We start from the raw sequence: 72,089 nt of genomic DNA on the forward strand, positions 1-72,089 counted from the left end.
ATTCACATCTAACATGTCGGGCCGATTGGCGGATCTCCTCAATACGGTGTAGCCCCGTGTCAATGACGGCATGAATTACATCATGTCGGGTGAGTTCACACGCGAAGAAGTTAAAGCCGCTCTTGATCATATAGGGGATTTAAAAGCTCCCGGGCCTGATGGGATGCCTTCAATTGTGTACAAGAATAATTGGCCTCTGATGGGCGACCGGGTGGTGGAAGAAGTGCTTGCTGTTCTGAATGGGCGTGAGATCCCGGCAGGGTGGAATGACACCATCATCATTCTTATACCCAAAGTGAAGAACCCAAGCAGAATCAAGGATCTACGGCCCATAAGTCTATGTAATGTGCTCTACAAACTGGTGTCGAAGGTAATAGCTAACGGGATGAAGCTGATACTTCCCCAAATCATATCAGATAACCAGAGTGCCTTTATTCCGGGACGGTTGATTACGGATAATGTGCTGATATCGTATGAGATCTCTGATTACATTCTGCACAAGACGAAAGGCAAGGAGAGGTATGCGGCAGCCAAAGCAGATATGAGCAAAGCATACGATCGGGTGGAATGGAGCTATCTGGCAGCACTGCTTCTTCGGTTGGGATTTCAGGATAGGGTGGTCCAGCTGATAATGAGATGTGTCACGACAGTGAGATACCAAATCAAAGTGAATGGAACATTGACAGACCAATTTGGCCCAGCTAGAGGTCTTCGTCAGGGTGATCCACTCTCGCCATATCTGTTTGTGATATGAGCGGAAGGCCTATCCGCACTTCTTCATGACGCGGAAGGCTCGGAAGTTTGAGTGGAGTTAAAATCTGCAACAACGCGCCGATGGTTTCCCATCTGTTCTTTGTGGATGATGATGTTCTGCTCATGAAGGCCAACCAAACTGAAGTTGTTGTTCTGAAGGGGATCCTTGATCTATATGAGAGATGTTCGGGGCAGTGTATCAACACAGAGAAGTCAGCCATCATGTTTACTCCCAATACGCTAGTGTAGCGACCCGACTCAAAACGAGTCAAGCCTCTGTGTTTCTGTGCCATCCCTGGATCAGTATGCTGGCACACACAGTACATCAATGTATATATCAAAGTGCAATCACATGTAAATAGCGTAAAACTGATATATACCTTAATTATCTCAGTGGAAGCAGTCAAGGGAGTGGAGTCCCATTAAACACCAACGGCAAGTTGAGTGTAGACCGTAACCCTGAACCGTACTCTTACTCGTCGAAGAAAAATATCTGCAACATAAGACGTTGCAGCCGTGTAGGTCAGCATATTGAATATGCCGGCAAGTCACATAAGAGAGGGGTGAAAAGTAATCAACTATCTCTACATGCATATTTGGTTGGTGGAGCTAAGTTTTGCATAAAGCCGGTTTTATCCTACAACAAGAGGGGTTGAAAGCAAAATGTTACTACAAGGTTTGTTGTTAACGAGATGGTTCCGCCAACCAGTTCTCGTACCCGAGTTGTCAATAATTCCCACATCAAATATATTTAATGGTATTGAGAAATCCAGATAACTTCAGTTCCTTTGGCTCAAGTAGTCCATGACCGTGGACACGGCTAATCGATTAGGTTTGAGTACTCTGCAGAGTTTTGCACACGTTCCCCACAAGATTTGATCGCCTCCGAGTATGTCCTCGCACTTCAGGGTGTTTGAAGACCGGATGATCAAAACATGGTCTTTCAACGGGTCCCTCTGAATCCCTGTTGGTGCCCATCCATTCCTATCGTTCGTCTACATTTGCTAGCACCGCCTGTCCAGAGTCGCCGCGTTGTCCAACCAAGCCAGAGCCCATAATGACTTGTGGCTGTGCAGGTAAGCCTTGGGTCTTAAAAATATCCGTCCGTCTCTTTGGTCCTGGGTGAAGCTTTCCGCAGGATGACATGGCCTCTCCAGCATCCCGGGCATCCACTGGGTTTTCCAGGGAGCCGGTCAACCGTCCTTCACCCAGTGTTGCATTGCGTCCGAGGTCTTGAAAATCTTGTCTTAGTCCGGTCTTGATTATTATATCAATCTCGCATCACTCGTGGTATACACTCAACCGATAACCCGTCTACTTAAGCATAGCAAATATGACATTGTCGTCCCGGGGCCAAGTATCGGGGTTGTTGTGTTCCTACCACATGATACTACAGCTTATGCTAAAGTTTCCAAGTACCTAGGCAGCATGCAATTGGGCATAGGATGGTAGAACTATGATGCATAAAAACATAGGTTATAGTATGATCAAAGTGACTTTCCTGTGATGTTGACGAAGAAGAATTTCTCGAGAATATAACTTGATAGACTACTCATCACTCTCCGATGATATCTATATAACAAACATATCATTCACATAAGCACTCACTCTAGCAATCATTCTAGCAATCAAACAAAAGAGAGAGAGCGAATGAGAAACCGAAAGAAACTTCAAATAGAACTAAAGGATCTTCTACTACGTCAACCACTAAATAGTTTTTGTCTAACAAAAAATAATAACAAGGAACTAAGATATAAGTTTATCTAAGATAAAATAAAGTATTTTTCACAAAACTATTTGAAAGTATTCCCAAACGGGATTTGAAACAATGCGGAATCCAATTGCAAGTTACTAAGGAACTAGAATTGATTTCATGAAAACAAATAAAACCAAAATAAAAACTTGTTGCAAAACTACTGTTTATCTAACGGAAACAAAACATAATAATCTTTCTGAAATAATAAAGAAAATATTTTAAAAACAATTTACAGAAAAATAATAGCCATAGTCCTAAAAGAGCTAAAACAGAATCTGTTTTGGTAAAAACCCCAATTAAAAATATTTTAAAAACTTTGAAACTTAAACTACTGAAAGATATGATCAATAGGAAGCAGCAGCAAAAAGAATCAAATTAAAAGCTATTTTTAAACTCTCGGAATAAGCAAAATAAGCTTTAGTTCAAATCTGATCTAACTCAATTTTTATAAATCCAAACATAGACAAATTATATATCTACAGAAACTGCATAAAATTTGTGATCCAACGCAAAAAGAATCACCTAATTCGGTGTTATAGACTAATAGATATAAATTTTCTAAGATTGCAATTTTCTGAAAAACCTGCAATACGGGATTTCGTGAATCTCACCGGAGTTAGTAGCCGGAGTTGGAGAAGACGACGGGAAGGTGGCTCCGGTGGCCGGCCGAGGCAGCGGAGGGCTCCAGGCGGGGGAGGAGGGCTCCGGCCGAAGGTTGGTGGTGCCGGCGGGGGGTGGGGCGACGGGAGGAGGCAGCAGGACCTCCGGCGAGTTCCTGTTGAAGATGAACTCCGGCGAGGCGGGGGCTGCGGCTAGAGGTGAGGAGAGGTATGGTTCTTTGGGAAAATGGATAGAGGAGGGTGTGGGGGTTCTTATAGGGGCGACGGGAGGTGCTGGGAGGGAAAGAGCTTCGCGAATCCCGGAGGTGGGGATTCCTGTGTCCATGGAAGGAAAAATCTCTGTGACGTGAGAGAGACAAAGGAAGAAGATGATCTCTGTTGGGCTAAAATAGGAAAGTGCTTAATGGGCCAGCTCTTATTTCCATTTAAAAGTGATTCCTTTCCTATTATTAAAACTAGGAAACTAAAACGATAAAAAGGAAATCAGATCAATTCGAAATAAAGAGTTTCTATATACTAAAATTATCAGAAAAATAAAATATAGATGATGGGCATTTTTCCACGGCAAAAATAAAAACTTCAGAAAAATGTTTTTTTTTTAAATCCCTAAATTGGTTTATTTTCTTTTTGCAAATATTGTTCAGATAAACCTTGGGTTTTATGGTCCAAATATTTCAAAGAAATATCCCCGGTTTGGAGGGTCATGTTCCTCCTCTCTTTCTTGCTTGGCAAGGATTATTTTCGGGGTATTTCTCGAGGACGAAAAATATGGAAGCAAGGGCAAATATTTGAAAGAATTCAAATGCAAAACTCCGTTCAAATTATTTATAGTTGAAGAGGTCATGTCATCTTCTCTCATTGCTTTCAATTGGAGGAATTTGAATTTACCGGAGAAGGGGAAAGTCATTTCATTCCCTCTCATTCAAAAGTTTTTGAAAAGTTTCAAATTCCACTCAAGTTTCAATCACTCAAACAAACAAACAATCAATCTAATAATTATATTAACATTCCAAAAATTTAAAATTTTGGGATGTTACAGCTAGATGCCGTGCGAGTGGAAGAATACCCTCGCGATTCAGAGTGAAAACTGGAATGAGAAATATCTTGGTTTGCCAGTTCACGTGGGTCAATCAAAGAGGAAAGCCTTTTCTTATATTAAGGGGGCCGTAGAGGGGAAGGTTTACGGATGGAAGGAAAAGCTCATCGCAAAGCCAGGGAAGGAAGTCTTGGTTAAAACGGTCGCCCAAGCCATCCCTACTTATGCAATGTCCTGTTTCTATCTCACAAAATCCTTCTGTGAGGAACTTAGTTCGCTACTGGGAAGATACTGGTGGAGCCAACAGGATAAGGAGGATACTATACACTGGATCAGCTGGGAGAAATTAACAAAACCTAAGAGTATGGGCGGTCTAGGGTTTAGGAACATGGACTGCTTCAACAGGCCTATGTTATCACACCAAATATGGCGGTTGATCCAATTCCTAGAGTCCATGTGTGCCAGGGTTCTAAAGGAAAGGTATTATCCTAGTACACATGTGCTTGACGCGTCACCAAAGCCGGGCATCTCCTATTTTTGGCGGAGCCTGTTGCATGGGCTGGAGCTCATCAAGGAGGGGTATATCTGGCGTATCGGTGATGGGGAGAGGGTCAGCATCTGGCGTGACCCCTGGATACCCCGGTCGTGGTCGAGACGGGTGATTACACCACGGCACAGAAATCTGCTGGAGTATGTTAGTGAGCTCATTGATCCGGCATCAGGGGCTTGGGATGAACGACTGGTGCGGGAGACTTTCTGGACTGATGATGCTCACCATATACTCTGAATCCCGTTGAGGGAAGGGATTCCCGACTTTGTGGCCTGGTAGTATGATAGTAAAGGCGAACATTCGGTGAGAAGCGCCTATAAACTGCAAGTAAAGCTGGGCAAGCCACTGGAACAGGGGGAAGTGGGCACAAGCTCCGCCACAGCGAGTATTAACCCACGCACGGACGATACCTGGACCCGATTGTCGAAACTCCGAGGCCCTAGGAATATTCAGATGTTCACATGGAGGTTGAAACATGAATCACTTGCATTCCGTTCAAACCTGAAGAAGAGGGGCATTCCGGTGGATGACACAAAATGCCTCTTTTGTGGCAAGGCGGAGGAGGATGGGGGACATCTGTTTATCAAGTGCAAACATGTCAAGGGGGTCTCGAGGGTGCTGGAGATGGAACAGGAAGGGGAAAGCTACAGGAAATCACCTCGGTGCATCATGCCCTGGACTATATATGGGGATTGTGTGAGAACAAGCGCATGCACATTCTCACGTTCTGGTGGCTATGGTGGTCCAACCGAAACAAGCTGAGGGAAGGGGAGTTGCCGGAGCAAGCCGAGGAGGTGGCGCGAAGGACTAGGGCCAATGTTATGGATTATATGCAGATATTCAGTGCACCGGCCAAAGGAAAGTGCCCTACCAAATGGAAACCACCTCCGAGGGATACGATCAAGATCAATGCGGATGGGTCCTTTATTCCAGGGCAGGCGGATTCGAGCTGGGGTGTTGTAGCTAGAGATGGCAATGGAGAAGTTTTGGCTGCTCGTGCGGGTCATCAGGCACATGCAAATGATGCATTCGCTGCTGACGTTTATGCCCTCTTACATGCAATAACAATGGCGGCGGAGCTAGGAGTGGTACGGGTGATATTTGAAACGGATAGCACGCTATTGATGGAGGCTATGGATCTAACTCGCGTGGATGCATCAGCGTATGCTTCGGTCGTCGAGGACATGAAATACCAACTGAAGATCTGGTTCTCCCAATAGAAGATTATGCTCTGTCGTTGAGAAGAAAATGGTACCGCGCATCAGTTAGCCTGTATTGGCCGTATGTATGAAACAAACCACTTTGAGGAATGGGGTAACATTGTTCCTGCCCAAGTGGCAGCTTGTGTTGAGGGGGATTTTCCCTCACACCGTCCTAGTTAATGAAATTTGGTGTTGCCTTCAAAAAAATGTAATGGATATCGACATCGATGCAGTGCAAGTTACAGTCTGTTGATTTGTTCCTTTACGAGTAACAGAATTAAAAACGATGCATTCTTTTATGCCTTGCTTTATAAGCTCGCCGATATAGTACCTTTATTTTTATTTATTTATTTATTTTTAGAAAAGGAGGAAGACCCCCGGCATCTGCATCTCGACGATGCATGCAACCATTTTATTAATTATTCACAAAAGACCTTACAAAGTAATACTTCAGTAAGACTGAAGCCACCGTCTAGGCAACATATGTCGCTACTTCTATGCACTTGATGAAGGGATGCTGATAGTCTCGGCCTAATACCAAACAAACCTCGCAGCTAAACCTAACATCTAAGACATGAGGGCCCAACCAAGCCACCTGCCGGGTATGGGGCACCCACCGTCCGGCGCACACTAAGAGGTCACCGCCGCCAACTGCCACCAATCTATCTTCGGAACTGTACTGACGCATCCACCTTGCCCGGTCTAACTGCCGTCGACGCCACCACGACGCCAGACAGCGTCGCCCTCCTGTGCGAGTCCATCATCGCACATCAGACGCCTAATCACCAGGGCGCCACGCCATCGAGATCCGTCGCCTTCAATGTGCAGGATGAAGCACTGCTCCACCGAAGAAATCATCCACTGGTCCCCCGAGCCCGCGTACACCTCCAAGAATGACACCCCCAAGGGGGAGACGACACAAGCGCGCCACCGTCCTCTGATCTATCGATCTAGAGTTTCCCCCAGAGGTAGAAGATAGTGGTCTAGAACTTCTCCTTGGTGATGCCTTCAAGAAGGAAACGACGCCGTAGAGCGTCGCCATCGCCGGCCTTGACATCTAGACAAGAACAGGTTTTCACCTAGATCTGTTCAGAGAACTCCATCCAGCTTCTTGTGCGCGGGTCGCCGTCTTCTCTGCCGGAGACTAGATCAAAAGATCCAGCCGCCTGACCGGCCTCAGCACCACCACGGTCCAAAGCAGCCCGACACTGACTGAACTGCGAGTGGGAAAACGTGGATTGCAAAGGTGATGCCTTGAAGAAGGTAACGACGCGTAGGCGTCGTCGTCACCCGCCACGACCGAAGTCGGATCACGGCTTTCACCAGCAGCTGCCTGGCCCCACTCCATGCACAGCCAGCCGACCGGCCAACTCCGACGAAGAAGAAGGCCACCACCACCAAGCCTAGGGCCGGTGCCCCAGACATCCTCGTGTTGCAGATCAAGTCCAGGAACAATGCACCGCCGACGGCAGTTGAGATCGGTAGCACAACGATTCAGCCCGACTGAGTCAAGGCCAGATCCACCGCTGTTGGTGCCATCCTCCACCGCCGGCGATCTGCGCCACCGCCGTCGATCTGGCCAGAAAGGAGTGCCGCCTTCCAACCAGATCGAGATCCGAGGAGAAAACCGCCGACGCCGCCACGCCACAAGTGCTTTGCCCTGTGACGCCCCGGGCGACGGCGGTGGAGGGGAGAGGAGGTGGGGCGGCTATAGGAGGAGGGCGGGGGCTCCCTGGTGCGGGACGGCGCCGACGCACGGGGGAGGTTGGGGGTGGAGGGCAGATGCGTTTCCTAGTTGACATCTATAGTACCTTTATTGTTGTAGTAAAAGTGAAGCCTTTGGTGCTTGTGTTTGGGATAGTAAAAGGAGAAGAGTTTGTAGGCATATCCAACCATGTGCCAACAGTAATAGATCCATTTATGCAACTAAGCTAATAGCTTGTTCTCATTAATCCTTAGTTTTACACAACGGCTATCTGACAGATAGTAAAAGTGAAGTCTTTGGTGCCTCGACAAACTCTCTCTCTTTACTTCAGGTCTGGCAAACCCATGTGACTACAGTAGCAGTATGCAGACCGCTGCGAGAGTACCTACATGCAGTCACTAGCGAACAGATGTGTGGCCTGTAACGCTCTTTTTGTGCACAAATCACGAAACAAACTAACGGCCAGATAAGAGGCACCATATGGGAAGAAACTTTGCGGACAACTAGCAACGATGTTTCATCGCACCAAGAGGCATGATCTTTCTTTCGGAAAAAACACTATAATTACCAGGCTCATTTTTTTATAAAAACATTAATTGATGATTTAGACCGATTTAAACATGATTATGATCGATGGGCCCCACAAGTGATGACGTGGCGTAACGGTTCATGTTAGGCGTCGTTATATGAGGAGGAATTTTCTGTATCTTAAAAATTCCCTATAATTTTACAAACACCCTTCAATAAAAACAAAAAAAGAAATTGGATCTTAGGATTTGGAAGGGCAGGCACCACCACACCGGCCATGGGTCATGTCACCGGCGAGGTGGCACACCGTCGGACTCCTCCCCCTCCTCTCTAGCGCGTGGCGCCGCCTGTCGCCGCACATTTGAGACTTGTGCATCTGAAGTCTGGTATACTTGTGAACATTTGAGACTTGTGCGTCGGACCCCAGACGCACAAGTATCAGATGTTCACAAGTAGATGCATAATGTATTTGAGAATTATCGTCATCTCAAATGTTCACAAGTAGATGCATAATGCATTTGAGAATTATCGTCAATCAATCGATGTAGATTGCTTAAGCCTTGCTGACCTTCTCGGTGCAACAGGCTGAGCAGAGCTTTCGGAAGGGGGAGGAGCCCCAGTGATGGTATTCCTCTATGGCTTCTCCGCAGCAGGCTTTCTTCCTCTGGCTTTCTTCTCAACTTGCACTTCTTCCATGACAAACTTGTTTTCCTCGCTCTCACGAGACAACTTGGTTAAGGGTGTCGTAGCCTTCTTTGTTGTGCCTCTTTTGCTTGGTTCGTTCTGCCTTTTCTTTCCTTTCTGTTCTTTTGTAGTCTCGGATTCCATGGCTCCACAAACATGTACAACATTGATCTGCAAATAAACAACATTGTAAATGGCCTGGTTAAACTTTTGTAAGAGATAGATATATCATGGGCACAACACACAAGATTGTACATAAGAATTACCACTACATTTTGGAGGGGAGTCACCAATAGTATAAGCAGTCATACGATCTTTTAGCTTGAGCGCTTCGTCGTCATCATGTCTCACCGGTGCACTTGCCTATGAAATTGTTAAACAGATTTGTAAAGCAAAAAAAATAAACTTTAACATGCACAGTAAGAAGGCTTGCTCGAGGAACCAAACTTTCTTGGTTGGTTTCTTCTTTTGTGCCGGGGGTTTGGTTTCCAAATCTTCATCGTGGTTACCAGCCAAATTTTCCTCAAAAAGTAAGTTTGTTTTATCAGTTAAAGAACAACATATACTACCTAGTCCTCTGTAACTTAAGAACTTCATCTCTTCTGTTACTCTGTACCTTCTGAGATTTGGATGCAGTCTTCTTAGGTCGTCTCTTGGGCGCTGCTTTAGACAACTTCTCATCTTTCAAGTAATTTTCCCGCCTATGTCTTGTTTCCTCCTGTTCAACTTCAAATTTTGCATCGAGAACCTGTATCAAAAATCAATGAGTGCGAAGAGATGAAACACATAACATCGACCAAAACGTTAAGAGGGAAACACTGCTTAGTTACATCCATTTCTTTTTCAAGAGCATCAAGGTCTCTCAACCAGACTTTGAAATTTATCCTCTAATTTCTTATTTTCTGCGACGAGCTCCCGTACTTTCTCCACAGTCAAGGTACGGATTTCCATTCCGAGAAGATAGTCATAACCATTTTCTCCATCTACTTCTTTAGCCGCATTATTTTCATTTGGGAAAGTTGCATATCCCTTCTGCTTAAGCTCCAAGAGTAACTCTGCCCTCTTCCTGTTACTGACTACGATGTCCGCGGAATTAACAGCAAAGATAAACCTCACTTTGTTCTTAGGCTTCGACGGTTCTTTCTCAATATTTTGCAGCCCGACTAAGTCAAGGCCAGATCCACCGCTGTTGGTGCCGTCCTCCACCGCCGGCGATCTGCGCCACCGTCGTCGATCTGGCCAGAAAGGAGTGCCGCCTTCCAACCAGATCGAGATCCGAGGAAAAAACCGCCGACGCCGCCACGCCACAAGTGCTTTGCCCTGTGACGCCCCGGGCGACGGCGGTGGAGGGGAGAGGAGGTGGGGCGGCTGTAGGAGGAGGGCGGGGGCTCCCTGGTGCGGGACGGCGCCGACGCACGGGGGAGGTTGGGGAAGGGTTGGGGGTGGAGGGCAGATGCGTTTCCTAGTTGACATCTATAGTACCTTTATTGTTGTAGTAAAAGTGAAGCCTTTGGTGTTTGTGTTTGGGATAGTAAAAGGAGAAGAGTTTGTAGGCATATCCAACCATGTGCCAACAGTAATAGATCCGTTTATGCAACTAAGCTAATAGCTTGTTCTCATTAATCCTTAGTTTTACACAACGGCTATCTGACAGATAGTAAAAGTGAAGTCTTTGGTGCCTCGACAAACTCTCTCTCTTTACTTCAGGTCTGGCAAACCCATGTGACTACAGTAGCAGTATGCAGACCGCTGCGAGAGTACCTACATGCAGTCACTAGCGAACAGATGTGTGGCCTGTAACGCTCTTTTTGTGCACAAATCACGAAACAAACTAACGGCCAGATAAGAGGCACCATATGGGAAGAAACTTTGCGGACAACTAGCAACGATGTTTCATCGCACCGAGAGGCATGATCTTTCTTTCAGAAAAAATACTATAATTACCAGGCTCATTTTTTTATAAAAACATTAATTGATGATTTAGACCGATTTAAACATGATTATGATCGATGGGCCCCACAAGTGATGACGTGGCGTAACGGTTCATGTTAGGCGTCGTTATATGAGGAGGAATTTTCTGTATCTTAAAAATTCCCTATAATTTTACAGACACCCTTCAATAAAAACAAAAAAAGAAATCGGATCTTAGGATTTGGAAGGGCAGGCACCACCACACCGGCCATGGGTCATGTCACCGGCGAGGTGGCACACCGTCGGACTCCTCCCCCTCCTCTCTAGCGCGTGGCGCCGCCTGTCGCCGCACATTTGAGACTTGTGCATCTGAAGTCTGGTATACTTGTGAACATTTGAGACTTGTGCATCGGACCCAAGACGCACAAGTCTCAGATGTTCACAAGTAGATGCATAATGTATTTGAGAATTATCGTCATCTCAAATGTTCACAAGTAGATGCATAATGCATTTAAGAATTATCGTCAATCAATCGATGTAGATTGCTTAACCCTTGCTGACCTTCTCGGTGCAACAGGTTGAGCAAAGCTTTCGGAAGGGGGAGGAGCCCCAGTGATGGTATTCCTCTATGGCTTCTCCGCAGCAGGCTTTCTTCTCAACTTGCACTTCTTCCATGACAAACTTGTTGTCCTCGCTCTCACCAGACAACTTGGTTAAGGGTGTCGTAGCCTTCTTTGTTGTGCCTCTTTTGCTTGGTTCGTTCCGCCTTTTCTTTCCTTTCTGTTCTTTTGTAGTCTCAGATTCCACGGCTCCACAAACATGTACAACATTGATGTGCAAATAAACAACATTGTAAATGGCCTGGTTAAACTTTTGTAAGAGATAGATATATCATGGGCACAACACACAAGATTGTACATAAGAATTACCACTACATTTTGGAGGGGAGTCACCAATAGTATAAGCAGTCATACGATCTTTTAGCTTGAGCGCTTCGTCGTCATCATGTCTCACCGGTGCACTTGCCTATTAAATTGTTAAACAGATTTGTAAAGCAAAAAAAATAAACTTTAACATGCACAGTAAGAAGGCTTGCTCGAGGAACCAAACTTTCTTGGCTGGTTTCTTCTTTTGTGCCGGGGGTTTGGTTTCCAAATCTTCATCGTGGTTACCAGCCAAATTTACCTCGAAAAGTAAGTTTGTTTTATCAGTTAAAGAACAACATATACTACCTAGTCCTCTGTAACTTAAGAACTTCATCTCTTCTCTTACTCTGTACCTTCTGAGATTTGGACGCAGTCTTCTTAGGCCGTCTCTTGGGCGCTGCTTTAGACAACTTCTCATCTTTCAAGTAATTTTCCCGCCTATGTCTTGTTTCCTCCTGTTCAACTTCAAATTTTGCATCGAGAACCTGTATCAAAAATCAATGAGTGCGAAGAGATGAAACACATAACATCGACCAAAACATTAAGAGGGAAACACTGCTTAGTTACATCCATTTCTTTTTCAAGAGCATCAAGGTCTCTCAACCAGACTTTGAAATTTATCCTCTAATTTCTTATTTTCTGCGACGAGCTCCCGTACTTTCTCCACAGTCAAGGTATGGATTTCCATTCCGAGAAGATAGTCATAACCATTTTGTCCATCTACTTCTTAGCCGCATTATTTTCATTTGGGAAAGTTGCATATCCCTTCTGCTTAAGCTCCAAGAGTAACTCTGCCCTCTTCCTGTTACTGACTACGATGTCCCCGGAATTAACAGCAAAGATAAACCTCACTTTGTTCTTAGGCTTCGACAGTTCTTTCTCAATATTTTGCAGCATTACTGCCTACACAGCATGAACTAGTTAATATAGCAGTTTGAACTTGAATATCATCATCACAGAGGGAAAGGTCAACATACCTTTCTTCTCCCATAAAATTCGAGCCTCAGCTTGAAGAACTCTTCAAGTACTGAAAAGGTAACATAATTTCAGATAAATATACAGGGGAGGGAGGGTGCTAGTTCTAATACAGATCCATATTGAATACTTATACTTACTGTCCTCTGGGGTGTCATACTTCCGAATTTTACCATCCAAGTCAAAAAGGTGCATGTTTGTTGTTCCTATTGTGGTTGCCATATTGAATTTCTTCTCAAGGCCTTCCTTCTTAGCAATATTCATGTTGTTGTCACTCAAGATAACCTCAATCTCTACATTCGCATGATCACATTCTGACCGATACTCCTGTAAATCAGTTGCAATTAAAGAAATTGAAAACATCTGAACCCAAGGGAAGGGACTATTTGTATAATTAACTACCTCTAAAAACGGCGGTTCCTTGTTCATTTCCTTGTCACTATCATTTTTACTTTTCTTAATACGAATAGGACACATGGATTGAAGGAATTTTCTGTAATCTTCAGTCCAACAGTGGACGGGAAGCTCAGTAATTTTAAGCTTTGTGTCATCAACTTGCTCTATAACACCAGTGATGGTATAGGTGGCACCTGCTGCCTCTGAACTTGACTTCTTCAAAGAGCCCTGCCAGGTTATGAACAGAAAATTTGCATCAAGAAGCAATGGTTGAATTAAGTAGCCAAACTCAACTAATGTAACAAAACTATGCCATAGTAAATGCATTTCACGGACCTTGAACCCCTTGTACCAAGGGTCCATTGGTACGACGGTCTCTTCATTTACCAACCTTTTCAGATTAGCGATAATGTCTCTTGGATTGTAGTTTGGGACGTAGCAGCTCGATCCAGTGCCAATACCACTTCCATTGACCAAAACCATGGGAATGATTGGCTGTTAGCACCTGTGCCACCAGTGGGCCACCATCACAGCTAACTACCGGACCCGACAGCATGGAAGCCCAAGGCCCAGTGAGAAGAGACAAGAGGCCCAACCAGAGAGTGTTGGGAGGCTAGTGGGTGTACGCAGCCTGGATACACAAGGAGGCAGTGGGCGAGAGGAGGGGGTCATCGAAGATCGATCAAGACGGCTCGGCGGCGGCGGCTACCTTAGAACCCTAGTTTCACCTTCTTCTTCCTCTCAGATTCTGCACAATTGTGCTTGTAAGGAGGATTCATGCACTAGTGGGGACGGGGCCTTTAGCCCCGGCCCGTAAGGGGCTTTAGTCCCGGTTCACCAACCGGGACTAAAGGGGCGGGACTAAAGGCCTAACCTTTAGTCCCGGTCCTGTTACAAGCCGGGACTAAAGGTGCTCCACGTGGGCGCCTCGTAGCGCCCCAGGGGCAGGCCCTTTAGTCCCGGTTCGTTACACGGACCGGGACTAAAGAGTTTCAGATTTTGCTTTTTTTTGGGTTCTTTTTTTGAATGAAATTATTTTTGGGTTTTAGGGTTTTAGGGTTTGGGTGTTCGAGAGATTAACGTGATGCCTCGTTTGGTGTTTGGGAATTAGTTTTCATATAATTTAAATAGAAATAATTATGCATATATATATAAGATTAACTTATCTTACAAGCGAGCATATATATACAATTATATGGAGATCTGAATTATCGGGACTAGAGCCCGTCTATTCGGTTACATGGACGAACATCAGTAATGGCCCCTAGCTACACTAAATCGTCCTTTGTCATCTATAGCTTCCGTCCTCAGAAAGGTCGCAAGCTCCTCTGCAACAGCAATCGCGCGTTGCTCTGGTAGGACCTTCGTCCTCATGGCCGTGTACTATATAAGAAGAGGAGATGAATATGAATATCAATCATGATAACAAAGAATGACGGGTAAAAATAGAGGTGTGAATGTTCATTGCTTACGTTGAATCTGTGATCCTTGTGCTTAGAGGTAAACGTGCGAATGGTCTCGCAAACATAGTATTCGCATAGATGTGTTCCCCGTGGCTGCTGGTCGCACTTTATGAGAATAGAATATATATAATCAAAATAATAATCTAGCATCATAAATGTATTGAAAATAGAAGTATATCATACTACTACTTACCTGAGCCGCTCTAAAGGTCAGCTTCTCAGGAAAGTTACCGGGAGTCACGCACTTGAACCGCTTCCAAACCCTGCCCGACAAGGATAATGATTTGCTAAGTTTTTAATTAATTGATATATTAGAAAATCATCGAAAGAGACCGATAGAGCGCAAGAATGATTGAAATTACCCTTGGAGCATGTCCTACAGGCTTTGGAACTGTTCCAAGGGTCTCGATAATGGGTCGAAGGCATCAACTCTTCCCTTATCAATTTGAATGTCCAACAGAATCCAATGGAAGCAGCACATGTATATGTATATATATATATATATATATATATATATATATATATATATATATATATATATATATATATATATATATATATATATATATATATATATATATATATATATATATGTGACAGTAACTTATCAATTACACTTATAAGTGAATGGACACAACAGAGTAAAGACCCTCACCTGAAGTTGTATGGAAACAGTATGTGGTCACAGAAATTTTGATATGTTAGAAACCTTAGAAGGTTTTCCTCCGTCTCCTTGGGTTTATCAGTTAGTGTCACTATATGTATTTTATCTGGGTCAATAAACCCAATATTTAGGATGTTCTTACTTTTACAATCCAGAATCTTCATTCTGCATAATAGAGTACAAGTTATATATAGACAATGAATTGAAATAACTAAACAAGTTATATGTAGACAACGAATTGAAAAACTTATAGACAATAGCAACTCATAAGCGATTTGTCGAGGGCGTCGCCATTGTACATCTGGAAGAGTTCATCAAAGTCGATATGGATTTCTTCGGGGCGGCCGTAGTACTCCCGTGGGACACTCACCACGATCATCGTTCTCCCATTCTTTGATTCACTTAAGTACCATGTATGCAAGTAACGCATATTTGTTGGGAGATCATCTTTGCTGACCAAAGGCCCTCCCATGACAAACTGTGGCTTAGGGGCTACCACAGCCTTGGGTAACCTGTCGTCTTGGGAAGCCAGAACATCTTCAACCGAGACACCCCATTCAGCCGCCCAATTCTTTGCTATTTCAAAAGCTTGCCCCTGCACCGGAGGGGGAACATTCTCGGTTAACACCTTGAGGGGTGGGATCGACTGTTTGGCCTGTTGTCCAAGCTGAGGAACGTCTGATTTTTTCTTGCTTGTAATTGAACTTGATTTGCTCCCACTTGCACTTGCACGTGATCTGCTCTTTTTCACTTCCTTCTGCAATGTGCGTGTATAGTCATCAGGCTTATGGTGTAAGTCATACTGTGATGGAAGGGTCGTGAAGTATTTTGCAAATGCTATTTGCTTCTCGGTGTATTCCGGGCGGGGCTCGGGTTCCTTCTTTTTCATCTGCGCATCATGATGTTCCTTTGCTATCCTGGCGTTTTCCTCGGAGGTACGATCATAAGGTATGATAGGAAGATTAGCATGAGGTACCTTTGGGAGGGGCGACCGTTTGTGCTTTGGGGGGCTCCGTCGCTTAGGAATCGTCGGCGGAGCGTTCTTGGTGGCACGCTCCCGCTTAGTATCCGAAGTGGGCGGCGGCGGAGACGGACGACCCAAGTCCAGCGGCGGTGATCGAGATGGACTCGTGTTGTGCTGGCCGGCGTCATGTGGAGGGCTTGGAGGTAATGGAGGTGTAGGTGACCTGCAACGACTCGGAGGCGGTGTTGTCCTTGGGGCCGAGCCTGGAAGCTTGATGTAGTTCTTGTCCCATAGGATGACTCCACCCAGTACTTCTCCGAGTGTCCTCTCATCTTCGGGTCCAGCTATGTCGAGCTCCATATCATGAAACCCCGCCAGGATTTCATCCACCCCGACTTTAGAAAGCCAGCTGGAATCTCACGGCCATGCCAGCGTGCATCAGGGCCAGAAGGTAAAGCTTGTCCGACGGCCACCTTCATGGATATGTTCTTGAATTTCTGATGGAGTTCACATGATGGTGACTCCTTGATTCCATCCATGGGGTAGCCGGGACCGCCCTCTATCATTCTTCGTGCATCGTCAGGCGGGGCCTCAGATTCAGCCACGCTGCTTTTCCGCTTAGATGGGGCGCCGGTAATATCAAGTGCAGGATCTTCCTGGCGCGCTACTCCTCTAAGCTCATCAATCTGCTTCTGTTGCTCGTTAATCCTGGCAAGCAACTGGTTGAACTTGTCATTCTCCTCATCCTGCTGCCGCTTCTTTGCTCTCTCTCGGCTTCTGTAAGTGTCTTGGTCTCTGGCAAACCCAAGCCACCACGGGTAAGAAGGACCGAAGCCTCGCGTTCGTCCTCCATGTTCGTCATTGCCGAGGACCAGTGTGAGCAAATCGTTCTCTCTATCTGCAGTGAACTTTCTTTTTTCCCTCCTTAATTTCTTTCACTATCCTTTTCCAATTCTCCCTGGGTATCCTAAGACCGTCACTACAGATGAGGTCCCCTGTTTTTTCGTCATACGAACCACCATGCGCAAGGAACCAATTTCTTGCTCTCAATTCCCACTCATCACGGAGTGGTTCAGGTACGATGCCTTTATCTAGCAGATCTTGCTCTTTCTTATCCCACTTTGGGATGGCAGTCTCATAGCCCCCTGGCCCCAGCTTGTGGTGATATTTCTTCTTGTCGGCATTTATCTTGTTCTTTTCTGATAATGCCTGGGCATCTTCTGACTCCTTGTACTCTTTAAATGCCTTCCAGTGATTCGCCTGCTTGGCTAGATACCCCTCGAATACTGGCACTTTCTTTGTCTTCAGATAGTTTTTCCATAGCTTCTTCTTCCAGCTACGGAACAGTTCGGCCATCTTCTTTAGAGTCCACTTCTTGACTTTGGCCCTCAGTTTGTCTGCGGCGTCTTCATTCTCACATTCTGGCAGGTTGAAATGTGACATGAGATCATTCCAAAGATTATCTTTGTACCTTTCGGCGACATAGTCACTATCGGCTGCCCCTTTGCGCTTGTTCCACTCCCGAACGCTGATCGGGACGTGATCCCTAACGAGAACTCCGCATTGCTTCTTGAATGTGTCAGCAGCATTCTTAGGAAGCCTGGGTTCGCCTGTAGGCAATATCACCTCAAAGGTGTAATGCGTCCGTGCATCCAACTTTCTAGTCGGGCCTCGTTTTGTAGCTTTACTCGATGTGGAGGCCTAAGAGGGAGAAACATTCGTCAAATTAATGTATATGTATACAATATAGAGCTATCTCCAATATTTTTCACATATTACAAGTGATTGTCGAACTTCATATATATACCTCGCCGGACTTTATTATTTCTTCACCGGCTTCTCCATCAGTGGAGCTATCACCTTCTCCGTCATTGGACCTATCTCCTGCCCCATCAGCTTCATCTTCGTGTCGCTCGACCTCCATTCCATATCCGGAGGGGTTTAGATATGACGACGGAGATTCAGCTGGTTCAACGTCGGGGCCGTCTTTGATTATATCTTCGAGAAGTTCTTCCTCTTCGAGGTTCCTGATATGTGGATCCATAGTTCTGCAAAAAACGGACATTTGATTAACTAATAAACTAACAAACTATATAAGAGGGGTTGGAAACTTCGAAGTGTCGTTTTATATAGGAGGACCTTTAGTCCCGGGTCTTGGCTAGAACCTAAACTCTAAAATACCAGCCGGGCGGAGCCCAGTCCCGGACACTTAAGCATATACAATAGCAAAATTAAACTAGTTCTATTAGTTTTCTTGCTAAAAATAAACTATTAACACTTAAGCATATACAATAGCAAAATTAAACTATTAACACTTAAGCATATACAATAGAAAAATTAAGCAATAATCTAAGAAACACTATTAACACTTAAGCATATACACTATACAATAGCAAAATTAAATGACAAAAAAAATATTTCTTCTTCTTGTAACCGTAAACTAATTTTTCCTCTTCTTCTATTTCTCCTCTTCTTCTACTTCTTCTTCTACTTCTACTTCTCCTCTTCTTCTACTACTTCTCCTCTTCTCTTCTTCTACTTCTCCTCTCCTCCTCTTCTAATTTTTTCTCTTCTTCTACTTCTCCTCTTCTTCTATTTTTCCTCTTCTTCTCCTCTCCTCCTCTTCTTATTCTCCTTTTTCTTATTTTCTTCTCCTCCTCTTCTTATTTTACTTTTTCCTAATTCTACATATTACTAACCCTAATAATCTAGCACAAACCTAATAACAATAGGAATTAAATGACAAAAAAATCTTTTTCTTCTTTTCTTCCTTTCTTCTCCTTTTTCTTCCTTTCTTCTCATTTTTCTTCCTTTCTTCCCTTTTTCTTATTTTCTTCTCCTTTTTCTTCTTTTCTTCTCCTTTTTCTTCTTTTCTTCTCCTTCCCTTTTTCTTCCTTTCTTCTCCTTTTTCTTCCTTTATTCTCCTTTTTCTTCCTTTCTTCTCCTTTTTCTTCTTTTCTTCTCCTTTTTCTTCCTTTCTTCTCCTTTTTCTTCTTTTCTTCTCCTTTTTCTTCTTTTCTTCTACTGGCCGGAGTGTTGGGGAGGAGGGGGCAGGGGGCTTACCGGCCGGAGGTGTCGACGGCGCGCGGCGAGGAGGAGGGCGGCGCGCGGCGAGGAGGACGGCGGCGGCGAGCAGGACGACGGCGACGGCGAGGAGGACGGCAGGCGGCGGCGAGCAGGACGGCGGGCAGCCTGACGGTGTCGTCGAGTTCGTCGTTGTGTCACGCCGGGCAGGAGAACGAGGAAGAAGGAGAGAAGGAAATGCGATTTGGGTTGGAAATTTTCTAACTCCCGCTTATATAGTAGGATCTTTGGTCCCGGTTCGGGGCTCAAACCGGGACTAAAGACCCCCTTTAGTCCCGGGTGGAGCCACGACCCGGGACTAAAGGCCCTTTTTCGGCAGACCAGAAGGCGGGAAGCAGGGGCCTTTAGTCCCGGTGCAGAGCTCCAACCGGGACTAAAGGGGGTCTTTAGTCCCGGGGCATGGCAAGAACCGGGACTAAAGGTTAGGCTATTAGTCCCGGTTTTAGACAAAAGCCGAGATTAAAGTGTTGCCTATATAAACCCTCTCCCCTGCCCACCATATCCCCTGTTTTTTGGTTGTTGAAGTGTGACCATGCCATGCTCTTGCCACTCTAGTTCATGCACATGACGTGTTCGATGAAATGCCCGAGCCACTCTACTTAAGCTTTCTCCTCTCCAAGCTCGACCTCCAAGCTCCATTTTCCTTAATATTTGTCTAGGTTTGGCCGTGCACCAACTGCACAAGTGTTTTAAAAGGTTAGCTACTTCATCCTTTCATTTGTCACTGCTAGTGTAGCTCATTTCAAATGCTCAAATTAACTTCTTAGAGTCTGCACATGCGTAGGGTGTCGTCCCGTGCCCGTCCTCACCATTGTCGATCGCCCCGTGCCGATCTCGTCCCGAGCACCACCGTGGTGAGCCTTTTGTTCTTATCTTCTTTTTAAAAGAAATAAAATCTTACTTGTATGATTTAGATACATACTTGTATAAATTACTCACTTTCATTATTTTTTGTTATTATATAGTGCGATGGTTTTGGTATCCGCCTCCGTCGGCCCTCGTCCTGTCTATGATACGGATGTGGTATATATTATCTTTTATAACTATTTGTTTTATTTAGTGTTTATGAAAATTATGACGACCAACGTGACATATATTTTTTAATCTAGGAGGTATGTGAACCGGAAATTCCAACCCACATAGAAATTCTTGTCGAGAAGTTAAATTTGGTCAAAAAGAAAACAAATACTTGAAGAAAAAATTGAAAATAATTGAGGATAAGAATATGGAACTGGAGTTGCATGTCGCCGATGTCATCGATGATCGCAAGATGAAGATCGATGCGATGCGGTTGAAGATGGATGCAATGCGCTTGAAGATGGATGAAATGCGCTTGAAGATTAGGAATATTAGAAAATATGCCATTGATAAAGAGGCTTGGTATCATTATGCTGTTGGGTCAATTGTTACCTTAGTTGCGATTTTGATCGCATTTTTTGTTTTATTTAAATGTTTTACATAGTTGTATGTTGTTTTATGAGAGAACTTTATGTATTTATTTTTTCCAATAATAACATTTCATCACTACTGTTCTTTGGCTTTAATGTGATGACGAACTTCTATTAATTTGGTCATATGTTCTGCAATGGTTTTTTGATATATTTAATTTCATAATAGAGATAAATCGCCAATGATAATATTTAATTTCATAATATGGTTTTTTGAACTTATTTGAACTCCATACTTTTTGTGTGTTTAAAATGCACCATTCAAAGGCACCTCACAAAATTTCAACAATTTCTGACTTCATTTGGTATATTTCGTGCATTTACTTATTTTTTTGAGCTAGTTGACCCTGAAATTGAAAAGCACTACAAATGAACTCTGAAAATGTTGAAAGTTGGCATGCTATCATCATTTCACCCACATAGCATGTGTTAAAAATTTGAGAGGGCTACGACAAAAATTGGATGAACTTCGTGTACAAAACGGACAATCTCTCTCGAAGTATCAGGGTTTCGAACGAGAACTCATCTCTTACAAAGGGATTTCATTTTTTTGAACTTATTTGAACTCCATACTTTTTGTGTGTTCAAAATGCACCATTCAAAGGCACATCACAAAATTTCAACAATTTCTGACTTCATTTGGTATATTTCGTGCATTTACTTATTTTTTTGAGCTAGGTGACCCTGAAATTGAAAAGCACTACAAATGAACTCTGAAAATGTTGAAAGTTGGCATGCTATCATCATTTCACCCACATAGCATGTGTTAAAAAGTTGAGAGGGCTACGACAAAAACCGGATGAACTTCGTGTACAAAACGGACAATCTCTCTCGAAGTATCAGGGTTTCGAACGAGAACTCATCTCTTACAAAGGGATTTCATTTTTTTGAACTTATTTGAACTCCATACTTTTTGTGTGTTCAAAATGCACCATTCAAAGGCACATCACAAAATGTCAACAATTTCTGACTTCATTTGGTATATTTCGTGCATTTACTTATTTTTTTTTTGAGCTAGTTGACCCTGAAATTGAAAAGCACTAGAAATGAACTCTGAAAATGTTGAAAGTTGGCATGCTATCATCATTTCACTCACATAGCATGTGTTAAAAAGTTGAGAGGGCTACGACAAAAAATGGATGCACTTCGTGTACAAAACGGACAATCTCTCTCGAAGTATCACGGTTTCGAACGAGAACTCATCTCTTACAAAGGGATTTCATTTTTTTGAACTTATTTGAACTCCATACTTTTTGTGTGTTCAAAATGCACCATTCAAAGGCACATCACAAAATTACAACAATTTCTGACTTCATTTGGTATTCTTCGTGCATTTACTTCTTTTTTTTGAGCTAGTTGACCCTGAAATTGAAAAGCACTACAAATGAACTCTGAAAATGTTGAAAGTTGGCATGCTATCATCATTTCACCCACATAGCATGTGTTAAAAAGTTGAGAGGGCTACGACAAAAACTGGATGCACTTCGTGTACAAAACGGACAATCTCTCTTGAAGTATCAGGGTTTCGAACGAGAACTCATCTCTTACAAAGGTTTATTAAAATTCTTTTTGCGTATTTGAGAATATGACAAAACTATGAAAATGAGAAGTGTTTGAAATTTAGTACATTCCATACATGCATTACATAAAAGGTTTAATACATTATTACCTTATTGCACCAATATTCCTATCTATTATTTCTGTTTTCTTCTGGGTCGTAGCCATGGAGAATCTTCATCATTCAGTAGGATGCTTGGGTCAGTTTTCACTTTGAAGGGCGGAATTTCATGAAACTTATTATAAACTTCTAACATGTCTATCTTGTCATCTACTCCCACGATGTTTCTTTTCCCTGAAAGAACTATGTGGCATTTTGGCTCATCGGACGATATCTTCTTTTGCTGATTTCTTTTTCTCGTTTTTGTAGACATGTCCTTCACATAGAAAACCTGAGCGACATCATTTGCTAGGACAAATGGTTCGTCCATGTACGCAAGATTGTTGAGATCCATTGTTGTCATGCCGTACTTTTGGTCTACAACTACCCCGCCTCCTGTCAGCTTCACCCATTTGCACCGAAACAAAGGGATCTTAAAAGTAGGTCCATAGTCAAGTTCCCATAACTCCTCTATGTACCCGTAATATGTTTCCAAACAGTGCCCATTCTCGTCTGTTGCATCAAAGCGGACACCACTATTTTGGTTGGTGCTCTTTTTATCTTGGGCAACCGTGTAAAATGTATTCCCATTTATCTCATACCCTTGGAAAGTACATATAGTCGAAGATGGTGGCCTGGCCAAATAGTACAGCTCATCTCCAACGGTGTCGTCATTCATGAGATGTGTCTGCAACCAACTGCCGAAAGTCTTCTCATGTTCCCCTTTAATCCAAGAGTCAGCCTTCCCCGGGTTTTCGGAGCGTAGAATATTCTTGTGTCTCACGATATACGGTGGAATTGTGTAGAACTGTGTAGTGTGCTTGACAGAAAGAATGCCCGTCCATACATACTTTTGCCTTCCTTCCTAGTGTGCCTTTTCCTGTCAGCCTACCCTCATACCGAGATTCAGGAACACCAATCGGCTTAAGGTCAGGAAGAAAGTCCACACAAAACTCAATGACCTCCTCTGTTCCATAGCCCTTGGAGATGCTTCCTTCTGGCCTAGCACGGTTACGAACATATTTCTTTAAGACTCCCATGAACCTCTCGAAGGGGAACATATTGTGTAGAAACACAGGACCGAGAATTCTAATCTCTTCGGCTAGGTGAACTAGGAGGTGTGTCATTATATTGAAGAAGGATGGCGGGAACAACAACTCAAAGCTGACCAGACATTGGACCACATCAATCTGTAACCCTGATAGACTTTCTCGATCGATTACCTTCTGAGAAATTGCATTGAGGAATGCACATACCTTCACAATTGCCAGGCGAACATTTTCCGGTAGAATTCCCCTCAATGCAACCGGAAGCAATTGCGTCATAAGCACGTGGCAGTCATGAGACTTTAGGTTTTGGAATTTTATGTCTTTCATATTTACGATTCCCTTTATATTCGACGAGAAGCCAGTCGGGACCTTGATACTGAAAAGGACTTCAAAGAAGATTTCCTTCTCTTCCTTAGTAAGAGCGTAGCTGGCACGCCCTTGAAACTGCCCTGGATGCATGCCATCTCTTCCTTTATGACGTTCCTGGTCCTCCCGTGCTTCCGGTGTATCTTTTGACTTCCCATACAAGCCCAGGAAGCCTAGAATATTCACGCAGAGATTCTTCGTCAGGTGCATCACGTCGATTGCCAAGCGGACCTCATGGACTTCCCAGTAGGGTAGCTCCCAAAATATAGATTTCTTCTTCCACATGGGTACGCACTTATCAGGGCCGTTAGGAACAGGTTGGCTGCCAGGATCCTTTCCAAAGATTACTTTTAAATCTTTGACCATATCAAATACTTCAACACCAGTATGGATGACAGGCTTCCCCCGGGGTTCTGCCTTGCCATTGAAATGCTTGCCTTTTTTCTTTAAGAGATGCTTGGGCGGAAGAAAACGACGATTGTACGGGTACACATTCTTCCTACATTTGTCCAGATAAATACTTTCTGTCTAATTCAAACAGTGTGTGCATGCATTGTATCCCTTGTTTGACTGTCCTGAAATGTTACTAAGAGCAGGCCAATAATTGATGGTTACAAAAAGCAACGCTCGAAGGTCAAATTCCTCTTGTTTGTGCTCGTCCCACACACGTACACCTGGTTCGGCCCACGGCTGTAAAAGTTCATCAACTAATGGCCTTAGGTACACATCAATATTGTTGCCGGGTTGCTTTGGACCTTGGATAAGCACTGGCATCATAATGAACTTCCGCTTCATGCACAACCAAGGAGGAAGGTTGTAGATACATAGAGTAACGGGCCAGGTGTTGTGACTGCAACTTTGCTCCCTAAAAGGATTCATGCCATCTGTACTCAGACCTACCATAAGTTCCTTGCGTCAGCTGCAAATCTCGGGAACTCTCTCTCGATTTTTCTCCACTGCCGACCATCAGCGGTGTGCCTCAACTTATCGTCTTTCATACGATCTTCCATGTGCCATCGCAACAACTTCGCATGATCTTTATTTCTGAATAGACGTTTCAACCGTGGTATTATAGGAGCATACCACATCACCTTGGCAGGAACCCTCTTCCTGGGTGGCTCGCCCTCAATATCACTAGGGTCATCTTTTCTGATCTTATACCGCAATGCAGTGCATACCGGGCATTTATCCATATTCTCGTACTTCTCACCGCGGTAGAGGATGCAGTCATTAGGGCATGCATGTATCTTCTGCACGTCTAATCCTAGAGGGCACACAAGCTTCTTTGCTTCGTACGTGCTGGCGGGCAATTCGTTCTTTCTTGGAAGCATCTTCTTCATCAGTACCAGCAACTTTTCGAATGACGAGTCAGTCACACCGGTCTCTGCCTTCCACTTCAGCAATTCCAGTGTGCTACCCAGCTTCTTCTGGCCATCTTCACAAGTTGGGTACAACAATTTGTTGTGGTCCTGTAACATCTGCTCGAACTGCAACCTCTCCTTTTCTGTGTCGCAACCTCGCCGTGCATCAGAAATGACCCGGCCAAGATCATCAGCGGGCTCATCTGGTTCCCGTTCTTCATCCTGATCTTCTTCTTCATTGTCTTCCATTGCGGTATTAGCATACTCAGGGAACATAGGTCGGTAGTTGTCATCATCGTTCTCTTCTTCTTCATCGTCGTCTTCCATCATAACCCCGCTTTCTCCGTGCTTGGTCCAAACATTATAGCCCGACATAAAACCGGACCAAAGCAGGTGGCTCTGAATGACTCTTGAGGAAGTGTAATCCTTCTCATTCCGACATTCAACACATGGACAAAACATATAGCCACCACCATGCTTGTTCGCATCGGCTGCATCTCGAAAAGAATGCACGCCTTCTCTGTAAGCGGTTGTGCGTCGATCACCGTACATCCATGGATGGCTCATCTGTGTTATACGACAGTATATCAAATACAATCACGATCCTAAAAATTAGTACCGCACGGTCTAAACGAGGAAATATAGTTGCTAACCTTTTAGAATAAGTAGAAATAAAGAGGAAGAGGTTTAAGCGTGGCTCAGGCATCTCATATCGTAGTTGTGTTCAGTGAACTGAAGCGGCATCGCTCTAACACACATTTCAACAAACACCTCTAGTGCATCAAAAAAAGTGGAGAGCTAGAACACACCCACAATCCTACATCCAAGAAAAATGCAAGGAAGAGGGGAGAGGGGGGTTGTGCTATATATAGTCAGAGGACTTTAGTCCCGGTTTGAGACACAAACCGGGACTAAAGGTGGCGCACATGTGGGCTGCCCACCGCGTAGCCCTTTAGTCCCGGTTTGGGACACGAACCGGGACTAAAGGCTCCTTACAGGCCGGGACTAAAGCCTCGAGGGAGGCATTGAGAATTGGGGCGACGTGGCCGGGCCTTTAGTCCCAGCCAGAGGCAGGCCGGGACTAAAGGGTCCCGGCCAAAGGCCCGTTTTCCACTAGTGATGTACTGCCACTTATCTTGAGATCAGAGATACTAGTTAGCTGTTAACACTTGGTACTCAGAGCCAGCCACAAAAATTCGCTTCCGTCCTGGCGGCGTCCATCATCGAAACCCGGAAGCAGCGGGCGGATCGTCTTCAACGAGAAGCCATGGATCCCGTCACCAAGGCCGACCTCAAGGATCTATTCAAGGAGTTACGGGCGGAGTGGAAGGAGGACATCAAGTCTTCCGTCGCGGCCGAGTTTGAGTCCTGGAGGCCCAAGATCGACTCGCAGATCGCAGATCTGCAGGACGCAGTCGGCTTACTCCAGAAGCAGCACACGGACGACAAGGGGAAAGACGCAGGGGAGGCGTCAGCGACAGATCAACCCGATCTGTTGGCGCAGAGGAGCAATTCGTCTTCGGACGGTCATTCGGCGCGCATCTCTCCTCGGGCCGATGGGCTCGGCACTGCACCACCTCCACGAACGGCGGTCGACGGGTTGTTGGTCAGCCCGTCGGCCCCTCCGGCCAACGGTACGGTCCAATTCCAACTACAGTCACCCACCGCTGTCAATAGTCTATCACCAGCCGGGGGTTCATGGAATTTAGCACCATTTTTTGCCTCACATGCTCCCAGTCCACCTTCTGTTCCTTGTCCTGTGTTCGACGGAGAGAATCCAATGTTGTGGAAAGATCTCTGTGAACAATACTTTGCCATCTATGGGATTCCAGAGTCTGTTTGGGTACAAATGGCTACCCTCAATTTCTCCCCCACCACCGCAGTTTGGTTACAATCAGTTAGGAAAAAGGTCTTAGGCCTGAATTGGGACGGACTGTGCTCTGTTCTGTCGACCCGTTTCGGTCGCGACCGCCACCAGCTCTTAATTCGTCAATTCTTTGCCATTAAACAATCCAGTTCCGTGCAAGATTACATTGAGCGATTTGAAATTTTGATGAATCACTTGTTATCTTATTCTGATCAAATTCATCCATTTTATTTCTTGACACGCTTCATCGGTGGATTGCAGGCGGATTTGCGAGCTGCGGTCATGATCCAACGCCCCCCTGACCTAGACACAGCTTGCTCGCTTGCTTTGGTCCAGGAGGAAGTGCACGACGGAGCTCGCCCAAAGAACATCCGCCTTCCGGAACAAGTTTACCGAGCTGCACCGCGCATTCCACTCCATGCAGTTCCTCTTCATCAACCGCGTCCTCCTGCACCACCAGTTGTTGCTGATCACCGCAGCGTCGATGCAGCGCGTGCGGCTCCCGTTGATTCCCCGCGTCAAGTGGCTTCAGAGGCAAATTCCCTCAATACTCTGCGTGCATATCGAAGAGCCAGAGGATTATGTTTCAAATGTGGAGAGCGATGGGGGCGCGATCACACTTGTCCAGCCACCATCCAGATGCACGTTTTGGAGGAATTCATGGATTTCATGGGTGTTACCCCAACAGAAGAAGGCTAGACCAGTGAAGATCACAATGCAATTGACGACATTGTGTTTGTAGTTTCACTTCAGGCATTCAATGGGAACGAGTCCTCCAAGTTGCTGCAATTCAGTGCTCAGATTCAAGGGCGAAATGTGGAAGTCCTCGTGGATTCGGGTAGTTCAGCTTCATTCATCAATGCCAGACACGCAGAAGGGCTCCAAGGATTGCAACCATTGACCAAGAAAGCCCACGTCAAGGTCGCCAATGGTGTTGAATTACATTGCGAATCATAAATTCCTAACTGCCCATGGGTAGTCCAAAACCATCCGTTCTCCACATCTTTTAAAGTGTTACCATTGGGAGGTTTTGATGTTATTGTGGGTATGGATTGGTTGGAAGCACTCAACCCGGACATTGATTGGGTTCAGAAAACCATCACCATCCGTACTTCTTCCGAGGTGATTCAGTTGCAAGGACATAACTTCTCAGACAATGTTTGCCCACAAATTTCTGCCTTGGAACTACAACAGTTGTGCACTCAAGGGGAGGTCGAGCATGTTGTGTGCCTCTGCCGCATGCCCAATGACAACAAACCCGTCGACTCAGCCACTTCAAATGCACCTGTACCCGAGGAGATTCAGCAGGTGTTGCAGGAGTATTCAGATGTGTTCGATGAACCACAAGGTCTTCCCCCTCGCAGAGCCTGCGATCACCATATTCCTTTGTTGCCAGGCTCCCAACCAATTAGCATCCTTCTATATCGTCACTCCCCAGAAATAAAAGATGAAATTGAGCGACAAGTTGAGGAATTGTTGGCAGCTGGGATCATTCAACATTCAACCAGTCTGTTTGCTTCTCCCGCCATTTTGGTGCGCAAGAAGGATGGCAAGTGGCGCTTATGTATTGATTACCGCAGGCTCAATGCTTTGACAGTGACTCTGAAATTCCCCCTGCCAGTTATCGACGAGTTGCTTGATGAATTGTCTGGAGCAAGTTGGTTCTCTAAATTGGATCTTCATGCTGGATACCACCAAATACGCCTAGCTGAAGGTGAAGAATATAAAACAGCCTTTCAAACACATTCTGGTCACTATGAGTACAAAGTGCTTCCGTTTGGAGTCACGGGGGGGGGGGGCATCAACGTTCCAGGGTGCTATGAATCAGACTTTGAAGCCGGTTGCACGAGTTTGTGCTCTGGTTTTCTTTGACGACATTTTGGTGTTCTCTAAGACCTTCTCTGAACATGTCCAACATCTGACTCAAGTGTTGCAACTCTTACGAGCTGATCAATGGCAAATCAGAATGTCAAAGTGTGCGTTTGCGCAGTGGGAACTATCCTATTTGGAATTTATCATTGGTGAGCAAGGGGTCTCGACTGAGCTGGATAAAGTTATGCGCGTCCAACAATGGCCATTACCGCACTCCGTCAAGCAGCTCACGCAGTTCTTGGGGCTTTTCGGATACTATCGTAAATTTGTCCGTCATTATGGTATTATTGCTAAACCACTCACACATTTGCTGAAGAAGAATGTTCCATTTGTATGGACTAGCGAGTGTACAACAGCATTCGAGGCGTTGAAACAAGCATTGGTTACAGTCCCTATCCTAGCCTTGCCAGATTTCCATAAACAGTTCACCATTGAAACCGATGCCATCGATTTTGGTGTTGGGGCAGTTCTGCAACAAGATGGGCACCCATTGGCCTTCTTAAGCAAACCTTTGGGACCGCACAACAAGGGGCTTTCCACGTATGAAAAAGAACTATTGGCAATTTTGTTGGCTGTTGATCATTGGCGGCAATACCTGCAATCTGCTGAGTTCGTGATCAAGATCGATCAACGCAGCCTGGTGCATCTTGAAGACCAGCGGCTGCACACCCCGTGGCAGCAAAAAGCGTTCACTAAACTCTTGGGTTTGCGCTATTGTTTGTGCTATCGTAAGGGGTCTGACAATGGCGCAGCAGACGCTCTTTCCCGGCGTCCGATTTCTAAAACTGATGAACTTTATGCGATATCTCTCTGCCAGCCAGCATGGCTTGAGGAAGTGCGTCAAGGGTATGCACAGGACCCATCTTCACAGAAGATCATTGATGATTTACAATCAGACCCACGGTCACACCGACACTTTGTCTTTGAGAGTGGCTTATTGTGTTACAAGGGCAGAGTTTGGATCGGCCGCAACCTTCTCCAGCAGCAACAACTATTGCTCGCAGGACACCAGTCTGCCATCGGTGGTCATTCGGGAGCTCCGGCTACGTACCAACGCTTGAAGGCGGTGTGCGCATGGCCTCGCATGAAGCGTGTGGTTACTAACTTTGTCCAAGCATGTGATGTATGTCAACAAGCCAAACCAGAGCGGTGCAGATACCCAGGTTTACTCGAACCCCTTCCTGTACCGGATCGTGCTTGGCAAATGGTCTCCATGGATTTCATTGAAGGGTTACCCCAGTCCGGCAGATATAACTGTATATTGGTTGTTGTTGACAAATTTTCCAAGTACAGCCACTTCCTTCCTCTGGCTCACCCATTCTCGGCGTCTCAAGTAGCAAGCACTTACATTGATCAAGTTTACAGGCTGCATGGTCTTCCTGCTTCCATCCTATCTGACCGAGACCCCATCTTCACAAGGAGATTTTGGCAGGAACTATTCCGACAATCCAACACAACTCTGAGAATGAGCACCCCTTACCACCCAGCTACGGACGGCCAGACAGAGCGCGTAAACCAATGTTTGGAGACATTCTTACGTTGCTTTGTCCATTCCTGTCCCAAGAAATGAAGTTCTTGGTTAGCTTTGGCAGAGTATTGGTTTAATACGAGTTGGCATAGTGCGCATGGCAAGTCCCCATTCTTTGTGCTATACGGCCATGACCCGCGGCATTGGGGGATAGAAGCAGCTGCAGCTACCCCAGTCGATGACCTCAACACTTGGCTTTCTGAACGTGTGGAAATGACTTCCTTGATCCGGCAACACTTGCTACGAGCACAGACGCGGATGAAGCACCAAGCTGATAAAGGGCGGTATGAACGAACCTTTGCAATTGGTGATTCTGTCTACATCAAGCTCCAACCTTATGTGCAGAGCTCTGTCGCTCGTCGTGCTTGCCACAAGCTGTCTTTCCGGTACTTTGGTCCCTTTCTCATCCTTGAGCGCATTGGTAAAGTTGCCTATAGGGTGGCATTACGGAGACCTCTCGGATTCATCCAGTGTTCCATGTCTCCCAACTCCGCAAAGCTTTGCAGCCAGGTGTGTCTGCTTCCCCAATTTTACCACATGATTCTAACCAATTTGATGTTCCCCTAGAAGTTCTTGACAGTCGTCAGAAAACCAAGGCCAACCGTGTGGTGGACCAAGTTCTGGTACGATGGTCAAGCGATAGCCTTGATCCTACCTGGGAAGACCGTGATGAACTGCAATCACGTTTCCCGTGTGCAGCGGCTTGGGGGCAAGCCGCAACTCAAGGAGGGGCGGGTGTTAGCACCTCTGCCACCAGTGGGCCACCATCACAACTAACTACCGGACCCGACAGCATGGAAGCCCAAGGCCCAGTGAGAAGAGACCGGAGGCCCAACCGAAGAGTGTTGGGAGGCCAGTGGGTGTACGCAGCCTAGATAAACAAGGAGGCAGTGGGCGAGAGGAGGAGGTCATCGAAGATCGATCAGGACGGCTCGGCGGTGGCGGGTACCTTAGAACCCTAGTTTCCCCTTCTTCTTCCTCTCAGATTCTGCACAATTGTGCTTGTAAGGAGGATTCATGTACTGGCACTTATCTTGAGATCAAAGATACTAGTTAGCTGTTAACATTGGCATATACCTGAAGAACAAGAAAAGGCGTCATATTATTCTAGGTACATAAAAACTAGTCCATTAGGATGAATGCTAGTAATTCAAAAGAGATAATATATTACCAACTTGGCTCAACCGACTTTCCATCTTGTATCAAGTACTCCCTCCGTCTCAAATTTTTTGTCTTAGCTTTGTCTAGAAATGGATGTATCAAAACACTAAAACTTGACTAGATACATTCATACCTAAACAAATCTAAGACAAGAATTTTGGGACGGAGGGAGTAGTTGAGAAGAACATCGTCGTCCTTGGGAAAAATCAAACGGGTGATGGGCGGCAGCCTGGTGAGCAAGGGATACACAGCTTCAAAAGACAGAGCAGCATCTTCTCCCCCTCTGTGTCTGGTGCCGTACGGGCCGTCGGGCACCAGCAGACCAATGTTGTTGCTGCCAACAAAATTTTGAGCCATGCTTACAATTGTGCTTGTTAGGCTCTGCTCACCATGTTTGTATGCCGCGTGTTCTAACACGTAATAAATTAGCTGGGTCACCTGCAGCCAGTGAAGGCGACGAATTTCAGAATATGCCGTGAAGAAATGATTTTCCATAATAATACCTCCTCGGTTTCCTAAATACAAGACCTTATAGAGATTCCACTGTGAACGACATATGGATGTACGTAGACAAATTTTAAAATATATAGATTCACTCATTTTGCTTCGTATGTAGTTCATAATGTAATCTCTTAAATGTCTTGTACTACCTCTGTCCCATAATATATGACGTTTTAGCAGCTCAAATGAACTGCTAAAACGTCATATATTGTGGTACGGAGGGAGTATTTAGGAACGGAGGGAGTATATATGATAATTCAAGAACAGTTTGGCGCGCACACACAGACCCTTGTTTGTTTAACCAAATTCTTGTCGAAGCAGCAAAACAAAACCTTCCTCTGCCCGGGCTTAAGGCCGTCGACCATTGAAGGAGGCATTGAGCGTTCAGGGTCTGCCTCTGCCATGTTAAGCCGGAACCGGCGAGGATCGCTCCGGCTGCGGCTGCGGTTGTTTCCGGCGTCGCCTTGCCGCCTGGTGAGACGGAGGCGGGGTGCTTGGCGACCGTCGAGGTGGCTGGCGATGAGCGCGGTGCTCGTAATTTCAAAATTAGGATCCAGAATGGAGCGCGGTGCTGGTTTCCATTCCTCTTGAACGCGCAGCCGCGTGATTTGCGGTGGGAGGCCACGCACCAATCGCATGCGGTTAGGAGGGATGCGTATCAGTCATGATTTCATGGAAAAAGTCCATTTTAAACACTGAATTCGTAGAGACCTACCGAAACCAACCCTGAAGTCGAAATTCCGGTTGATTGCATCCTGAACTATGCAATTCTGGTCTAAATTGAACCCTGACGTCGTTTGGCAAACAAGGATTGCCAAAAGATGACCGGGATTGATGCCATTTGTACTATTTCTCGGTGGGCCAGCTCACTTTCATTTTTTTCTTCTTTAAAACGTGCAGTCTTTTTCTTGTTTAAAACTGCAAAAAAATAAACACCCGCGGCGACCTGAACCTGAAACCTGGCCGACGTAAGCAACCGTAAGTACGTACACGCGCCACTGTACGTACGAATTAAAAAAATAATTGAAAAAAATCACGCCTTAAATAAGAAAAGAAACAAATTAAAAAAATCACGCCTTAAAAAAATGAATTGAAAAAATCTTGCCTTGAAAAAGCGAATTGAACAATACTTCACGCCTTTGAAAAACGATTTAAAAAAGTTCACGCCTTATATGTACTTATTTTTTTTAATACATTGTATACATTTTTTAATGTTTCAGACATTATTTTGAAATATGTGAACATTTCTCAAATGCAACGTAATTTTTTTTTCTTGTTACTGTTTATTTTCTCTTATATATATAAATGTTTTATTGTGTGTTGCCAAATTATTTCAAAATTAAAATTCACGGATTTTCGAAAACATGTGAAGTCCGCTGGTTATTTTATACGTAGGAAGCACCTCAAATAAAAATGAAAAAATAATTATTTATACAGTACGGATCAAATGTTGCGTATTGTGCAGCGCGTGCACAAGTTATCAAGGCTAAAATCGATCCAGTTGCTTGTTGTATTTGCACGCATCAGCTTATCTGAATTAATTAGCTTTGCTCGTATGTCGTGTGTTTCGGTGGAACCAAGTTTACTTACATGCAGTCCCGTACAGCTGAAAAATACTCGACCAAGTCACTACGTACAGGACCTGTGCCAACAATGCATTTTTTTTATTTTTAACAAAATAAAACTGAAGTGAGCCGGTTCAGCGGGGAAAGGATGTGTGCCCTTTGAAAAAAAAAAAAACGGGCCGGCCCATCAGACGAACCCCGCTTGACACAGTGTCAGGGTTCGATTTAGACCGGGATTGCATAGTTCGGGGTGCAATCGACCGGGATATTGAATTTGGGATTCATTTCGTTCGACCAATACAAGTTCAAGGTTTAAATTAAACTTTTTCCCGATTTCCTCGCCATGGTAACCAATCACGTTTCCTGTTGCTTTCAGTTTTTTCTAGGGCATCTTAGAGCATCTCCAACAGCTGTATAAAAAATCCGTGTTCAATAAAAAATTTAGCGCGTCACTATAGCACTTTTAGTACACGGGGACCGGAGCATCTTCAACAGACGCGCGCGGCACCCAATCCAACAGCCCCACCTGCAGCGGTCCAGAGTTTGCTGCCTGCGATAGCGTTTTTCAGCGCGTGTACAAAACTTTTTAACGCGTGCACAATTTTACAGCCTTTGTTGAAGCTGTCCGGCGTTAAAAAAAAATAATTTAGCGTGTGGAGTATTTTTTGAACGCCTGTTAAAGATGTCTTATATAACTCTGATGATTATTCAAAGAGAAAAATCATAATCAGCACAACGATAAGAAGAACCTTAAAAAGCAAAAGAAGAGCTTTTTTCGAAAAAAATAAGGGAAGTGCCTCCGAGAGGTCCATTACAGCGCCTTATGCGCCCCTGGGCCAGCCAGCGCTTACGTTTCTGGTCTGTCGGTCCAGCCCATCAAGCATGATCGATAGCTTGCTTCGCTCGGTCGTCCGTTTGGCCTTGACCACCGACCATTTGATCGATTGACCATTGATTTTAGGGACTGCTACGCCGGTTGATCTTTTAAAAGATCGATCCACTCGCCAAGCGTTAGATTTGGTGCATCGATGTCCTCCATCTTTACAACATGGGTCTTGTTGCAGATTTTTTTTGCAACAGAGATTTTGTTGCACTTTTTTTTTACAACTAGAGTTTTTATTGTAGATCTGTTTTTGCAACAGAGATTCTGTTGTAGATTTTGTACCTTCATCTTTATGCATTCTTTTGCAACGAAGGTTTTGTTGCTGTTTATTTTTGCAGCAGAGCGCTTGTTGCAGAATTACTTTTTCGTCTCGTGCAACATAGCTGATGTTACTAAACAAACTTGTAACATTGGTGATGTTGCGGAAGTTAAAAAACCATCAAGAACAAAAAGACATGTCACGTGGGATACGTATTATGCAAGCGAGGCGATGGATGGGATCCAAAAAATCAGCAGGTTGAGAAGAATCATTTCCCATTGATTTTTAAAAAGCTGAAAAAGTACATGAATTTCAAAAATGTTTATGAATGCAAAATAAGTTTGCAAATTTGAAAACAAGCTTGCGCAATAGAGAAAGGTCATGAATTTGAAAAGGCATCATGAATTTTAAAAAAGACCGATGATTTGAAAAGGTTTTCAAGAAAATTGGAAAAGTACGCACATTAGAAAAAAATCGTGAGTTTGAAGTAATATTCGTGAATTTCAATAGGTTCACGGAATATGAAAAAAAATCATATGAACCAAATTTGGAAAAATCTTAATATTTGGAAAATAAATCATGAATTTGAAAAACTCTTGTCGGTTTTTAAAAAGCACAAATTTTAAAAGATAACCATAGAATTGAAAAAATAAAAACAAAATAAAAAATGAAGAAAACATGAGCTCACAAAAAAAAATGTAATACACCAGCCGACGATGTCTCGGCCTAGGGTCCGTCATCATGTCGGTTTCGGCATGGACTTGGCTGAGAGCCTTAGGCCGATTACGTCTTCAGCCACTTTGGTCGGTCCGTGACGTGTTGTATGAGGACTTCAGAAGACTTGTTGTACAAGCAGAAGATACCGGGGTCATGAAGGACTCTACCTCTACCGACGTAGACAATTAGGAATTGCAACCTTAGGCCTTCCCAGTATGTTATATAAATAGGGTGTGGGCTAGTTGATAGGTCATCTACAATCCCTTGATACTTTACATGTATTTTTTACACACCTATGCAGTATACATAAACGAGAGTGGAATTTTACCTTCGTCGAGAGGGTCCGAACCTAGGTAAAGACTTGCCTCCTGTTATCATCTAGCCTATTCACCTCTCCGAGATACCTACTAAGGATCTGTTGGACTCGTCTCCCACACCAGTAGCTTGCAGAAACCTCCACACGCGCTACTTATAGTTGACGCGGTGCGAACATGAAGAAAGAAGTTAAATGAGTCGACACATTTCCTATATAGATGTAGGATGGTGTGCGTCGTATGCAAAATCTCCTATAAGTGATGCCTGAAGCGTCAAATAGGAACTGGTATGCCTCAAGTGAACGAATCATTCCTTGCGAGTGTTTTCTTTTCGCCGTGTACAACATGTGTTTGCCGTGTGCTGCTCTCTGCCGAGAACGGCTCTCCGCGTAGATGTCCTCCGTCGAGAGAGCCTGTGCTTTGGCTTTCGGTGTAGAAGTTTTTTCTAGTAGTGTCTCATGATTTATTCGCAATGTCTCAGTGGTTCCCTCAGGCAAAGAACCCACTATACCTTGAAATTTCACTCGATGCCTGAGCTAGAAGTAGCCTGTGGTTTTCTCTCTCGAAACAGGCTTTCGTCCCGCTTTATATATAAAGCACAACGACCAAAATCCATCCAACATGTCCGAACAAAGAAATAAAAAAGAGAGTCCGCTGGGGCAACAACACAGTCCAGCCCAATAAAAGAGAAGAAACAAAAAAGTGCCCTCACAGGGACAAGCTAGGCAGCAAGCAAGGTAGAGGAGAGCCGTCGGGCGACCGCCATCAACGCGTGCAGGTAGTGCTGAAGCCGGTCCCGGTCCCGGGTCCTAACGAGCGGTCCAGGTAGTGTTGTAGCCTGTGGTTTTAGCATCCTCAATAGTTATGCTTGGTTTGGTATGAGTGCTTGCGTTTCAGCTACTTGTATGTCTTTGACAACTTGAATATTAAGATTGAGAATCTTTTTAGCATAAAACCATATATGTACTCCTCCGCCGTGATCAATTGCATCCTCATAAGTATTTCAAGCCTATGGTGTATGGCTCGAACAGGAACCAAGGGATGGGAAAGCATTCTCGCCTGAATATTTTGCTCAGAGTATTTACTCCTTTCATTTTTTAAAATAAGTCTTTTTAGACATTTCAATAGAGAACTACATACCGAGCAAAATGAGTGAACCTTTACTATAAAATATTTTTATATACATCTGTATGTAGTTTAATAGTAGAATCCCTAAAAAGACTTATATTTTGAAAGGGAGGGGGTACATGTTACACACACGACATCTCGGTAGAAGAAAAGAGCGGTGAAGAATAGTGATTGTTTGGCAAATCATACCACAGGCAACATTCAGCGCCCAACCAAAAGCACCAGGATTGTGACTAGATGGATGATCAATGCTTTAAGTTGACCACCATGTAAAATGTCACAAGTAGATGGATCTGAGAAATGTAAATGGTTACACCATACTCCAGATGCACAAGCAGTCTCAAATGTCACAACTAGATGGATTTGAGAATTTGCAAAAAGGATATCTCAGAAACTAGACATTATCGTCAATCGGTCGATGTAGAGTGATTAAGCCTTGCTGACCTTCTCGGTGCGACGACAGGCTGAGCTGAACAGCCGGAGGGAGGACGAGGCAAAACCGAGCCGTCCTTTTTGTTGGAGTCACTCATCTTTCGCACCTTCTTCTCTGGAGAAGGATCACTGGAGTTGCTCTGAGCAGGCACCCTCTTCCTGTTGGTACTCTTCTTTGTCTTCTTGGCAGCAGGCTTTCTTCCACCGGTTTTGTTGTTAACTCGCGCTTCTTCGACGGCAAACTTGTTGTCCTCGTTCTCACCTGACAACTTGGTTAAGGGTGCCGTGGCATTCTTTGTCGTGCCTATTTTGCTTGGCTCCTTCATCCCTATCTTTGCTTCCTGCTCTATAGTCTCAGTTTTAATGGCTGCACAAATACAACATGGATGTGCACAAACACAACATTGTAAGAGATCAGCTTAAACTTTTGTAAGAGATGGTTTCATGTGCACAAACAATAGATTGTACATGGGAATTACCACCATGTTCTGAAGAGGAGTCATCAAAATTATAAACAGCCAGATGATCTTTTTGTTCGAGCGCTTCATCCTCATCATCTATCACTGGTGCACTTGCCTACAAAATTGTTAAATGGACTTGTAAGAGCAACAAACAAACTATGACACGCACAATAAGAACGATTGCTGTAGGACCCAACCTTCTTGGGTGGTTTCTTGTTTTGTCCTACAGTTTTCGTCTCAAAATCATCATCGTCGCTCCCAGCAAAATTTGCCTCGAAAATTCGATTGTTTTATCAGTATAAAACTGTTAAAGAACAATATATACTGCCTAGTAACTTAAGAACTTCATCATTTGTTTCGCTCTGTACCTTCTGTGGTTTGGCTGCAGTCTTCTTAGGCTGTTTCTTGACCGCTGCTTTAAACACCTTCTCGCCTATGGAGTTTTTTGCCGGTCTACGTCTTTTCTCCTGTTCAGCTTCTTTTGCATCAAGCGCCTTTATCAAAATAAATGAGTGAAAAACGTGAAACGCATAACATCGAGCAAAACTTTAGACAGAAACAGTGCTCACGTCCAGTTCCTTTTCAAGAGCAGCAAGGTCTCTCAGCCAAAGAATTTTTGGAGTTGTTTTGTCCATACTTTCAAGTTCCTCCTCTAATTTCTTCTGTCGTGCGACGAGCTCCCGTACCCTGTCCAGAGTCAAGGTACCAATTGGCATCCGAGAAGATACTCATAATCATCTTCTTCATCTACTTCTTTAGCCTTATTTTTTCTCTTCGGGAAAGGTTGATACCCCTTCTGCTTAAGCTCCAGGAATAGCTCTGCCCTCTTTTTGTAATTGACTACGATGTCCCCGGAAATAACAGCTTTTATAAACCTCACTTCGTTCTTAGGCTTCAACCACTGTGTCCCAATATTTTTCAACATTACTGCCTGCACAGCATAATCTAGTTAATGTGGCATTTTGTACTTGAATATCATCATCATGACAAAGAAAATGGTTAGCATGTACCTTCCTTCTCGAATAATATTCGAGCCTCAGTTTGAAGAACTCTTGAAGTACTGAAAAGGTAACATAATTTCATATTGAAATCCACAATAAGAGAAGGGGTTTGTAGTTGCAATACAGGTCCTTATTAGACAGAGATACTCACTGTCCTCTGGGGTATCATATTTTTGAATTTTACCATCCGAGTCAGACAAGTGCATGTTTGATGTTCCTATTGTGGTTTTCAAATTGAATTTGTTCTGAAGGCCTTCTTTCTTGGCAATATTCATGTTTTGCTCACTCAAGATAATCTCAAACTCCACGCTCACACGATCGCATCTTGACCGGCATTCCTGTAAATTGGTTGCAATTGAAGAAAATCAAATCATCTGAAACGGGGGCGAAGAAGGGATTATTTGTATAATTAAGTACCTCTAGAAACGACGGTTCCCTGTTCTTGTCCTCAGCCTTGGCCTCTTCCATAAAATGAATAGGAGTAGGACACATGGATTCAAGGAAGTCGTGGTAATCTCTAGTCCAGCAGCGGATGGGAAGCTCAGTAATTTTAAGCTTGGTGTCATCAACTTGCTCTATAACACCAGTGATGGTATACGTGACACCAGCTGCCTTTGAACATGTCTTCTGCAAAGATCCCTGACAGTTTATGACCAGAAAACTTGTATCAAAAAGCAATGTCAAAATTATATAAGGAGCTAAACAGTCAATGGAACAGAGCTATGCTACAGTAAAAGCGTTTCGCGGACCTTGAATCCCTTGTACCAAGGGTCGATTGGTACAACAGTCTCGTCATTAAGCAGCCTTTTTAGGTTAGCGATAATGTCTCTTGGATTGTAGTTTGGGACGTAGCTGTTTGACCCATTGTAAACGCCAGTACCATTGACCAAAACCATGGGAATGATATTGGCATATACCTGAAGAAAAGATGGCATATTTTAGGTATAAAAAAAAACATAATCCATTCGAAGTCCTGCAGGATGAGTGTTGGCAGAGATAGCATTACCAGCTGGGTTCAACTGACTTTCCATCTTCATTCAAGTAGTCGAGAAGAACATCGTCCTGCTTTGGAAAAATCAAAACGGGCGATACGCGCTAATCTGGTGAAGATGTACATAGTATCAGCAGCATCTTCACCGCCCTGGAACGAATGATTGTAAACAAAACAGAGAAGCAATGAGAAGACGTGGTTAACTAGATGCAAACAGGGTCATATATTGCACTTTGCTTTCGCAAAGCTAATTAACCCACCGAATTCCTGGTGCCGAACAGGCCGCGGGGCTCCAAAAGGCTAATGTTATTGCTGCCAACGAAATCCTGAGCCATCTGTATAACTATGCATGATAGACGCTGCTCGGCATGGCGGAATGCTGATTGTTTCGACAGGTAGCTGATATACTCCGCCACCTGCAGTCAGTGAAAGGCAACCGTATTTACGACTCGCACGCACGCATTCACACATTGGCGCAAATTCAAGAACTCGTTGGCGGGCACACAAGCACACCAGACCTTGGTTTCTTTAACCAGATTCTTCTTGAATGAGCAGAACAAGACCTTCCTCTGCCCTGGGTTAAGGCCGTCCACCATTGAAGGAGGTGTCGACCGATCGGGGTCGTCGGAGAAGGGACCGAGGTCATTTTCGTCGTGATACATCGGCGAGGAAAGCTCCGGTGAGTGCTTCGGCTGGGCGTGGCTGTGCTGGTGAGCACGTATTTCAGAACCGGGAATGGTGCGCGGTGCTGGTTTGGTTTCCATTCGAGGGCGTGCGGTCTCGTGATTTGCGCACCAATCGCGTGTGGTTAGGACGGATGCGTATCGGTCACGATTTCCTCGCGATGGCAGCAAATCCGTTCCGGTTTCTGGTCTCGCGGACGCAAAGGCGGGCCTGGTTTTTATCTGAAGATGCGTTTACATTCAGTTAACCAAGGGGTGCGATCGATCCATGTCGCCTCCTAATCGACGGTAGCCCCTTATCCCCCAAATATCATCTATCTGGTCACTTCTCCGACAGAAAAAGGCCATCCAATTAGACCGTGTATACTCAGTTCAAATGCTTGGGCTTACCGGCTCCCCCATATTCAGCATATATGCAGGGTAGATATGGAACGAATAGACACGCCCATCATGTCGAACTCATCCAAAATTGACTCAAAATTGAACAAGTCCACCAAATCGACTATATTTCTCCTGTGCGTGTCCTCCATTTCATGCGTTCGCGCCGCTGCCCTCCTCCACCGTCAAAGATGTTGCCCTCTCCTCCACCCTTATTCCTCATCCGCGTGGCCGCCCTTGTCTGTCATCGAAGATGTCGTCACCGAGTACCTTGTTTACAGTCGTTGGCATGGATGATGCATCAGCAAAATCTGTCTGTGTTGCTCCATCCCGGTCGTGTGTGGTCGCCTCCTCCCTAGTATTAAACCTTTTGTAGCATTTGTCTTCCTAATGTTTCATTTGTTCACGGCATGCTTGCCATGAATCATAGATTTCTACATATCAACCTGAGTACATCACGTATCACTTCATCTACAAGGAAGGAATAAGAGTCAATTACACCACAAGTGCTAAAACTTGGCACGAAAAATAATTTTAGTACCAAAACTTGCGGCATAAGTTGTAGTGATGCTACAACTTGGTTTTGACATACGATGCAAGTCGTGTTTGCATACTAAAAAGATGTTGTCTAGGCGTGCCATGTGCCATGGGACCCATTGTCAGCCGCAGAATGACAAAGATAGGGCATGTGGCCTATTATTTTATAGAAAACCCTTTAGAATATATTTTTCTCGTTAAAAAGCCCTAACATGAGTAAACCATCTCAGCCTCTCACAAATTATATGTGCTAGTCTAACTCGTGACCGGTAGCACGGGGGTACGCACGGCCAACGAAGAACCCTACGGTCCATTTTACACTATTATTTTTTAGTATTTTACAAATTATGTGTAAATTGTAATTGTGTGTTGCAACTAAATAAATCACACAATAAAAATAAATACTTTTATATACCACATAAATATTTTATTAGGAGCGTGTACATTAAATTATATTAATATTTACTTAAATATATAGAAAATATAAAATTACTTTGATATACTACATGAGTACTTTTTTAAACTACGAACATTTCTAAAACTTACATAATAATTCACTAAAATATTTAGAAAAAGTCTTAAAATTGAACAATTTTGTATACAACAGTAATATTTTATTATCTGGATAAAATTTAAATTAGTACGTAATTATTTTAGCAACGATTATAATTTACATATATTTTATCAATCTTCTATTTCTAAATAGTTAGAATCCACTAGTTAATTTTGCTAGACATGCAAACATACCACACAAACATGTCATGCATGCATGCATGCAGCTTTGCCACATCATCAATACATGCATGTTAGTCTTAAATTATTATTTTTCATCCTATTTCGTATTGAAAGTATATGTGTTGAGCGATACCATATACTAATCTAGTGCAGCCTTCACATTTGACATTATTTGACTTCAACTTCAAAATTATTTTTTATATGCTTCATATTTGTAAATTATGTTTTAAACTTATATGTGCTTCACATTAGTTCTAGTTATTTTGTAGCAATTGTTTACTTTTTTTACCAAAGTTCCCGCCGCAACGCGCGCTGGGAATCATCCAGTTTCTACACACAAAAAAACAATGCAAAATGAGCTGCACATGCTTCAGCTCATTTATACCTGAAGGTATATGTAACCTACATGTCCACACTTGACATGAATTTATTGGTCTTCGAGTGGTTAGCCGTGCATAGTTAATGACTTGAAGTGAGCAGTTTCAAACTCAGCCACTGCATTGTTTTTATAAATATTTGTAAGCGGTTCCAAACTCAGTCACTGCATTATTTTTATAAATATTTATAAGTCGCTGACAAGGTCCTTGCGGCCAAACTTTTATTTGTATTGCTCGTGCCAAGTTCTATTTTGTAAGAAACAATATTCTGATGAGTTTTTCACAAAAGAACATGCCGCACGTCCCATCTTTGTCATCTAGTGGCTGTCGGCAGCCCCCATGCCACATGACGTGCATAGTCATCATTTTATCCATATGGAAATGTAATTTGCATTGTATATGTACGGCAAAATCAAGTTGTAGCACTAGTTCAATGTATGTTGTAAGTTTTACCATTAAAGTGATTTTTCGTGTCAAGTTTTAGTAGCACTGATGTAATTGACTCGAGGAATAATTAGATTTCAACACACAGCACATCGTTAGAAAAGCACATGCATGAAACATTAGAAAAATAAGGATTCATGATTCATATACCCAAAAGCATAAGAGGGTGTCATCCGAGTCAGACATCACCAGCTACATAACTACATCCATGCATCGACCTAAACCTATCTAGATAGACTACAACAGGAATGGGACTCTACTCCGAGCGGTAGTCCGTGAAGCTGTTCATTGTGGAGCAGGAGCAAGTGGGGACCCCCCCCCCCCCCCTCCCCCCGGCCAAAAAAAAATGGAGGACCCAACATCGTGAGTACTAGCGGTCCGCGGACTCAATGGCATCGGGTTATCGCTCTCCTCACGCGCGCAGCGTTTCGTTCTTAGCTAGCTACTAAAAAAACTTCACCTGAATTACATTAGTCAAATAATGTCAAGGAGTCGGACCGTCGCCGGATGCCCTAAAGGGAGCAGCGCGGTAGGGCGACGGCATGATCCCGAGTTTGATTCTAACACCCTTCGGTACATTAACAAAAACACGTGTGGCAAACATAATACGACATAGATATCGAGCAAACAAAAAAGAAATTTCATGCAATGGATTTTCAACTTTTAGCCCATCGAGGCTCTCATCATAACATAAGCTTAATGTCCAAGTTAATCAATCTACATTTCTACCACACATAGATTTTGTTGCGATGAAAGAAGAGACTTTTCAGGCTTCAAGTTCTTCACTATCATGCTCTCAAATTCCTTGAGGTGGATGAAGGGAAACCAAAGTATGCATCAACGGACCAAGGCATCTTCGAACAACAGACCACCGATCAACTTGAGTTGCTCAAGACAATGAGTGGTCTATTATTCGAAGAAAACCTTGGTTTGTTGTTGGATCCCTTCATTTCCCTTCATCTAACTTCAAGTAATGTGGTAGTAGGATCGTGAAGAACCCAATGCCATACAAGTACATGTTTCTTATTCCATCATAACAAAACCTCTTTGTGTTAGGAATGGGGAATGTTTTCCCTTGAATAACACTAATCTCTCTAGTGGTTTAGTGCGGAGCAGATTGACACCCTACAAAAGCTTAATGTGGAAGTCAAACATTGAGCATTCCTGCCACACAGGGGTTTGTTGTAATGGAAGAAGAGACAACCATTCATAACTTGATGGGTTTGAAGCTCTTCACGATCCTACTCCCAAATTCCTCAAAGATAGATGAAGGGAAATGAAAGATCCAACAACACCAAGCTATTGTGTTGTTCAAAAAAAGCCTTGGTATGTCGTTGAATCTGTTCATTTCCCTTCATCCACGTTCAAGGAATTTGAGAGTAGGAGGGGAAGAACTCAAAGCTGTCAAGATCTGAATGGTTCTCTTCTCCCATCGTACCGAAACGGCTCGTGTTAGAAATGGAAAATGGAAGTCTCAGCGTAGTCGGCTGCTCCATTGGCCGTTGTAGTCGCCGTATTGGTGGATGCTCGAAGCTCTAGTCCTAGGTGTGCACCCTCCCGGCTAGCCGCTGTAGACACCATGTCGACAACCTGAATCTCCACGACGAAGCGTCTCCACGTCACCATGTTTGTCGTAAGCTAGTGAACACGAAGACCTAACCTAACATGAAGAAATATGCACATTGGACTTGGAATCACAGTCAACACAGACTAAACCTGATATGAAGTCAAACCTGGAAGACTCGCTTATTCGGCATGTGGGTTGACTTTTGGTCCGTCAAGGCTCGCTTCAATGGCAGTGGGCACTCCCTCACTGGTATTTCGACTGTCGATGATGGTCATTCTTTCACATCTTCTCCTGCTTGACAAAGTTCTAAAACGAACCCCTACGACAATAACCGGTATCCTTCATCTCAAAACATCCTTCATCTCTCAAGTGGTTGTATATATGTCGGACTCTCCCTCACTCGTATTTTGACTATCGGTGATGGCCGCTCCTATCTCCCCTTTCCTATTACAAAGGTCATCAAAGAGAATAAATGAGGAATGATCCCCTATGCTAACAGTCGAGATCCTTCAACTGGGAACATCTCTTACAAAGGGAGATGAAAGGACGTGGATGTCTCCTATAGGGGGGGTGAATATGCGCTTTAAAATAATTACGGTTTAGGTTTGAACAAATGCGGAATAAAACTAATGTTTAATTTATCAAGCCCAAAACCTAAAACAACTAGGCTCAACTATGTGCACCAACAACTTATGCTAAGCAAGATAAACAACTAAGTGATAGCAAGATATATGACAAGAAACAATATGGCTATCACAAAGTAAAGTGCATGAGTAAAGGGTTCGGGTAAGAGATAACCGAGGCACGCACAGACGATGATGTATCCTGAAGTTCACACCCTTGCGGATGCTAATCTCCGTTCGAGCGGTGTGGAGGCACAATGCTACCCAAGATGCCACTAAGGCCACCGTAATCTCCTCACGCCCTCGCACAATGCAAGATGTCGTGATTCCACAAAGGGGCCCTTGAGGGCGGTCATCGAACCCATACAAATGGCAACCCTTGGGGGCGGTCACCGGTACCCGTACAAATTGCCCGGGACAATCTCCACAACCTAATTGGAGACCCCGACGCTTGCCCGGAGCTTTACACCATAATGATTGAGCTCCAAGACACCACCAAGCTTCTAGGACGCCAAAGCATCCACGAAGAACAATCTCTAGGGTACTAAGTACCAAAGGGTTATAAGCTTCTCAACTTCTCACTTCCACGTATCACCGTGGAGAACTCAAACCGATGCAACTAATGCAATGGCAAGAACACACGAAGTTGTCAAGTCCCTCACACTCAAATCCCTCCACAACAACAAAAGCTATGGAGAAATATGAGAGGAAGAACAAGGAGCTCACAAAGAACTCCATGATCTAGATCCAAGGGGTTCCCCTCACATAGAGGAGAAAGTGATTGGTGGAGATGTGGATCTAGATCTCTCTCTTTTCCCTCAAGAACTAGCAAGAATCATTGGAGTGATTGAGAGTTAGCAAGCTCTAAGAAGGTCAACAATGGGGGAAGAACACGAGCTCAATGGATAGATCAGACCAAGGGGGAAGAAGACCCCTTTATATAGTGGGGGAAGGAATCAGACCGTTACCCCCACTTACAGCCCGCGCACATCGGTACTACCGCTGGCGAGGAGCGGTACTACCCTGCCTCTAGTGGTACTACCTCTGGCGAGGAGCGGTACTACTGCTGCCCCTAGCGGTACTACCACTAGCGAGGAGCGTTACTACCGCTAGGCCACGGTAGTAAAGATCTTAATGTCGGGCCTACCACCGCTTGGAAAAGTATTCGCAAAAAGTCTGACGGAGTACAACCACTCAGAGAGAGGTACTACCGTCCCGAAGCGGTACTACCGCCCACCCGGAGCGGTACTACCGCTTGGGAGCGGTACTACCGCCCACCCGAAGCGGTACTACCGCTTGGCATAAGTGGTACTACCGCTCGCCACTGAAACAGCCATAACTTTCGCATACGAGTTCTGAATCGAGCAAACCCAAGCTTGTTGGATTCATGATGACAAGAGCTATCCAAATAGCGATATGAATCTAGAGAGGTGAGACCTCTATGAATGAAGAACTGTAAAAAACTCTTAAGACCATGCAGATATGAAAATGCCAATGATATAGAGATGTGAGACCTCTATGAATGAAGAACCGGCAAAAACTCCAACATCAAAAACATCATAGTAGATGCGTATGGACTCCGTTTTCGATGAACTCGAGCTTGTCATGAAGATGACCATAAGCTCTAAAACTCACAAAGAGAAACACCAAACAAGAACCAAGAAGTATGATGCAAGGATGCAAATGGTTTGAGCTCTCAACGAACGATACGATCGAGCTACTCACTTGAGAGCCCCCCTTGACAGTACGTCAATCTATCCTAAAACAGAAAACCTATCAAGGGCAAACCTATACCTTGCACCTCGTCCTCTTGAGCTAGATGACGATGATCTTGACTTCCTCAAGATGGACCACCTTCTTGATTATGTTGGCTTGATGAAGACTAGTTGATTGCTCCCCCATATACAACATGGGTGAGCCGCTCTTAAGCATATCTTCACAAGTCCATTGCCACCACAATGGACGGCAAGCTTCAAGCATGATATCTGCGTGCTGATCCACTTGAACTTGCATACCGCAATCTTGATGACGATCACCACTTGACGTCATCCTTCATGGGTTGTATGAGATCTTCCTCTAGACGCAAGCCCATGAAACACACCTAACCCCACATAGAACTCTCACGAAGACCATGGGTTAGTACACAAACACGTAATGGACAATGCTTACCATACCATGGGATCACTTGATCCCTCTCGGTACATCTTGTACGCTTTGTGTGTTGATCATCTTGATTTACTTATTGTCTGTCGATCTTGATCAACCTTGTGTCTCTATGACCATTCTTTGGATAATACCTTGAATACCTCCTTGGTGATCATATAAACTCCTTAACCCAACAGATGGACTTCAAGAAGCGCCTATGGACAAATCCTATAAATATAACTTAAGGCAACCATTAGTCCATAGGGATTGTCATCAATTACCAAAACCACATATGGAGAATTATGCTCTAAGAGGAGCCGTGTCGGATTGAAAGTTAAAACACAAACTTCGTGGCCCTAAACCTAGTCCTTAACCGAGAAACCTTAAAATAAATGAACACTACATATATGATATATCATCGCTACTACGACGACAACTAAACACGAATGTGAAATGTTCAACATAATAAACACCAATACTACATAGATCCTTGAAAACCCTGTGACTTACGTAAAAAAAACAAGGCTAATTGGCAACATACGCGGCCTGAAATCCTATTCCAGTTGTTTGCACTATTTAAAGTACAGGAAAACCAATGTCTTGGTCTATAGATGGTTCATGCCTCTTTGCTTCGCCAATTCAACTTCTCGCAGGAGTCATCACCTTTCCCATCTACAACCGTCATCTCCAAAACCATCTCCGCCTCCATAGCCTCCATCTCCATTAGTTTAATCACTTATAATCAAGACTACATTACCATCAACAAAATTATGAGACTTCCAATAATTCGTATTCATGAAAGTATTTTCACAATGTCTAATGCTTGTGATTTATTCACGATGTGTGAGTAGTCCCCTCGGGCTAACGACGCACTATACCTTGAAATTTCACTCGATGCGGGAACTACAAGCAGCCTGAGGTTTTAGTATCCTAGATATATGCTTGGTTTGGTATGAGTTCTTGCATTTTAGTCTACTACCTGTCTTATTTGACAACTTGAAAGTTGAAACTAAAATATTTTTAGCACAAAAGACTTATAGAATTGTGACACGATGCATGGGCGAACCATATGCTCCTCCTAGGCTTGTGTGAAAACATGAGCGTGAACTAAGGTCAATCGTGATACCACAAAACAAGCCTAGTATATGGCTCGAATGGGGTTCAAGGAATGAGAAAGCATTCTCACCAGAGTATCTTTCCTACTTATATTATTATTATTATTATTATTATTATTTATTAAACTTATAAGGTTTGATTTGATGGTGAGTTCACCCCACCTCCTCTTATCTTTACCTATTAATATAGCACATATTGCTTCTGTGGTACGTCATGAAAATTGTCCCTGAAGATTGCATAAATTACCTATCATGCCACCGGTAAGTAATAGAAAATGTTTCACAAAGCGAAAAATCTCGGACTGGGCCGGCCCATGTAAAAACCTCCTATATTACGCTCTGCACCCTGGGAGAATATCTACCACACCGTATGGCCCGGCCCATGCACAGGCGCCAGTTTTTTTAGTTCCGTTTATTTATTTATCTTCAGTTCCATTTTATTTTTCTATTTTAAATAATTTCGGACTTCAAATAACCTTTAAACTTTTAATAAACTTAAAATTTTAAATCAACATATTTTAAAAAGTAAAATGTTTGTGACTTCAAAAACTCGCATATACAATAAAATGTTTACAAGTTTGAAAAAATATTTGTAAAATAAGAAAAGTCCATGATTTCAAATCAAACTCCATGTATTAAAAATTAATAAAAGCATTTAACAAAATGCTTTCTAATTCAAAATATGTTAATGCATTTAAAAAATTTCCTAAAATTTTAAAAATAGTTAATGCCTGTTTTGATAGTTTCTTTTTTATTTAAAATTTTCCGTTCCATTTATGTTTACCTTTAATTTAAATAATTTAGAATTACAAAAGCATTTTCATATTAAAAAATAGGAATTTTGAATTAAAATGTTGACGAAAACATAAAATGTTTGTGGATTCAAAAAAGGCGCCGGATTTTTATAAATTTTTTTGGAAATTCCAAAACAATGTCCAAGAATTTAATAAATATATTACTGACTTATAAAAATGTTTGTTTATTCAGAAAAACTTCATGTGTTTCAAAAATGTTTGTTTATTCAGAAAAACTTCATGCGTTTAAAAAATGTTTGTGAATTTAAAGTAAAATCCTCCTACATAAAAAATTATGTTAGTCTTTTCTAAAATTGGTCACCAATTCAAAAGAAAATATTTAAACCCGTTTAAAACATAAAAAATATTCACGTTTTTTAGTAAATGTTTGTAAATTGTAAAAAATGTTCTCGATTTTAAAATTGTTCTCATATTTGTAAAATTGTTCATGAAAGATCTAATGTATGTAGTTAAACATTAATGCTTCTAAGTCTTTGTAAAAATATACCCATGTGATTTTTGAAGAATTAACTGTTGAATGGATCGGATTATTATTGTATGTTTTCTAAAAAAAATTCTTGAAATTAAGAATAATTCTTTGAGTTACCAAGATTCTTGACAGCCATGATTTTTTTTTTGGAAAATGTAAATATTGCTTCAACTTGTGAATAAATTTAAAAGAAGAAATATTTTCTTGTATTTGTGCATAAAATTTCAAAATCAAGCGATGATGTGTGAACATAATGTGGTCATCATCATTGAAGATTATGTTTTTTTTCCGTTGCAACGTACGGGTAATTTTGCTATTCCTTCTTACACATGGGACCTTTATAGCTGAAAGACTAAAAAAATATGTATCATAAACCTTACACATGCGACCCGCTGCAGCTAAAAGATTAAAAAATTGTACACCAGATGACCTTATGTCGACCTCGGGATGTTTGCAATTCTGTAAAGAATGCATGGCTTGGCAACCGAACCAGCCAATGGCTTGCACATAGAGAACAACCAGATGTACCCCATAATTGCTCTGCAATCACGGTAACCTTTTTTTTTGGAAAAAAAAACCCAGTTTCTCCTCATGGGGCGGCAGCCAAGCCAAGGAAAGATGATGCGCTGCTACTGCATGCGCAGCAGTAGCAACGGCAACATCATCCAGTGCATGCACGCGAACATGGGCAGGCATGAAACCATCATTCACCAGCCATTGCTCCGGGGAAACGGCACCTCTCCATCAGAGATTTGGAGTCAAGTCAAACAAACAAGCCACGTCTGGATAAGAGCGGCTCGACACCTGACCGACGGATATGTACAGCCATACCCCGCCGAGTACGTAACGTCCACGGCCAGCACAATGATTAGGACACAAATTAAGGCCCTGTTTAGAACCATAATAGATTATAATAATCTGGATTATGAAGATATATTATATAATCTGGTTTATAAAAATAATTCAGGTGGACATGTTTGGAGACCAGATTATATAAACTGTAATTCAGGTTTTACATTGTACAATGACATGTATGCCCTGTTTATAAAAATAGGACAGTGGCGGTGGCAGTAGATAATTATCTCCAAGTTTACAAGGGTAATAGGTCATTAGTAATCCATAATTTGATTTTGGCTGGGATAGAGTAGATTATGAGTTTTTAATAATCTGATCATCTAGTTTTTAAAATCTACAATATAAACTGTCATGTTTGAAAACATAACAGATTATAAAACCAGATTATATAATCTGGGTGGTTCCAAACAGGGCCTAAGACACTCCTGTTCATTGACACTAGAGAGATTCCCTCTAAAAGCATATGCTTCCAATATTTATAAGTTATTAAAAGTAAGAAAAAAATTGTTAAAAAACTAACTATATGTTTTATAAAAGTATGAAAAAAACACTCTATAGTAAAAATGTTTGGTTTGTACTAAAAAATGTTCAATGTATATAAGCAAATGTTCATCATATATATAAAAAAGTTCAGTCTATGATTTGAAAGTTAACTGCACATATAAAAAAATTCACCCCAAGCGATGTGCAATTGGAAAGATTTCACCCTATACTGCAAACCTACAAAAAAGGAGAAAAGTACAAAAAAAAAATGGAAGAAAACCAAGATCTGAAAAAATGAAAAAAAATAGAAACACAAGAAGCTACTTAAGTGGATATGCCCACCTATCATGTGACACATGTTGTAAGCAACCCAAACAATTTAATAAAAAAAAGATCTGCCCGCCTAGAGGTTCCTTTAGTGAAGTCATATACGATTGGCAGAACAAGGTGACGCGGGGCCTCTTGGCTGTTTTAGTAGGAGTATTTACTAGCAAAACGGCTAGTGCGTTACAATAGAAAAAATAGATCATAATCTTCAATGGCCATAGCCATATTTTGATGTGTCACAAAAATACATTACCACTCTCATTTTTTCGAAAATCATGAACAAATTTTGAAAATCATGAACATTTTATTAAATTTGTGAACATATTTGAAATCCTGAACATTTTTCAAGTTTGCGATCATTTTCTAAAATCAGGAATACTTTTTTGCATTCATAAACATTTTATGCTATTTGAAAATTTATTTCTTAAAATGTGAACATTTCTAAAATATTTTTCTTGTATCGGCGAACATATCAGATTCGCCGAACATTTTTTCCAAAATTGGTGGAACAATTTTCGTAATTGATGTTTTCATTTTGAATTGGATGATATTTTTTGAATCAGCAAACATTTAATGAATGAATAAACTATTTTTTTCATTTACAAACAATTTCTGATTTTTTAGGAATAAATTCTATTCATCGACCTTTTTAAAATTAGCACATTTTTGTTCAATTTCATTGATATTTCTTAATATTCGAATTGTTTCGAAAATCATGAACATTTTTTAAAAATCCGTGAACAATTCTTAAATACGCAAAATTATTTTGAAATCATAAATATTTTCTGAATTCACAAACATTTATGAGTTATTAAAAAAATTATTTTTATATCCTCGTTTTTCTATTTTCGAAACTTTTTGAATTGGCACATTATTTAAATAAAAAAACAATGACGCAAAAGAAAAAAGAAGTTTAAAAAACAGGTCCTCATGCATGGCCCGGCCTAAACAGGTGCATTGTGTCTTCTCCTAGCGCGCAAAGTGCGGTATAGGAGGTTCATATGGCATAGGCCAGGGCAGTCTTAATTTTTTTCGTGTGAAACATTTTTATCATTTATAGGTGGCATTGGTGGGTAATATTTTTCAATTTTAGGGATAATTTCAATGACGTATGACCATAAGCATTCTATGCTTTATTATTATTAGGTAAAGATTTAGGTCCGCGATAACCGGCGGTCTCGTGGGCCTGCCAGTCGATTGGTTCATCAGGGGTGACCGAGCGAACATTTTCGTCCATTGAAAACTGACTCGGTTAGTGAACCTCCTATGTATGCAAACCAATTTTAGCCTAAATCTAGAATTTTTTGTCATGATGTACACACAATAAAAGTGGCATTCATGTTTAAAGAATGGATCACCCATATAAAATACCTTAAAAAAGAAATTTATATGCCTTAATAATACAAATGACCAGATGGTGAGTGTATGTTTATACACACAAATGTCATATCTAAAAAATTGAAAAAAATATCTTAGGCACCCAAAGAGGTGGCCTTAATATTTTTACACCAAAATGCCATACAAAAAGGGAATTTACCATGGTATGCACAAAAAACAAAATTGCCATGCTTTGCAGAATAAAAATGGCATGCTCTATAAAGAAATGGCATGCTCTTTAAAATAAAAATGGCATGCTCTTTACAATAAAAATGTCGTGCTCTTCGAAATAAAAGTGCAATGATTGTGAACAAAATGCCATGCTCTTTACAATAAAAAAATGGTATGCTCTTTCAAATAAAATACCATGCTCTTTGGAATAAAAGTGCCATGATCGTACACAAACAATGCCATGCTATTTATAAGAAAAAAAGCATACTATTTTAAATAAAGGTGCCATAATTGTTGAAAAAGAAGTAATGCTATTTATAATAAAAAAGCATGTTCTTTAAAAAAAATGCCACGATCTTTATAATGAAAATGAAATTCTCTTTATAATAAAAATGCCATGATTTTTGAAATAAAAGTGCCATGATTGTACAAACAATGGCATGCTCTTTATAAAAAAATGGCATTGTCTTCAAATAAAAATGTGATCATGTTTAAATTATTTATCTACTATAATTGCCTAACAAAGGTGATGTATGATTCCATAAAAAATGCCATGCTCTTTATAAGAAAAGTTCCAACCTCTTTAAAACAAAAGTGTCATGTTTATACAAAAACATGTCATGCTCTATGCAATGAACAATGCCATGTTCTTTAAAATAAAAATGGCATGCTCTTATAGTAAAAATGCTAAGTTCTTAATAACAAAAATGTCTTGCTCTTGAAAATAAAAATGTCATGGTATATACATTGTAAATGTCATAGCTTCTACAAGAAACGCCATGGTTCCTACAAAATGCCATGGTTCTCAACAAAACTGCCATGGTTCACAAAGAAAATAAAATCCATGGTGCTCTACAAACAATGCCATTGTTTTTCACTTCAATTGCCAACCATGAAACCCTAAAAAATGTCAATACACGGCAGCCTATTTGCCATCACCTCCACCGACAAAAAAACAAATGACATGATCCATGATACTTTGCAAAAAATGCCATGTTTTTTTGGATCTGTCATGATATTTTCAAGAATTTTAGAGAAAAAAACAGGAATGTGCCTTGACAGTACATACATTGTAAAGGCCATAGTTTCTACAAAAAATGACCTTAAAAAGTGCCTTGGTTTCCACATAGATAATGCAATGATTCTCTACCAAACACATTTTCGTGGAAACATGTTTGATTTGCCATGGTATATACATTGTAATTGACATGGTTTCTACACAGAAGTCATGGGTCCTACAAAATGCCATGGTTTGATAAAATGTCATTGTTCCTACAAAATGCTATGGTTTCTCCACAAAAATGACATTGTTTTTTTTACTTCAATTGCTAACCATGGGAACTTAAAAATGCCAAAAGCACGAAAACTTCTTTTCCCCATCACGTCTACCGAGAAACAGTGACATGATCCATTATACTTTGCCATCACTTCCACCTAAATTTTCCTTGGTTTTTGGGATGTGCCATGATATTTCATGGATTTCTAGAACAAAAGTTTCATGAAAAATGTGCCACTATTACTTGCAAAAATGCCATGGTTATGGGAGATGCCCTAGTCCTATTATTAGTGTGCCCAATTCTTAATGGATCGTCATTTTCTAGAATGCTCGTTAATGGTGGTGTCGTGGTAAATATTATGCCCTACCCGATCTTACAAAATTAGGGTTATATGATGATGCATTAATTCCGACTCTTCCAGATGCCCCACAAGACTGCGACAAGGACAATGCAGATTAGGCAGGGGGAGCAGGCATGTCGTCGATGCCCAAGAGGTCGTTGATGCAGGACACTTGGGGTGAAGCACCAAGGAGAATCATCTTCCAATTTTCAATATGTGTGGGCACGCGAAGAAAAGGTGCTCGATAGTTTTGTGGTTTTGCTATTTCTCAGGCACCGGTAAAAAATATCTCGCGTCAGACACCTCACGACGGACCTCACCAGAGAACTCGTCGGAGATGACCACCCCACTATCTATCTTAGGGGAAGGCCATGACTCTGTTATCTAGCTTAGGGGAAATCCATGGTCCCATTATCTATACTGTTGGGCTAAGTCCCTTCACATGGAGGTATGTTGGCAGCCCAACATCAACCCATAAGTCCAACACATGTGAGCCATTGATCCTTGTTGCATCCAACGGTTGAGAGTGCTTTCAAGAGAAAGGAAGCAAGAAGAAAAACCTAGCCACTCCACCCCTGCCTGTGGTGGCTGTCATTCTGAGAGTGAGAGAGAGCACACAAGAGAAAACACAACCTGTTTGAGAGAGGAAGGAGAAGAAGTGGAGGTTCTGTCCAGATTTGGTGCATCTGACTAGATAGGGTTCAAGTTAGTGATTGGAGGCTCAAACGTGCTTGGATCGACCCCAAACTTGATGAGCTCATTCCTTACTTTGAGTACTTCAATTTGGTTAGCTGGTTTGAGGATTGGGTCACTCGAGCATCATGTTTGAGAGTGGTTTTGTCAGCTCTGACTGCTGCATTTTTAGAACAGAGTAGTTTTGGGAGACGAACAACTTGGGTAGGCAAACGGTGTCCGATTGAGCTGAAATTTTGAGGGGATCTCAGGAACTCGTGTGTCTACTTGTCTGCCCCCGATTTGGTGCTGTTTGGTTCAACGGTTTAAGAGCAGTTTGCAATATAGTGAAGGGGATAGAAGTTGTGTGTACCGTGCTTTGCTGAAATCTTGCCTCTTGTGGTTGTTGTTGCTGTTACCGGTTGGTAATGTGGAGAGTGTGTTGTAAATCTCTCTACAGGTTCTAGAGAAGACTTTGTACTCATCATTCTCATAGTGAAGTTGTGTGGACCAGTCGGTCCACAACCGTGGTTTTTTACTCCTCAACTCGAGGAGGTTTTTCCACGTTAAATCTTGTGCCACATGTGCATGTTGTTTGTGTTATTCCAGCTGCTTACTTGTTGGTTGAAGCTATCCTCAAAGTTCATCACAAGAGAATGGGGTTGTGTAGTGTGCATATTTGCCATGTAGGTGAATTTGTGCAGCTCATTAATTGTTGCTGTCCAGCCCCAACAAAGTGGCATCAGAGCCTTGATTTGCTTGTGCAAATTGCTGAATTTCTTGTGGTGAAAGATGGAAGTGAATACCAGCAGGATGATATCTTTGAATGGTACAAATTACCAAGCATGGAAGGGCAAGATGGAGGACTTGTTATATGTGAAATAATACTGGAAGCCAGTGTTCTCCACTGAGATGCGAGGGGGCATTGAGGAAGGTCAGTGGAAGGTACTTCATCGTCAAGTTTGTGGGTTTATTCGACAATGGGTCGATGACAACGTTTTGAACCATATCATTGATGAGACACATGCACACACCTTATGGCAGAAGTTGGAAGAGTTGTTTGCCCAAAAAGAAGGTACAAACAAGATGTTCTTGATCAAACAATTGATGTGTTTGAGGTACAAAGAGGGCACTCTAATTGCAGATCATGTGAATACATTCCAAGGCATTATAAATCAACTTTCTTCAATGGGAATAACATTTCAAGATGAAGTAAGAGCCTTGCTTCTACTAGGCTCATTACGGGACAACTGGGGGACCTTTAAGGTCATGGTTTGCAATTCAACACCTAATGGAGTTGTCACTTGGAATCTTGTGAAAACTAGGGTACTAAATGAGGAATCCAAATAGGTGGCTGAATCTAGTTCTTCCTCACATTCAGAGGTGCTGGTCACTCAGTCCATGGGAGAAGCAAGAGTAGAGGTCCAGGTAAAGGGGAAGAAAGAAGTAGGAGCAAATCAAGAAGCAAGCATGCTGATTATGAGTGCCATCAGTGCCATCAGAAGGGCCACATTAAGTGGCAATGTGACAAGTGGAAGAAAGACAAAAAGAAAAAGAAGAAGCAAGATCAGAAGCAAGCTGATAGTGATAGTGACACAGAGGGCAATCGAGTTAATGCAGTAGAAGAGGACATCATGCTTGTTATGCATGAAGAAAATGAGGGCAGATTTGGTTCCACTGTTGAGGAGAGGATCACTATTGTTTCTGATGAAACCGTCAACCTTGTGGATGGTGACGAGATGATTTGGATACCAGACAGCGGTGCTACCATTCATGCTACATCTCGCAAAGAGCTCTTCACAAACTATATATCCGGTAATTTTGGTGTTGTGAAGATGGGGAACAATGATAGGGAAGCCATCATTGGAAAAGGAGACGTGCATTTAGAGACCGCAAATGGTACAAGGTTAGTCCTCAAGTCTGTGAGGCATGTTGAGACACTTCATCTCAATATTATCTCAGTTGGTTTGCTTGATGGAGATGATTACTTGAGCAGTTTTGGGAAAGGGCAGTACAAGCTCACCAAAGGCAACATGATTATTGCAAGAGGTAAAATGGTCTCAGTTTTGTATCATGTTCATACTAAGCTTTTTAGTGCTTCTGTCAACGCGCTAGAGAAGGATGCTCATTGTGCTCTATGGCACAAGAGACTTGGGCACATGAGTGAGAAGGGGATGACAGTGCTAGTGAAGAAAAATTTGTTGAAGGGTGTGAAAGGAGTTCACATTAAGAAATGTTCAGATTGTCTAGCAGGGAAGCAACACAAAATTGCCTTCAAGACTCTACCCCCTCACAAGAAACCTGAGAAGCTGGACTTGATACATTCCGATGTTTGTAAAATGTCGGTAAGATCTCTTGGTGGTGCAAAGTACTTTATGACTTTTATTGATGATTTTTCCAGGAAAGTTTGGGCCTTCACTTTGAGGACCAAAGATCAAGTACTAGGTGTATTCAAGCAATTCCAAGCCTAACTTCAGAGAGAAACTGAGAAGAAGATCAAGTGCATTCGCACTGATAATGGAGGAGAGTATATTGGGCCATTTGATGCATATTGCAAGCAGGAAGGTATTAGGCATCAATTTACTCCCTCGAAGACAACACAGCTGAATGGTCGTGCTGAGAGAATGGACATGACAATTGTGGAGATAGATAGATGTTTGTTGTCAAGTGCAAAGCTACGTAAACACCTTTGGGGTTAGGCTTTGATGACTGCAATTTATCTTATTAATCTCTCACCAAGATATCCTTTGCAGGGAGATATTCCTAACAGGGTTTGGTGTGACAAGGACATCTCATACGACCACCTAAAAGTTTTGGGTGCAAGGCCTTTGTTCATATTCCTCAAGACGAAAGGTCAAAGCTTGATTCGAAGACACGACAGTGCATCTTTCTTGGCTAGAAGCTATGGAGGTGATGAGTTTGGCTACAAGTTGTTTGACCCTATAGCAAGGAAAGTTGTGAGAAGCCGTGATGTTGTGTTTGTAGAAGACCAAACATTTGAGGATATTGTGAAGACAAAAGGGCAGGTTCCTTCTCAGCAGCAGCAAGACATGATTGATTCTGGCCTAGTTCCTGCAGCTCCAACTCCTGTGCAAATTGAAGCAGATGCAGAAGATGTACACGATGATGCACATGGTGGTGCAGGTGAAGAATATGCTCCCCAACAGCAGCAAGAGTATGATGCTGAAGTTGATGATCCGGATCAACAGGAAGCACCAGCACCAGAAAGTCCACCAGTCGCTCCACTCAAAAGATCCGATAGGGGTCGAATTCCTTCCAACGGGTATCCCTCAGATCAATACGTGGTGTTATTATCTGACGGTTCAGAACCTGAATGCTTTGCAGATGCAATGGAAGATGAGCACAAGGAGGAGTGGAAAAATGCTATGCAAGAAGAGATGGATTCCTTGCATAAGAATCATACTTATGAGTTGGTGAAGTTGCCCAAAGGCAAGAAAATTTTGAAGAACGAGTGGGTCTACAGAATCAAGCAAGAAGAGCACACACCACATCCAAGGTACAAGGCCAGGCTAGTTGTAAAAGGATTCGACCAGAGAAAAGGCATTGACTACGATGAGAGTTTTTCTATGGTTGTGAAGATGACATCCATTAGTGTAATCCTTGGCATGGCAGCAAGCCTCAACTTGGAGGTTGAGCAAATGGATGTGAAGACTCCATTCCTTCATGGTGAGTTGGAGGAAGAAATATACATGCAACAACCTAAGGGGTTTCTTGTGAAAGGCAAAGAAGACGATGTGTGCAAGCTGAAGAAAAGTTTATATGGCCTGAAACAAGCACCAAGACAATGGTACATGAAGTTTGAAGTTGTCATGGGGGAGCAAGGCTACAAGAAGTGTAGCTCAGACCATTGTGTGTTTATTCAGAGGTTCTCAGGTGATGATTTTATCATATTATTGCTCTATGTTGACGATATCCTGATTGTTGGAAAGAATGTCTCTAGGATTGCTAAGTTGAAGAAGGAGTTGAGCAAATGTTTTGCCATGAAATACTTAGGTCCAACAAAGAACATTCTCGGAATGAGAATTGAGCGAGACAGAAATTCCAACAAATTGTACTTGTCTCAAGAGAAGTATATTGAGAAGGTACTTCAGAAGTTCGGGATGGAGAATATGCTAAGGTTGTGAGGTGTCCACTAGCAGCCCATTTCAAGTTAAGCAAAAGGCAATGTCCTAATAGTGATGAGAAGAAAAAGGAAATGCAAAATATTCCTTATGCTTCAGCGGTTGGGAGTTTGATGTATGCTATGGTGTGTACAAGGCCTGACATTGCTCATGCGGTTAGTACTGTGAGTAGATTTATGTCTAATCTAGGAAGACCTCATTGGGAAGCCGTGAAGTGGATTTTGGGATATCTCCAGGGCAGCACAAATCTGAAGCTTTCCTTTGGTAGTGGTGACGCCAAGCTGATTGCTTTTTCAGATTTAGACATGGCTGGAGATGTTGACAGAAGGAAGTCTACTTCAGGTTACTTGGTTATCTATGCAGGGGGAGTAACGTCATGGCAAAGCAGGCTGCAAAAGTATGTGGACTGAATACAACCGAAGCTGAATTCATCGCAGTAACAGAGGCAAGCAAAGAGCTATTGTGACTGAAACGGTTGGCTTGTGAGCTTGGTTTTAAGCAAGACAAGTATGTGTTGTTTTGTGACAACCAAAGTGCTATCCACTTGAGTAAAAATGCAAGTTTTCATGCAAGGTCTAAGCATATAGAAGTCCGCTATCATTGGATTCGAGATGTGTTGTATTCCAAGCAAATGCAACTTGAGAAGGTTCACACCGACGACAATGGGGCTGATATGTTGACTAAAGTAGTGACTAGGAAGAAGCTCGAAGTATGCCGCCGGCTCGCTGGCATGGTTGCCGGAAGGCAGTGAGACCATCCATGATGTCGGGAGGGGGAGTTTGTTGGGCTAAGTCCCTCCACATGGAGGTACGTTGGCAGCCCAACATCAACTCATAAGTCCAACACATGTGAGTCGTTGATCCTCGTTGCATCCAACGGTTGAGAGTGCTTTCAAGGAAAGGGAAGCAAGAAGAAAACCCTAGCCACTCCACCCCTGCCCATGGTGGCTGCCATTCTGAGAGTGAGAGAGAGCACACAAGAGAAAACACAACCTGTTTGAGAGGGGAAGGAGAAGAAGTGGAGGTTCTGTCCAGATTTGGTGCATCTGACTAGACATCGTTCAAGCTAGTGATTCGAGGCTCAAACGTGCTTGGATCGACCCCAAACTTGGTGAGCTTGTTCCTTACTTTGAGTACTTCGATCTGGTTAGCTGGTTTGAGGATTGGGTCACTGGAGCATCAGATTTGAGAGTGGTTTTGTCAGCTCTGACTGCTGCAGTTTCAGAACAGAGTAGTTTTGGGAGAGGAACAGCTTGGGTAGGAAAACGATGTCCGATTGAGCTGAAATTTTGAGGGGATCTCAGGAACTTGTGTGTCTACTTGTCTGCCAAATTTGATGTTGTTTGGTTCAGCGGTTTAAGAGCAGTTTGCAATATAGTGAAGGGGACAGAAGCTGTGTGTACTCTGCTTTGCTGAAACCTTGCCTCTTGTGGTTGTTGTTGTTGTTGCCGGTTGGTAATGTGGAGAGTGTGTTATAAATCTCTCTAGAGGTTCTATAGAAAACTTTGTACTCATCATTTTCATAGTGAAGTTGTGTGTACCGGTCGGTCCACAGCCGTGGTTTTTTACTCCTCAACTTGAGGAGGTTTTTCCACGTTAAATACAATGTCACATGTGCATGTTGTTTGTGTTATTCCTCTGCTTACTTGTTGGTTGAAGCTATCCTTAAAATTCATCATAAGAGAAGGGGGTTGTGTAGTGTGCATATTTACCGTGTTGATGAATTTGTGCAGCTAATTGTTGCTGTCCAGCTCCAACATATATTAGGGGGTGAGGGTGCAACGGGTCGCCGGAGTTATTTTCCGATGCCACGGAGCTTAGAGGGGTGGCTGGGGCGACGTCAAGAACGACGATAGGGGAAGGTAGAGGGGAGAGCGGGGCGGCGGCCGCGCCCGGTGGAGGCAGGCGGTTAGACCTGGGTTGGCCGGCGGCTGCCCGAGGTAGAAGAAGGTGGTGGTAGAAGATGAACAATGCCAGATGTATTTTCAGCCATTGGATGAAGATCAGGCGGCCTTAGATGGAAGCGACTGATGCAACTTTGTTTCAGTTAACTGACACATAGTCGGTCCCATAGTTTTGTCGGTGGTAGAACGCAGGGACCTGCATGGAAGCCTACTTGGTGGCAGAGCCACAGGAACTTATTGCGCCAGACTAAATGGAAAAATCAAACTCTTGCGTAGAGGTTGACGCCTAAGAGAACATACTATCTCAGAATGGGGCTGAGGATGTCACTGAATCCCCTAAAACTTAACAATCTGTTCCTCGGAAAGACTGAAATCAATCATGCTTGGCACCCGCCATTCTTCTGAAAGAAAGAGCTGGAAGCATAGGAGTAAACTAGTAGTCAGACAAGAACGGCACGTCTGAAGCAAAACACAACGGAAAGAGCACAAGACACCGCTGCTTAAAATCCAATCCGCTTTGCACGCACGCACGCACGCACACAACAGAACATTCAGCGAAAGAAAAGAAAAAAAAAGCACTAGTTGTGTACCGAGTTGATGGATGATCAACGTTGTAAGGTAACCAGCGTGTCAAATGTCACAAGTTCATAGATTTGAGAGACAGAAATGGTGATACCGGATTCTGAAAGAACAAGTCTCAGAAAGATTGGATCACTGATGGATGTCTGGGCAGCCTAACATAACACAAGACGCACAAGAGATGAACCTGAGTAAGCAGCCAACGCATCAGATAAGCTGAAAATGTCTTATAAACTAGACATTATCATCGCTCCCGGAGTCGATGCAGATTGCTTTCGCCTTCCTCTCCCTTGCCGTCCTTCTCGGTGTAACTGGCTGAGCAAGGCTGCCCGAGCCCGACGGAGGAACCTCGGCATCGTCTGTTCCTGTCGAAGCGCTCGTGATTCTCTGCTTAACCGAGCCGCTCTTCTTGTTGAAGGGAGAGGCCCTCATCTTTCGCACCTTCTTCTCAGGAGAAGGATCACTGGAATTGCTGTCGCTGGTACTGGTAGGCTTGAATACATCTTTGCTCCGAACAGGCGCCCTCTTCCTGATGGTAGTCTTTGGCTTCTTGGCAGCAGCAGGAATTCCTGTTGAAGAGATAGACATTATATTTGGAGAAACACAAAACACTGTATGTGGGTAATAATATACCACTATGTTCCGGAGACAGGTCAGGATTATAAGCCTTCTCGCCTTTCGAGTTTTCCCCCGGCCAATGGGTTGTCTCCTCCTCTAAATCTTCAAAATTTCCATCAAGCACCTGTATCAAAATCAGTGAGTGAGATGAGGCGAAACACATAACATCGACCAAAACATTGGAGAGGAACAGAGCTTACGTCAAGTTCCTTTTCAAGAGCATCAAGTTCTCCCAGCCAAAGAGTTTATGGAGTTGCCTTGCCCAGAACTTCAGCTTCGGCCTCTAATTTATTCATTTGCGTGATGAGCTCCTGTGCCTTCTCCTCATTCAATGTACAAATTGCGACTGCGAGAAGATACTTGTAATCACTCGCAGCTTCGACGGGATTGTCTTCATTTTCTTCATCTACTTCTGTATCTCCTACAAGAACCGGCTCGGACGAAAAATAATTCTCTGGGAAAGGTTCATACCCCTTCTGCTTAAGTTCTAGGAAAAGCTCTGCCGTCTTCCTGTTATTGACTACGATGTCCTCAGAAATAACAGCAAGAATAAACTTCACTTTGTTCTTAAGCTTCAATATCTCGTTCCCAATATTTTGCACCATTATTGCCTGCACAGAATAATTTAGTTAATGTGGCGGTTCACATGTGAATATCACAGAGGAAAAAATAAACATGTACCTTTCTTCTGGCGTAGAATTCGAGCCTCAGTTGGAAGAACTCTTTTAGTACTGAAAAGGTAACAACATTTCAGATTCAGAACCACAGGAAGAGAAGGGGTTTGTAGTTATAATACACTTCCATATTGGAGATACTCACTGTCCTCTGGGGTGCCATATGTTCGAATTCTACCATCCGAGTCAAACAAGTTCACGTTTGTTGTTTTTATTGTGGCGGTCAGCTTGAATTTCTTCTCAAGGCCTTTTTCTTAGCAATATTCATGTTTTGCTCACTCAAGATAACCTCAAACTCCACACTCGCATGATCGCATTGTGATCGATATTTCTGTAAATTGGTTGGCAATTGAAGAAAATCAAAACATCTGAAAACCTAGAGAAGGAACTATTTGTATAACTACCTACCTCTATAAACGGTGGTTCTTTGACCTTGACCATGCCCTTGCCCTTGTTCTTCTCATTGCAATTTTCCTTTTCGCTGGGAGGACATACGGATTCAAGAAAGTTTTTGTAATCTACAGTCCAGTAGCGGACAGGAAGCTCAGTAATCTTAAGCTTGGTGTTATCGACTTCCTTTATAACACCAGTGATGGTATACGTGACACCAGCTGCCTTTGATCTTGCATTCTTCACAGAGCCCTGTCGGGTTATTAACAGAATGTTTGCATCAAGAAGACTTGTTAAATTAAGGAGTAAAACTGTCAAAAATGTAACAGAACCATGCTAGTAAAAGAATTTCACGGACCTTGAACCCCTTGTACCAAGGGTCCATTGCTATCACAGTGTCTCCATTTAGCAACCTTTTCAGATTAGCAATAACGTCTCTTAGATTATAGCCTGGGATATAGTTTCTGGATCCAGGATCAATGCCTTCACCTCCATTGACCAAAACCATGGGAATAATTGGCATATACCTGAAGAAAAGGTGCCATGCATGTTTTAGGTACACAAAAGTCAATCCATTTGAAATCAAGCAGGGTGAGTGTTGGAAGAGATAATATTACCAACTGGGTGCAATTGACACTCCATCTTCATTCAAATAGCTGAGAAGAACATCATCATCCTTCGGAAAAATTACACGGGTGATCGGTGCCAATCTGGTGTAGATATGCCGAGACTTAGCGGCATCTTTACCCCCCTAAATCAAACGAATGAACATAAACACACAAATAAGCATGAGAAGTCGTTAGTTACAAAACAGGGTCATACATTGGTAGAGTGCTTGGCTTTTTACAGAACTAACGCACCGAATATCTGGTACCGAACAGGCCGCAGGGTTCCAAAAGACTAATGTTATTGGTGCCGACAAAATCTTGAGCCATTCCTATAATTGTGTTTGCTAGACTCTGCACGCTATCCTGGTACGCCGCTGAGTGCTCTGCGACATAACCAGCCAGGTGTGACACCTGTTGAGTAAATAGGCAATTTTCCGAATAGATTAATCTATGAAATAATTACTAACATGGTATTGACTAGGTTCATGACATACTGATCACGGAGTATACTAGCAAGTACTACGCATATATCAGAAACATCTACGCATATAGGCAATACTACTAGTGCAGACAGAAACAGGAGAGAGACAAACATATCATACCCTCCGATCGGCCAGTTGGCCGTAGCAGCAGCGGTGGCGGTGGCAGTATCCTCTGCCGTCTTCTTCTCAGCTTCGGCCTTTTCGCGGACGAGACGGTCAGCTTTGCTTGGTGAAGACATGGCGATGACGAGTGCGACGCAGACGTAGACGAAGCAGACGGACGGAGGCAAGCAGTCGCGTGATCGCTCCCCGAAAACCTAATCGCCCCTCTCCCGTACAGGAACCGGAGAGGCGAGGTTTCGGAGGCCTGCTCTCCCGTCGACCGTGTACGCGGTAAATGGGACGGAGTCGCCGACGGTAGCAACAGTCAAGGAACGAACGCGTGAGGCAGATGTGATCTGATTCTCGTAACGGCTAGGGTAGGCGATAGCCTGCTTATAAAGGCGGCTGGGTGGAGAGACATGGGCCAAACCCACGTCCGAGTCGGTAACAGCCACGATCCGACGTCTCGGATCGTGCCTTGTCCGTTACGTTTTCTCCGTTCCTGACCGGTAAAAATAAACGCATAGGTATGAGCTCGGCTCATTCCCGCAACCCGCGGCGGGCAGCGGAGGAGTGCGCGAGGGCACCTTCTCTTCTCACTCTCCAATAGCATGTGGAAGAGAGACCCTTATAAAGGGGTCCAACTTCTCCTCCACTAGCGGGGTGGGACTAAACTTCCCACCACCTTGTCATCCCACCACCTACATGGGGTCTTGAAGATTTTTCTGAAATTTGTCTTATGGGCCTAAGGCCCATCTCTAATTTCAACAACACCTGCATATATGCAGCCAATGAAATGAAGGTAACGAGTTCAGGAAATGTGTGTCATGTGATGGTGATTAATTCCAGATGCACAGATATTCAAGAACCCTTTGGCATGCACACCTTGGTTTCTTTAACGAAATTCCTCATGAACGAGCAGAACAGAACCTTCCTCTGCGCCGGCTTCAGGCCGTCGACCATTGAAGGTAGTGGGCGTTCGAGGTTTACCATGGTAGAAACCTTGCTCTGAACTTGATGCGTGTCTCGCGTTGGTCAAGGCAAGTTCCAGGCTGCGATGCAACAAGAAACCTCTAACAAACCGGAGAAAGATGACATGTTTAACCTGATTGTTGCTGGGGAGCGGACAGAGGGGCGGCTGAGAACTCTAAAGACGACGAAGATGACTCTCCGGCGGCGGCTTCTACGGAGGAGATGATCCCGTGCGTCGCCGAGATCCCGTGGAGCGCTTGGCGTCGGCGGCTGCGGCGAGCGCGCGAGGCGTTGGTTTTTAAAATCGCCGGCCCCGTGATTTGCGCTAGCACGGTTGAGATGGATACATATCAATCAACGATTTTCCCCCGTCATGGCAACTAATCAGTTCCAATCTCGCGGGCACAGCATTCCAGTTCTGGATGTGCAGGGCCAAATTGGATTCAAAAAAGGAGTGAAGTCTAAAATAAACCTTGAAATTATAGAGCTCGGCTAAAATAAACCCCGACATCCAAATCCCTGAAATTAATACCTTAAGCTCTTTGATCCCGATCGTTTTGAACCTTCGGCCATTATTAAGACGGGATTTGATGACATGGCAATGTGAGGCTGGGATTGCTGACTTTGACCAAATACTGACTTTCATATGCTCACCTGCGAACCGTCGCCATGCCCATTTGACCACCGTTGGCTATCCACGCTACGCCGGAGTGCCGCCCGTACGACTTCGCCTCATGTTCATGCTTCGTCCGCTAACGATCTACATATCCAGTGTATCCACAAAAAGAAAAGAAAATACATGTCCAGTGCTTCGTCCTGTAAATCGTCATCGCCAACTGCATCGCGTCTGTGTCTGAGTGTTTCTCATCGAGTAGATCAGAAGCACACCAGTACATGAATTTATGCGTTAGACGGTAGATAGAATCGGTTCAGCAGCTTACTTGCTTGTACCTGTATGTTTTGTTGTGTACTTGTGCATCGATTAGCTCGAAGGGTTGCTTGAATCGTGCATTTGTGTCTCGCCCTGCGGCAGCACGGACGACACGGTGGTCGGCGAGACGCACGACAGCCCAGGCGATGTAGGAGCCGGTGAGATGGCCGGCAGCTCGCTCGCCAGTTTAGGTAGCCGTCTGTGCCGCCATGGCTAGCACCAAGAACAAGCAGGTCCTAGTACACCACCCGGCGATCCTGGCACGGTCATGTACGAGTCACGCAGCTCCCGTGTTCGCTTGCATGAGAATGCAGTCCACCGCATGTAGGAGCTGCATCAGGCAGCAACAAAGACCATTGCCGGCTGGGCGACGATCTCTTCATCGTCGGACGGTTCCCGCTTCCCTGAGCTTCCCGACGAGGAGGTTGAAGTAGTCTCCAAGCAATGCGTCGAGTGCGGCGCCTTCTACGGCGATGCACTTGGCTGACGGGGTTCAATTTCGTGGGACCCACATGTAGGTGTTGGCTGACTCAGCAATCCCGGTCTTTTTGGTTGACATGTAGGAATCATCTGTTTGGATATGACCTCAAGGTTTAAATCGACCAGGATCAATGAGATCAGGGTACAGATTTCAGGGACTTAAAATTCAAGATTTGTTTCAGCCAAGGCCTACAACTTTAGGGTTTATTTTAGACTTCACCTTCAAAAAAGATGTTGCACAGAGTAAACCACCATATTTATGACTAGGGTAATTGATTGTCACTGTTTTTGTCAAAAATCACAACAACAAAAAACTTACCTTTGTTGCGGCTTGGGCTAACAAAAAGCTACCACATGGAGAAGTCGTTCGCAAAGTCATAACTCATAAGGCCTCTACTTTTCATTATAAAATGGATAAACAAGAAGAAGATGGATTGTTTTGAGAAAGAACCTTTGGATCCATAAAAAACAGGATTTACGCTTTTGGCAATTCTCGAGCAAGCAGAGCTAGAAACAAAAACGGAAGATTTTGACAAAAATGAGGGCGAGAATTTGTGGATTCTCGGATACGAAAGATATCATATGGGATACAACAAACTCGCATGTCCGATGACTCATGCGTAGTATTTGAAAGGTTTTCCTAATTATATCACAAATCTTTTAGATAAATCAGAAATGATTCACGTCTAACAACATAACTGGCCGATTGGCCCCAAATGTCAAGCTGATTTGACATGTACATGAACAATATATTGTGGTGGGCGTTCTATTAGTAATACTAGTATTCTAAGAGCCACAGGCACACTGTCCGTCACCTAAGGCATCCTAGGGTTCTCTAGTCCCCCCGGCGCGCCGCCGCCATGGGTTCTCTTCTTTGCAGCCGTCGTACTTCGTCTTGCGGCACAGATCACCTGTCCCCGACGATCGTGCTCGCACGCCGACCCGGCTTTCAATCTCTTGATCGCCCGCCGATCGAAACTCATCTAGGGTTTGGAAAAAAGCAGAAGTCTCCTAATGGCTTCGAGTGCGGATGCAACTTGGTGGAGGGAAGGAAGCAGCGGATCCGAGTGCTCTCCTGGAGAGGCTGCATCTGGAAGCGGACGGACGTGACAATCTATTTTGGGAGTATGAGGCTGATGAGCCAAATGAAAGACCCAAGTGGCTTGCGCTTGCTAGGGTTTTGATAGAGAAATCATATGGCCAAGGAGCCCTGATCGCAGACATGAAGGCTGCATGGAATCCAGCGTGTGATGTAATTTGGCGGAGAATTAACTCCAACTTATTTTCAGTACAATTTCAATGCCCCGCATATTGGAACAAAGCGATTCATCAAGGACCATGGGACTTCAAGGGCATGGCACTTGTGATTGCAGAGTATGACAGCTTCACAAACCCTGAGATGGTGAAACTGGATAGAATTGAAACTTGGTGTCAAATCCATATGCTTCCTGATATGGTGCTTAAGCGTGAAAATTTTGTAAAAGCAATGGCAGCACGTACTAGGGAAGTGCTAGAGCTTCAAATTGTACTGCCCCAATGGGTTTGTGGGAGATTTTGTCAGAGCTAGAGTGCGGCTTGATGTCAACAAGAAACTCACGAGATTAGTGAGCTTTACTAAAGCGGGGCAGACTGATTTCTATCAGGTTAAGTTTGAGAAGTTGCCAGTTTTTTGCTATAATTGTGGTTTACTTGGGCACTGGCATGAGGAATGCGGCAGCGGTGAACACAATACTCACAATATGGAATGGGGGTGTTTATTCTAGCTCCCAGGAGGGGCATGGAGGACGTGGTAGAACTCCGGGTCGTGTCCCTGGTCAAGCTTCAGGCAGATATCGTAACCCGGGGGATGAACCTGGAGGTACCTATGTGCCGTGGTTTTATCACGGCAGATGTCCTCATGAAAGGACTTAGTGGTGAAGCCATCACAACTATGTGGCGACTCGAAGGGGTTGATCGGGAACGAGAGACGAGTTTACCCAGGTTCGGCCCCTCTGATGGAGGTAAAATCCTATGTCCTGCTTTGTGTGTATTAATGATGAAATCGATTACAAGGGTGCGGTTTCGCTTGACCTAGCTCTCGATTGATTGTAACTTAAGTCTATCAGCCCTAGAGACTCGCCTTTATATACAGGTCGAGACCCTAGGTTTACAAGAGTCTAGGCCGGGTTATGATTCGTGACATGTTATGTTTCTAACTCGCCTTTCTCCTTTAACCAAGGAAACTCCTGGCGACCTTCTCCCTTGTGGGCCAAGAGTCGCCATCTTCGTGTCGAGGGCCGCCGCCGGCCCTCTTTGATGAACCGCCTTGCGCCTCCTGCTTTGTATATCAGGGCCCGTCTTGAGTATGAACATTGAGCCGCCATCATCTTGACCCGACCTCATAGGGCGGGTCATACGGCGGGATAATATCCCCAACACTATGGGAGAGGACGAGGTGATGGAAGGGCAACAACACAACACCATAACTGGAGGGATAATGACATCTACCGTAGTGAGGAAGAAGACCCTGCGATTATGGCTCAAAACAATCAACTGATGTCGTAGAGTTGGCGCTTTAACGCGAAAAACCCGATCAGTACAGCCGCTGGACAGGAGATAGATGGAACTATATCCGGCCATGAAGGAAATAAAGAGGATATGATGCCTCTTGGGAAAAGGCTTGCGATGGACTCAGATACCCTGGCCTTGACAAAGGCTTCATCATCTAGTAATAGTGGAGCCATAGTTCCTGCAGGTAACACTTCTATCACGGTGGACCAGTTTGAGGCATCGCATGATCAGGAAACATCAGATATGATTGGCACACCACAAAAAATGCAAACCGGAAAAAGCTGAGAAATGAAGATGGTGTGGCAGTGGATATGAGGGATCGAAAGAAGGTGTGTCTAGAGGGGGGTGAATAGACTACTTGTCTAGATAAAATTCCTAGCCTTACCAACATTGATAGAGGGCAGAATTTTAGCAGTACTAACAAGTCTAATGCACCCTAGACATGCTAGTTAACATATATGGCAGCGGAAAAGTAAAGACTTTGCACATGTAAAGGAGTAGAGGTTAGGAAGATCAAACACGAAGAAGTTGACATGACGATTTTTGGCATGGTTTCGGTAGGTGGCGCAATCGTACGTCCATGTTAGTGAAGACTTCAACCCACAGAGGGTAACAGCTGCGAGAGTCCACGGAGGGCTCCACCCACGAAGGGTTCACAAAGAAGCGGCCTTGTCTATTCCACCATAGCTTCCGTCCGAGGACTAGCCTTACTCACGGTGGATCTTCACGAAGTAGGCGATCTCCTTGCCCTTACAAACATCTTGGTTCAACTCCACAACACTTAGTAGGAGGCTCCCAAGCGACACCTAACCAATCTAGGAGGCGCCACCCTCCAAAAGGTAATAGATGTGGTAGAATTATGAACTCCTTGCTCTTGTGCTTCTAAAGATAGTCTCCTAAACAAAAAATCACTCTCTCACAGAATATGCATGGGTAGGAGAGATTGATTTGGTGGAAAGGTGTTTGGGGAGGCTAGAGATCAAGTTTCAAATGATTGGAGTGAAATATCTTGGTCTCAACACATGAGTAGGTGGTTCTCTCTCAGAAAATGGATCTAGATATGAAGTGTGTGTTCTGAGTGCTTATCCCATGAATGAGAGGTGGGTGAAGGGGTATATATAGGCAGCACACAAAATCCAACCATTACACACAAAGTGGCAAACTCGGTGACACTGAAGTGGAAAACTGGGTGGTATCGATATGCACTAAAGGTATGAACTTTTGAATCTCGGTGAGACCGATATATGAAACTCGGTGGCACCGAAAAGATGGCTAACGGTCAGATGGTCAAACTCGGTGGCACCGATACTCAAACTCGGAAATTTCGATTTTGGGTACCGAGGCACCCAAAAGTTTGTCACCCAAACTCGGTAGCACCGATATGGATTCGGTTGCACCAATTTGGTGGGAATGGCTAGGGTTTCTGTCCGAGGTCAAACTCGGTGGGTCCGAAATGTGGAAGTTGGTGACACTGAATTTGAGTATGTGGAATTTGACATAATGGTTATGTGGGAAAAATGACTGAGTATTTTGGTGGCTAACTTAGAGCACTTGAGCAACCTGTTCATTTTAATACCTCACCCTCTTTTAATAGTATTGGCTTTCCTATGGACTCAAATGTGATCACAAGTAGAAATTGAAGAGTCTTCTAGCTTGAACCTTGAGCCGATCCTATTTCTTTCTTGCATCAAGGGGCATCTTCACATAATCCTTAGCCACAACATCTCCATGGACTAGTCCTGAAATATCTAGGTAAAAGTTTTAGTCCAAGAGACAATGTATGTTGTCATGAATTATCAAAATCACCAAGGAAGCATATGTGCTTTCAATCTCCCCCTTTTTGGTAATTTATGACAACATACAATCAAAGCTTCAAATAAAGATAAGCACTAGAATATGATAGCTTTGAAAGATATATGACTAGTACAGGCTCCCCCTTAATGTGTGCAATCCCTATTTTAAAGGATGGTTGCTTTGGAATGCATGGGCACACACATAGTATAAGGACAAGACAAGTTATATAGATCTTGGCTATATGCATCAAACATGTGTGACTGAAGAGCTTCCATGTTCAAGACTCCATCTTGCAAACAATATGTGCAAGAAAGAAGAGATCATCATGAATAGGGATATGATGAATATACTTACCTTGAGGATCTTGAGCATCTTAGCAGTAGGAGTACACTTGGGAAAAAAATGTTAGATAACACAAGAGTACTCTATTGTAAAGATGTAAAGAGCTTCAAAAGTACCAAGATATTGAAGACATAGTTCGAATAGGATTTGATGATAGATATGTCTCCAAAAGAAATAAGAACTTTCTCCCCTAAGAATGAATATGTAGGATTACCTCTTCCCCTGAATCATAGCATGTAGATATTGAGAGTAGGTAGGGCAAGACAAGTTCAATCTCTCAACAGAGATAACAGAAACAAATTTATCTCTCTCCCCCTTAATATGTAAGGTTTGACACATCTCCCCATAGGTAGA

The 72,089-nt window shown here is 43.4% G+C and overlaps 3 pseudogenes; all 3 read right to left on the reverse strand.

The window, feature by feature from the left end:
- Positions 1-8,783: 8,783 nt before the first annotated feature.
- Positions 8,784-32,665, reverse strand: LOC123396270 (annotated as a pseudogene).
- Positions 32,666-37,252: 4,587 nt separating this feature from the next.
- Positions 37,253-40,542, reverse strand: LOC123396271 (annotated as a pseudogene).
- A 21,484-nt stretch (positions 40,543-62,026) lies between these two features.
- On the reverse strand, positions 62,027-65,659 carry LOC123400114 (annotated as a pseudogene).
- Positions 65,660-72,089: the final 6,430 nt, after the last annotated feature.

The sequence above is a fragment of the Hordeum vulgare genome, chromosome 5H (assembly GCF_904849725.1).
Source record: "Hordeum vulgare subsp. vulgare chromosome 5H, MorexV3_pseudomolecules_assembly, whole genome shotgun sequence".
In the NCBI taxonomy this organism is placed as follows: Eukaryota; Viridiplantae; Streptophyta; class Magnoliopsida; order Poales; family Poaceae; genus Hordeum; species Hordeum vulgare.